Raw genomic sequence first — 72,089 nt, forward strand, 5'->3', positions numbered from 1 at the left:
GCCTCAAGAGCTGATTCTGCTGTGTAAACAGTTATTCTCTTGCCTTGGGCTAGGGCTCTTTCTCTTGCCACAGCAGTTTGAGCCTCTGTTAGAATTTTTTCTGTAGAACTGAATTTCTTTTCAGCTTGAGTGTACAAATGTGATTTGTAAGCTATAGGTACCATTTCTACCTCATTAGAGGTCAGGTACGTGAATCCGCATCTTCCTGGGATGACTCGGATTACAAGGCTGCGTACGTTTTTGCGAGTTTGCAATTTTGTTTTAGCTAACATGTCTGTCTGTAATGACCTCAAAATTTCTGTGTGTTTTTGAGTCCAATGTATTGGTTTGAAATAAGGTTTTATTATTCATAGAGAGGTTTAACCCTCTCTGCATATTTTAGAATGTATGTTCTACGGAAATTCAGGAAGCCTTGTATTGATTGTACATTTTTCAGCGTTTTTGGTGCTTGGAGTACTGCACACTTCTCTAGGAAGTTGTCTGCCAGGCTTGTGCCTTCACTTGATAATTCATATCCTTAAAATAGAACTGTTAGATGTCCAATTCTTTACTTTTTAAAGTTGAATTTGTAACCCTCTGATGCGAACCCAAGAATATGACAATGCCTCATCATTATATATTTGTAGTAATTCTGTTACTCTTGCTGAGAATAATCCTGGGCTATTCTTGAATCCCTGTGGGAGTCGGCAAAATTGTTTTTGCAACTCCATTATTGAGAAAGCGGTCAAATACCTGCTTTCAGGTGCAATGTTTTGACAGACGAATCCATTAGAGATATCTAATGTCGTTTTATATTTTTTGCGCACAATGTTGTTTATTAGTACTGCACCGTGAGAGTTTGGTACTGCAAAAGTTTTGCAGCAGGAGTTTAAATGTCTGTAGTCCAAAACTAGGCGATATGAATCATCTGGCTTGGAGACAGGAAACAAATGATTGTTGATTTGTGAGGTGCATGTTTCAATCACCCCTTGATATTCAAGTTGATCTAAGATCTCCCTGACTTGCTTTTTAGCTTCTTGTTTAACTGGGTTCTGCCTTTGTGCAGTGGGTTGATTTTTTAACTGGATTTTGTGGTGAGGAGAGTCCTCATCCCATCCTACATGATTTTTGTATAATGCAGGGGCTTGGGCCACTGCCCATTTTCTTGCAAATGTGTATTTTTTATGAATTGGAATATGATTTGAGAAGGCAGGCATAATCATTTCTTCGCCATGAGGGCACTCCCTGACAAATGCTGGTGGCCAGTCTTTTTCAGCTAACAGGATGTCATAGCCTTAAGAAAGATTCTCCCAAAATAGACCTTTTATTTTCCTAGCTTTATCTCCCTCTATACTTAAGTTTATTTCATATAGTTTATGGGGCACGCTAACTCGTGTGTCTGCAGTTTCCACCTGAATGTATTCATTTGTGTCCACTGTCTCCAGAAGATTCATCAGGATCTTGCGAGCTATGGTCACTTCTGATGCGCAGTCTAGCATTGTCTGGGCCCACTGCTTTTCAGTTGTGTCCTCTGAATCCTCGGCATGTTTAATTTTAATACTTGCTACCTTCTTTCTGGGAAATCGTGATTTTTTACTTTGTTTAGCAGGTTCTCTGTCTTTGGACTTGACATGCTCTTTCTTGTGTTCTGACCGTCCTCTTCTTTCCGATTTCTGTGAGGAAGTCTGAAAAGAGCGAGAGGGATGTGTATCAATATCTTGAAATCTATCATGTTTTCTTAATTTATCCCTATCTCTAAGATTATATCTTTTTTCAGAGGGTTCCCTTTGGGGAGACTTGCCTCCTCGGCCAGGAGATCTTTCTCTCCGTTGAGGAGACCTTCCTCTGGATTGGAATCGTTTTTCCTTGAAGGTGGATTGTTTATTACCTTCCCAACTCTTTTTTGGTGTATTTACATTATTTTTAATAAATGTTTTTTCAGGATTTTCAGTTAGTTGGGGTTTTATTGGTTTCCCACCCAAACTATCTCTTCCTAGCTCTTCATAGGTTTTTCTATGATTCTGGCAAGTTCAAATGGTTGGTCTGTTATATCTGTCTCCTTCAATTTCTGGAGGTAATTTATATCATCCCTTGCCAATTGAACTAATTCTCTATGCACCTTTGTTAATTCTTTTAGTTTAACCAGAAGTTCTTCGCTCGACATTGTTTCAATGTCTGGTTGTGTTGTGTAGCTGGCTAGAACCCGCCACATGGCTCCTGGTCTACCTAGTGGACCGTGCCTGGTGATGTGATTTTGATGTTTTAGGGCGCCATTAAACCAGAGCAGGTGCTCTTGGTAAGTTAGTGTGATTTCAACGTCCTCAAAAGGAGCGTATACATCCGAAGGTTCCTCTATTTTGTAATAGTGGAAATCTTTTGTCACAGCGTGTGCTGCTGGAAAATGTATCCATGAATAGAATACCTCTGTCGGACAATACTCATGTGCCTCTATCATGAATATGACTGTACCACCTTTTGGTGATAGTCCATTCTCTATAAGTTTAAGAGTTATAGTTCTTATTATATTGACCAGAATGACTATAGCACCCCTGTCATTTTCTTGGATGGTTGTGTCATCTGCTAAGAGTTGAGCTGCTAATGCTTCTCTATCTCTTTCTTCTTCACTTTCCCCCATTTTACTGAAATAAAAGTTTTTTGTTGCAGATCAAGTTTCAAGGAAAGAAAGATTAGGTGCAAAATATTTTGGAACACTGTAACCTTCAACGTTGACTAAACCAAAAACTAATACATAGGATTCCCATCCTACTACGTTCCGGCGGATATTAACCTTTCACCCACTCCAGGCGTCTATTGGAGTTTTTACGGGAGAAGGGGGACTGTGTGAAAAGCACGACTGAGTTACTATAGTGTCTTGCGTTAGATTATCGCCTTACCAAACGTTGGGCGCCATGTAGGGTAGGTCCTATATTCCCAATAAGCTTTGCGCATTGGAAGAACATTAACAGCAGTGTAGACGTAGGACTGAGGTCATCTAGGTCTCTACTGACTATGTTAGACTTAATTAGTTTTGCCAGCTAGCTCAGAGGTCACTAGAAATTTTCTTGAATGTTCAGGAAAGGGTTAACCGTCCTGATTTAGACAAGAAGGGATTAGTTTCTGACAACTGCATAAACATGACAACTTTGCTCCCTCAGAATGAAGAGTGTATCTCTAGAGTCGTGTGAAAACAATAGACAGCTATTTCACTCAGTCAATCGTGCAAGCTTAATTTCACCAGAGTGCAGAGAAATAGAGAGACGGGCGTTTTCAATAAAAGGTGTTATTTTATTGAGCAGTCTTCTTTCTCATGCAAGAGAAATGAATTGACACAATTGCAATACTTGTTATAAAGTAAAGTGCGTACAGTAAAAGTAGTATTATGAAATAATACTGTAAAAGCATTGATATGGTTTCTGAGCCATATGATACTTTAAAATGGATAAAATATATACATACATAAAAACATTGACTAACAAACTCAACTGGAGCTTCTAAGATACGCCTACCCCGGTGTACCTGACCTAAGCCTAACACGTGGGAAGGAGTAAGTAAGTTGCAGTTTTTAAGTTAAGTTAGGTTTTTGCCAAGTATCGGAATCAAGAATTCTTTCTAAGGTTTTAATCAGCTCCGTACCTTGAGTAGTCCTAACTTTACTACTACTAAATAGAGAAAAATCCTAATTTTAAGACTTTCAGTATTCACAGAAGGCATTTAGGCATCCTAAAGTTAGGAGTCCTAACTTTACTACTACTAAATTGAGAAAAATCCTAATTTTAAGACTTTCGGTATTCACAGAAGGCATTTAGGAGTCCTAAAGTTAGTAGTCCTAACTTCTGTGAATACCGAAATGAGTAAGTTCATTCTGTGAATACCAAAAGTAGTAAGTGCATTCTGTGAATGCCAAAAGTAGTAAGTTCATTCTGTGAATCGGGCCCAGTATGTTTAGCAAAGACCCTTGTGTTGAAAAGCTCAAGGTGAACTGGCTTTAATCAGAATTCGTACGAGTCGAATGAAGGAATGCTGTCAGTTCCTGTAGTATTACAGTCTTCACACTTTGAAATTGCACACTGGAAATTATCAACCGGTTCTTTCCAAAACCTACTGCCACAATTCTAAAACATAAATTATCAGAAAAGTCCTCTCATTGATTTTTGAGAGTGAGAGTACTAAGAAGATGTCTCTTTTATCCTGATTTGAATCTGATTAAAGCTGGTTCGCCTTGAACTTTTAACTACAAGGCTCTTTGCTAAACATACAGTTTTACTGTCCTGAAGCTGGACGGAAGGATTAATACCACAGAAGACCATGACTTTGGAATACAGCACTTATTATATCTGATTTGGAATGGATGTTTTACAAACATAAATTATAGGTTTTTATGATGATTTGCCTTTTTCATGTGTTTGCTTGAGATTTATTTCACTATGAAAGTACCCTTTTCAATATAAATTGTTATAAGAAAATATATCTTTTTGACTATACAATATTCCTGTGTCTATTCTTCTTTTTCCTTCTGATTTGAAGTATCAGTGCATGATTGTAGAACTGCTGTTATTCATTATACCATTGGTTCAAGATTTTGTATAACTGAACTGTATTAATTTGTTACAAGTTAAAAGAAAATTGCTTAAGTGAAATCCCTTACTGGCACACTTTACCTGACAATATTGATTTTGCCCAAGCCTCCAAGGGTATATTGGGGTTTCCACCTTACCGTCTCACTGTCATGGAAGCATGATTCATGATGGACTATCTGGGCTGTGGTGGAGGAGGAGTGCAAGCTCTGACCAGATCTATCAGCAGGCCCTTTCACACACACACCCGTGCCACCAATACCAAACACCCCACTTACCCTGGGCGTAGTACTACGCTTCGCTCGCTGAGAGTGCATAGTTTGCGCTACTACGCACTACGCGATTTGCACGTAGCACAGTGCAAAAACGAGTAGCGTAGCATAGCGGGCATTTTTTGCTTGCTCGCTGTCCTCAACGTCAAGTTGGCGACCACGAGCGAGCAAAATCAACATCCCAGCAAGAATTTTTCCTCGTTCGTGATCAGCAACATCAAGTTGCTGATCGCGAGCGTGGACAATAAATCCCCCAGTGAGATTCCCAACGTGGGTAGGTCAGGTTTCTCATTGCGAGGGGTCACGTATGCTCGCGACCGCTCTCGATGAGAAACTACCAGTCTGCGTTGAGAAAGCTGCCGCTCGAGTACAAATCTACTCAAGCGACAGAAAACAACCGCTTGCACTGTGCAAGATGCCGTTTGCAGTCATTGCACAGTGCGGACAAGCATCCAGCTCTGTGCAATCAGTGGGAACAGAATTTTCCCTACTGCACTACACAGTTCGCTTAGCTACGTGTAGCGTGCGCAGTGCGAAGTGGTCTTCGCGTAGCTACGCATAGTGCTACTATGCAAACTACACCCAATGTTACACCACACCTGGGACTATGCTCAACCTGGGACGCAATGTAAATCTACTTCCAAGATGCCTGACACTGGGCCCTGGGTTAAGAAGCACTAATCCATTGTGGGATCTGTGTTTAAATTCAGATTGTAACTAACAACATACCTGCAATGTAATAGGAAAGCTCAACATTTACAAATATTATGAAACTTAGCACAACTTTAGAACAAGGCAATAGGATCCAAACACCAGTCACATGCAGCAGCCATCTTGTTTGTACACATTCACTCCCAGGAAAGCTGATTTACAGGCAGGAAGGTTGGGTTTGCTGGGAAGGTGGGTGTAGCCGAAAGAATGATGGGAGTCGTAGTCACAGCTAACAATCATCTTTCCACATGGCCCATCAAGCCCACCTTAAACTATGCCTATCTCACTGGGAGTGGAAAAGTACAGCCAAGATGGCTAACACTGACCTCCGGTATAGAAAGCACAAGGCCCTGTTGGGAGTAGTGCTCAAACAAACACCAAGCCCCACTGTCTGACACCTTGAACTTAAACATTGACTCCCTTTAATAGAAACATGGTTCATGGGGAATTTTCTGGGCTCTGTGGGAGGAGGAGGTTCTGCAATGACTCCAACTGCTATCAAGGCCTGTTCTACACACACCCTCTCAGCCAGAACGAATTGCACTCTTGGGACCAGTCACTCCATGACAGTGAAAGTAAATGCCCTGGCAAGATGGCTTACACATGGGCCTGATATATGAATTGGCCCCAAGTCACACATAGGCACTGGCTCTCTGACACATGTTCACACATTCTTAGCCATCTGAACTGTAAATTTAAACTCACTGTCTGGGGATGCATTGTCACAGGGGTGCCCCCTGGGCTGCCTGTGAAGGTGTGTGGAGTACAGGACAAGTGGTGAGATGCAGTCATAGCACACATCAATACACACACAAAGCTACATATACATAATTGACTAGAGATACCCAACAGTAAATGGAAAGGCCACAGAAAGATAGCGGACATTGTTGCATGGTGTCATTTACGCAAAGCGCTGTAGTGAGCTGCTTTCAACTTCTACATCATGCTGCATTCTCAGCATCCATGCCACTACACTCCCCTCACTGTCATTGACACTTTTCACACAAGGAGTGAGTGGGTTGGAGTAGGTGTACAACTTATAGCAGCAAAACACAAACACACAAACCTCTGGACCTCACTGTTATCAGCATTGAAAAGCAAGAAAGCAGCCTTGGTGAACTCCTCTTCCATGGAGGACATGGACAAGGTAAATGACGTCATCAAATACAAAGCTCAGCAGCAACCTCATTTGCAATGATAACACAATCACATGAGTGCAATGACATGGGAACTACAAACACATACAACAAAATAGTATATCTCAATTCATCACATACATACCAGACTGTGACTATGATGAGAGACTCACCAATGTGACGGAAAAAGACATGCAAAAATGCCAGTACACATACACAAATCTTGCCACACGTTGTAAGAGGAAGTGCACGTATGTCATTGTTAAAGCACAAATGTAGAAAAATACAGCACACCTGTGTCTGGCACAGGGTGGCACTTGAGTTTCAATGGCTACGTAGAGTCAATGAATCAGTACATGAGTAACTCATGCACAAAGCTCTACGTGCTGACCAAAATTATTCAAGTTGTAATTACAATGTTTTTAACCAATAAATGCATCTGTCTGTGACAATTGAGGACAATGCAATCTACTCATCATGAAGTACATAGCGACTGTCATGTGTGTGATCCGGTGATGTGTGCAAAACAACAATAAACATTGTGTGTTTCTCCTACCCACAGGGCCAGCTGGGGGCACTGCAGGAACAGAACAAGAATCCCAGTTCCAGACTCTGGTTGACCATGAGCTCTCGGTGTGGATGTTTCTCAGCCATCTTCGGATAACGATGAATGACCTGGTCCCTCCGGTCAGGATCGGTATGCAGCACTAGCAGTTGTCACTCCACCACACCCTGCAACCACACCTGCTACATCTGCCAACAGGCAGATGACTCTACCAACACAGACAGACCAAGGCAAGAAGACACCAACGGCGCAGCTACACAGGGCACTCTGGAGTTGGCAGACAACAACACCACTGTCAACAGTGAAGGAGGCTCAATGTTGTCTGTGTCTGCAACAGCAGGTGCTGCTCATGTGCGTAGGGGTGGAGGGAGGGTGCGTGGGGTGAGGTCACGTCCCAAAGATGGTGCTGCTGTGCAAGATGACCCACAGTTGGGACGCATCATAAATGCATACCGAGAATTCACTGGAGACTTTGGTCAGGTAGTTGGTATCATTAAGGACATACAACATCAGCAGGCTGCCTATTATTCCAAAATGGACTCCTATGTGTCCAGGATGGACTCCCACATGTCTAGGGCGTAGACCCACATGTCCAGGATGGAGTCTAAAAAGGATAAAATGGATGACCTCACTGCGGTGCACAGGGACATACTCACATGCCTCCGCCAGATTGCTGACAGCATGACCACACCTCCCTGTGTGCCCACTACATCTGTTGCCTAAACATCTGCAACTGCCACAGGGAGGGATGAGGACTCTGGCAGAGCATCCCCAGCACTGCTGCATCCTGCACTTGAGAGTCCCCTTAAAGCAGAAGAGGGGACGTCTGAAGAAGGACAAGTGAGCGATAGATGGCAATGCATAACCCGCAGGAAATGAACATCTGCTCCTGATATATCCATTGTGTGCTAAGTGTTCACCTTGTTGACTGACACTGAACTCTCCCACATGGGATAGAGGGTCTCATTTGGAACTATGAATCAAATGAATGTGGATTAGGTTCTGAAAATGTAATCTACCAACAACTTCTCTGTGAACTTTAGATTTATATCACACAGTACAGTACTATCAATTTTGTATACTATTTCAAACATGCATCTACATTAAATCATAATCACACAATACTTGCCTCTGTGGTGAATGAATCTTGGTTTGTGACATAACAATAATGACCTGCTGAGCAAATACTGTTCTGGAAAACAACTACAGAAAATGAAACACAGTCATGTGAGTCATGAAGATGTAACACATATGAGAGACACACACTGCAAGGTCAACAAAACACAAGATTTCCATGCCGCAAATACTCATTTCTTCCTCTATTGTTAACTGAAAAGACACTGAAATGCACATACACTAAAGTCATTCAGAAAAAGTGGTAATCATCCCACAGTTATTGTATGCCAAGGAATGTTGGATGTGTGTATACAGACGATGCACACCCCAATGGGGAGTACAGGTTTATTACACAATCACACCATGTTGCCGCAACAACAGATGCAAGATAACCTCAACATGATAACGAGCACAAAGTAACCAAGAGGGTCTGAAATGTCAGTACTGAAGTGTGTGGCACCACATTCTGTTTCAAAGAAAAGTTGCTCTCTGTAATATCATTGTGTGTTCTGAAGGTCATATAACACCAGACAACAGCCAATGGAGCCTGTAAGGACAGACAGAGAACAGTATTGAAATACCTAAATATCTGCACACATCTACCATAGGCCTTCCACAAACAAGTCTCATGATTTGTGACAACAACATAGGACTCATGTCAACACTGTAATGGAGAACATACTAACTCAACGGACAAGTAACTGTAAGGATCATGTCAAGTAGCATGCAGCTACATGTATGCAGAGACATTGCACTACATACATGTGTCAGGCAAAGAAAAGAGCCCAGTCAACTCATCACTGTATACTCACAATCATGAGAAAAGTTATTGATGAGCTAGCTCCGAACATCACCCTCACCCTCATTATCACTAGCAACATGACCCAGGGCTGGATCCTCCTCTGCTGGAAGCTGCTGGTCATCATCATCGTGGATGAGAGGTAGCTCTTCCCTCCCTGCCAGGTTGTGTAACATGCAACACACAAGGATGATCTAACGCACCTTTTCAGGTGCATATTGGAGTGACCCTCCTGTCCGGTCCAGGCAGTGGAATCTGCTTTTCAGTAGTCCAAATGTCTGCTATTTCACTTGCCTGGTCCGCCCTTGTGCCACATTAAATCAGCAGGGGTAACTGGGTTCCTGGGTGGTGTCAGCAACCACGGCATGTTGGGGTATCCTTAGTCACCTACATACAAACAAACAAACATATCATGGGTCTGAGAAGGGGGTTAAAATCAGAGATAAAAAAAGCACACAAGGTAAATAGACATTATACACCAACAACCCAGGCATGCATGTTTTGCAGCTGGGACATCATCTGTGGGATACTACTATTCCTCATGAAAAATGCTTCATGTGCAGAACTGGGAAAACATACACAGACATGTGAGATTGTCATGTCAGACAGACATACCACCAGGGCATTGATGGAGTGAAAATGTTTATGAAACCTGTATGTCTGTTTATTTGCTTGTGGTGGAACCAAAGCCTCATGTGTCCCATCTACGGAGCCAATGACATTTGGCATCCTTCCCAAAGCATAGATATCACTCTTGATATCAGTAAATTGTCGGGCTGCAGGGAATTTGATGTAACGGTTCAGCAAAATCAACATTTTCTCCAAAACATCACATAGCACACGGCTAAACATTGTCTGGTACATCCCATCAGTATTAGCCACAGTGTACTAGAAGGTTTCTGTGGCAAATAAATGTAGGGCTGCCATCACCTTCACCTTGGGGGTCAGTGCTGATATATCTGGCCATCCCGGTTGCAAATGTGGTGCCAACTTGCTCAGCCAAATTCTCAATTAGTGGTCTGGTAAAGCAGTAATGCCAGATGCTGTAACGTTCAGCCATGTTTCCAAGGTCTGGGAAGGGTCTGTGGACAGCTGGTCTCCTGCGGTACATAGGTGAGCATAAAATGATTATCATTTCGCTTTCATATGTGGCAATGAACATGCAAAAATTCACATGCTACATCATAGCAAGACCCAATGAAGTCAGGTGTATGCTGTTGAGCATGGACAAATATGCTAGCTATGTGCCCTTCATTGAACATTTCAGCTCCTGATGGTGACACAAGTGTGATACTGTGCTGTGAACAATCTATGAGGTCTGTCATGATACATCTGAGCAAATGTCACATACCAAACACACACCTCAGTGACTATTGAGAATAGGTGTGTTGTCAAACTTATAGGTGTTAGTAAGGTCTACACAGGGATCTTGTAATGCCACATGGACAATGTCATTAATGTAACACCTGACGTACATGTACCATCATACACATGCAACAAACATGATGTGCTACCAGATTTGTTAGCATGACAAAAATGTATGTGACACACAGACAAAACAGCAACTCACACGACAAATTCAGATGGATGTTTGAAATGATTTACATCTACAACATACAAAATATTTATGTGTTTGGCACAATACACTAAAACTCTGGATCAACCCAACAATAGTAGCTCAGGAATACTTTGTAACACACAGCACATTTCAGCTGTAAATCAGGGTGTATGTCACATGTGATCACACAATGTGCCCCTGGAACTGTGTCCAGGCCTCGAGTGGGGATCTGAAAATGTAACACTCACAGTTATGATGTGCATCACACACAATGAACTGTGTCCCCATGAAACATGGCATAACCAGGGAGTGTTTGCTACAAGGGACTTTGTCCAATATGACATGTGAAGCTAAGTACCCACACATGTATTCAAGCATGAAATGTTTTTTAATATACTCTGTGATAGGCTTGTTGTTTATTGTACAGCACCTGAGGTTCAGCCCAAATATTGTGGATGGCACCCCTTGGCTGTTTTCTGTAATGGTGACAGACGCGGGTGACTATTCAAAAGACCCAGCGTACACGTCAAAATCAAGCCGGACACATACATTGGATATAGGCCTTCTGTGGGACAGATGTGGGTGACTATTCCAAAGACACTGCGTAGACTCCAAGACCAAGCCAGACACATACGTTGAATATAGGCCTTCTGAGGGACAGACGTGGGTGACTATTCAAAAGACGCGGCGTACACTCCAATGCCAAGCCGAACACATACATTGGATATAGACCTTCTGTGGGACAGACGCGGGTGGCTATTCAAAACACGTGGCGTACACTCCAAAACCAAGCCGGATGCATATATTGAATATAGGCCTTCTGTGGGACAGACACAGGTGACCATTCAAAAGACTAGGCATACACTATAGGGCCAAGCTGTGCACACACATTGGATACTGGTTGTCATGAGTACAGATGGGGTGAGTATTCAAAAGACGCAACGTACACTCCAAAACCAAGCCGGACGCATACATTGAATATAGGCCTTCTGTGGGACAGACACAGTGACTATTCAAAAGATGCGGTGTACACTACAAGACCAAGCTGGGTGCCTACATTGGATACTGGTCATCATGGGTACAGACACGTTTTTACAGCGTGTACGACTCGCCTGCACACAAATTTGTTTGGGGCATGGCTAGCACGCAAGGGAAATGGCGGCTGGTCCCTGACTCTCCCGGGACGGTGGCGGCAAACTTGACGGGCTTCCTACCGCCTGCAGGAGCTCCGGAATGAATGCCTGATCTCGCCTAGCTGAGCTGCACACAAGGGTCCTCGATTTGCTGGACACATTGACATGTAAGCAGTCCTTTAATGTATGTACGCCTTGAAGCAGCTCTGTGACACGAACAGCTGTCATCTTAAGTTTGCTCTTCATGGAAAGTTTCAGTCACACGCTTTCATGAAAGGTTTAATTCTTCACAACCTCACTATGGCTTCTGCTTATCAGGCAGGGATTGTTGTGCCTATTATTCGGCACAGAGGGATGGTTTTAATGCTCTCATGGTTATTTCTGCTATTTTGTGACAGTGCCTCATGTATTTCCTTCTAAATAACTGACCTCTTTGACACCTAGATATCTTTAAAAGAAGCAACTTTGAATCAGTACAGCACATGGCTATCATCTCTTGCCTTTGCTTTATAATAACCCAGGGAGCATTACTCCTGAGGATTGAGGGTGTGGGCAATCTCCCCTCTGTGTGTCTTCTGTGTGAAGCGATAGCAGCTCCAGTCAAAACATATTGTACGATAAGGTGTTGTTACTGTGAGGTAATGTTTTTCGGTGAGGTTCTAGCAGTATTTTTCCCTTCAGCACTTCATCAAGTTTTAGTTGCGCTTGAAAAGACCATGCATTGTACATTCTGCTACCAGATATAAAAGAAAAGTGGCATATACATGAAGCTGTTTCGTGTGATGCAGAGTGTCTCTTGTGTTACGTTAGTTAGGGATTGTTAATACACAATCATACCTCGCTTACCTTCAAGTTCTTGAGATGTCATCATTACATAAGTGCTGTCTTTGTCAGGAATAGATCTTTCTCATTCTAAGAATTTCGTGATCTGCTCCTTCCTTGCTCAAGTGCATGGGTAAACTAATTAAAGTCATATCAAATTACAGATCCTAACTGACAGATGATGAAGCTTGGAAGACAGAGTTACCACTGTGGAACAGAACATTGCGTCTTTATCCTCTTCTAAAATTAAAGTCGATGTCCTTCATACTCAAGTGCCGACGCTCCAAAAACAGGTAAATAATCTCAAAAATAAAAACAAACGAAAAATACCTATGTATTTATGGACTACCAGAGGGTTCAGAGGGCTCTAATCCTATCGCCTTCTTAAAGTATTTTTTCCCAAAGGTCCTCAATTTACCAAAGGATATTTTTCTCAACATTCAAAGGGCTCAAAGGCTAGGCCCTGCCCCTGCAATGTCTTCCACCACCATGAGGAAACGAAGAGGATTCATCTTGTAATTCTTGGAATATACTGACTTGCTCAAGAATCTATCAGCTGTCAGAGCTAGTAACCAATTACCTTTTCAGGCAATCCCTAGTTTTTCTCTCAAGACAACGCAAAACCTACAGCTGCTAGACACAGAAGGTTTCTGGCGATGAGACCACTTCTACGTCCAATTGGTGCACGATATGGCCTCTTTCACCTATGCCTTTTTAAGATGACTGTGAACAACAAGACCACTACAAATGAGGACCTCATAAAACTGAAAAACGTTGTCAACTCTTGCAGCATGGAGTCTATGGACACGTCCACGACGCATAACACATAAATGCTTATGCTTTAGTATTGCCTGTGATCTTTTTTGACACTTGTTTGATATTGTTGACAATTTTCTTCTTGTTGAAATGGTTGAGGATGTTTTTTTTCCTCTGTTAATTGTTCTGAATAATTATTAACATCCTTTCTCCCCTTGCATGAGTATTCTTCTTGTTGTACTTCCCCAGTGTTGTACTGCCTCTCGGGTCTGCTGTTGTTCCCGCTTTCCCGCTTGGAGTCTGGATGTGTCATTGTCCATCTGGCTGTATCTCCCCCCACCTTACCAATGTCTTGAAATATCTGCAAGTATGTCATTTGTGTTTTCTTCATTTCTTCCTACATTGATCTTTTCTCTTTATTCACTTGCACTATTCTGCTTTACTTTCCTTTTTCATTGTTTTCTTTGCTTTTCTCAAAACTGTACTTCCTGTTATTTCATCTGCACTGCTCTTTGTAACCTAAAATCTAATTGTTTATACTACTCTCTTATCACTCATACACTTATTCTGTTTTGTATTCCTGTATCTCTGTAATATCATGTTTAGCTTTATTTCTACTTTTTTCTCTATTTTTTCCATTCTGTTTAATGCACTTTATGTATGGTTGGGTTACTCGTTGGTATGCTTTTCATTGTTTAATGGTCTGCTTTGATTGGTGCCTTTTCTCTACTCTTATGTTAATTCCATGCCCTTAACATTTATCTCTTGAAATGTCAAGGGCTTACATTCACCTATTGAAAAGCAGAGGGTGTTAACACATTTAGCTAAATTGGAAGCAGATATAGCCCGTTTACAAGAGTCTAATTTAACAGCAGAAGAATCAATAAATTTGAAGAGAGGTTGAGTAGGGGAGGTTTTCTATTCACCAGGAAATGTTAAACGTAATAGATTCTTAACTCTTTGCCGTAAATTACTTCCGGGTAAATTGCTCTCATAATGTTCTGATGACAATGGGAGATGGTTGTTTACTAAATTGCTGATGGGAAATGCTCTGATCTCTTTACTTAATATATATACACCCACTACTGGAGATTCCTCATTTTGGACATATTACCTCAACAAAAAACACACTGTATTGATGAAAACTTTAACCTTGCAGGTAACGGCAATCTCGTTATCAAACCTTTCTTTAGATCGCAATTTGAAAGACTCCTTCATCCCCCATAAGTCTACAGTCTGAAACCTTCCTTCTGCCATGCGGAGTCCCACAGGGTTCGGCATTGTTACCGACTCTGTTCAACATCTATGTGACCCCGCTCGCCAGTCTCATTAGACAACATGGTTTTTCATTTGTGTCTTATGCTGACGACACACAGATCACCATCTCTGTATCGAAACAGTCGGGGCCTGTTGCCGCGAGATTCCATACGTGTCTGACTCACATCATGAGCTGGATGAGCAATAACTACCTCAAAATAAATATGGGTAAGATGGCGGTCCATCCTGGTGGAACCACACCTGGTGGCTGAGAGAGGCTGGTGGTTGCCCAACACCATCCACGAAAGTCAAGAACTTGAGGATCATTCTTGATGACTGTTAGACCTGTCTGGCTTTTTGGCGAAGTCCCTCCTAATTTTTATTTATTTTGTCCCCTTTTTGCCCCTCATACCCTTATTAATTTTTTTGTCTACTGACTTTTTGTAGGTGTTGGCCAGGGGGATAGGTGTTCTTTCTCCCCCTCATAATCTTTTACCTCAGGCCCAGAGGCCTGTTCTGACAGGAAAGTTGGCGCCACCTAAAATGGTGGCCACCAACTGCCCCAACTGTCACACACAGAACTTGGCCATAGCCTAACATAGGGCATTCTAGAACCATTCTGGACCACTGAAGGGCAGCCTATATAAGGCGGAATGCGGGGCAGCCATTTTGTCTACCTGTGGAAGTCAGCTGGAGGACAGGCTGTAGCTGAGGGTGGGAGAGGCTAGACATAGGGTTGACCTCCTAGATAGGGAAGCTGCCTTGGGTTGTCACCTCATTATCCCCTTTTGGGTTACTTGTCCTGACCCCGCTGTGTAGGGTTACTGGAGACCCTGGGCGCCTAGCTTGCCCCTTGTCCAAACTATACAGGGGAAGTCCTAGGAGAAGGAGACTGCAGTGTTGCGGTGCGCAGTCCTCTGCCCAGCAGAAGGAGACTCGGCAGAAGGAGACTCAGCAGAAGGTTAGCCTTTTTCCCTAGATCCCAACCCCTATCTCAACTTGAGCACTAAAAGGACCTGGCAGAGTGGGCGCTGGGGTTAAGGAAACGAACTAGTACAGTTCTCCTACCTTCCTGGGTGCTGAGAAAGACTTGTCCCCTGGTTGTTCATGCAGCTGGCCGGTCACTGGAGTGCCTAGTGAAGAGAAGCGCCTGCCCCAGGATCCACTGAGCTTGAGAGGCTTCTCTCTGTGGACGGGACCCCCGGAGCGCCTTCCGCGCTGCTGGCGCGTTGCCTAGAAGAGTACTGTCTCCCTCAGAAAGGGAAGGGCGAGACACATCTCAAAAGCGCCTTCGCGCATGCCCGCTGTCGCGAACACAATCCCCGCAGGAGGGGCCTAGGACCGAGCAGGCCCAGGCGAGTAGCGTCCTTCCAGGGAGCGGCCGCCGGGAGAGGCGGGAGAAGAGCGAGCGCTTCCGCGCATGCCCGGCGAGGGAGTTGTCTGCCTTGAGGAGAGGCGCCGAGGGAGCGTCCCCGGATCGTCGAGTGCTGCCAGATTGATCGACGCGCAGTGGGCGAAAATCCTTCCTGGTGAGGAGCCGAGCAGAGGCTAAGGTGTGGCTTCGTCTTCCCCCCGCTCGAGCGCCTCAGGAAAGAGCTGGCGCGAGCGGGAAGGGGGGAGTTGTGTTTACCGTCGTTCCTCCGCCCCAGCCTCAAGTAAGCAGCTGGTACGGCGGGAGGAAGTAGAGTGAGGCATTGAAGTTCAGAAGGAGCCTTAAAGCAGCGGCGACGCGTGGGGACTGGGACAGCATCGTCCCCATGCTAAAGTAAGGAGTAGAGAAGCGGGGCCCCTGGGGAGTTCTGAGTAACAGGGCATAACTTAACTCTGGTCATTGTCCTCAGCTGTGGAGAGGAGGTGGGGCCGGCTGAGTAGATTAGAAAACAGCTTCTCTTGGAGACTGTTAATGCCTTTGAACCTCTTGTAGTTCTGAAACCTCACCGTGACTGTTGAGTTGTTAGGAGAGTGGGAGGAACTGTGGGAGGAGGAATAAGGGCACCATATGGAAGCCAAAGTTAATTAATGTTGAAGACCAGCTATATATCTCAGAATATTTACAGAATTGAATGCAGAATATTGAGGCTGGAGTCTGATGCAAGGTTCTATTGATAACAGCTACTGAAGCAGGTTAAAAGGATTATTGCTATCGCTGAGACCAGTTGTAGAGTATAGGTCATATTTAGAAACTATGCCTAATTAAATGCTAGACACGCTAGTAATGTACAGTTGATGATTTAAGCTAGCACCTTGTCAGAGTCTGTATTAATTTCCTGACTAATACGTTTTGTGCTTTCATCTCCAAAAGGAAATCTACATGTACTTAGATTGAGCTGTAGTTTTCTCTCCCAAGGTTCTAGCGGATTAATATTTCACCTGATTGATTATAAGGTACTGAACTGTGAATCCTAGAGTAATAAGTGTGAGAGTACTGACAACTTAATTGATTAATTGCTTAGCAGTTTAGTAGTACAATTGCTGATACTAAAGTGACCTGACATGTTCTAAGCTATTTATATTAGGAGAACAAAGAGAATATTATTTTTATAAAGCAGAACGTATTTTCACACATTTTTGGTGTAGTGTTTTCTTTTGAGTGCTATTGCGTGGAATTACTTTTGGGTGGTCTGCAACCTTTACACTGAGCCTCTGATATGCTAGTCTTGCCCTAGGCCAGGCTACCCAGTTCCAACATATTGGTGCCTAGCGGTGGGATACTGACTTGGTTGCTGCCACTCACTAGTAATTTGACGTAATACACCAAACCTACACCAGGAGTTTTCTCCTTGCGGCCCTCCCAATTAGTCTTTTTGTTTTTTCCAAATTTATTCCTGGTGGTGGGTGGAGTTGGCTTTAGGTTGCCCTTGCAACTCTGAAATTTCTGGTGTGTATCTAGGTTTGCCTGACTCACAATGGAGTTCGCTGTGGAAAACCTAGAGGTCTATTCCGTGTCACAATTGAAAATGTTCTGCCAACAAATGGGGGTATTTTTCAAACATGGTGCCAGGAAGGGGGAGCTCCAGACCAGTCTTAGGGCCTGGGTGGAGGCACACCAAGGAAAGAAGGAGGAGGATGAAGAGGTCGACCAGGACACGGTGTGGGAGGTAGAAGAGTTATTCCGCCATGAGGGGGAAAACTTACTCACAGGACCAGTGTCCTACTCCAGAAGGGGCAGTAGCATCTCTGGGGGAAGCCTAACGGAAGCCGAGCTCACCGATAGGAGGGAGAAAAGACAGTTAAGGTGGGAGTTGGCTAAGTTGGAGCAGGAGAAAGAGGAGAGGAGGATGGCCCACGAGTTTAGACTGAAGGAACTGGAGCTCCAAAGTCTGCGACGGGGGTCCTCTCCTAGTAGGAATGATGGCAGCTAACCAAAGGAGTCAGCCAGGGAGATCAAACCTCATTTACCAAAAGACCTGATAGCAAGCTTCAGTCAGGGGGACGACATAGCAAAGTGGCTGGCTGCTTATGAGATTTCTCTGAGGGTTCATGGGGTGCAGGAGAAGCCCTGGGGGGGTGGTTTGTACAGGTACATGCCTCCTGCTGGTCGGGACACCTTGCCGGCCCTGGATCCAGAGGAACAAACTAACTACCCCACCATGAAGCTGGCGTTGTTAAGGAAGTTTGGGCTTACCCCTGAAAGGTACCGACAGAAGTTCAGGGGGAGCCACAAGTTGAGCACTCAAAACTGGGTGGACTTCCTTGACTACGCCAGAAAGGCCTTAGAGGGTTGGGTCCAGGGCAGTGAGGTATAAGATTATGAGGGGCTGTACGATCTGTTTTTGAGAGAACACCTCCTCGAGAAATGTTTTCCCGAGCTGCGCCAACACCTGGTAGACAGCAAGCTGACCAATCCCCGGAAGCTTGCAGAGGAGGCGGGCATCTGGACAAGTACCCGGGTGTCCTCCAAGGGGACTGGAGGGGAATCTCAAAAAGCCGGACAGGGCGCCCCCCAGAAGAAGGAGGGGGGGAGAAAAAGAAAGAGTTCTCTAAAGGTCCCCAAAATAACTTCCAAGGGAAGGGAGCAGGTTTCACCCCTAGGGCAAACCCGCCCCGAAACCCTAATCCTGGCCAAAGCCAGCAGCCCAGGGTTCTCCACTGTTTTGAATGTGGTGGTGTTGGACATTATAAGGGGGATGTCAGATGCCCAAAGAGACCACCCCCTCCCACCGGAGGAAAGTCACCGGGAGTTGCTAGTGTAGCGCTCGGGGAGGAGTTGCCCTTAGATAAGGGGGTGAGTGGGCGGGTGTCACCTTAGTGTCCCTGGGAGAGCGAGAGATGGTGCCAAAGATCCAGGTGCCCCCAAATAGTACAAAGTATGGGCAATGGGTTACCATCAATGGCCAGAGAGGGGAGGCTCTGAGAGATACAGGAGCCAGCATGACTATGGTGAGAAGTCAGCTGGTGTCTCCAGAGCAGGTTGTTCCTAATGTACTCCACCCCGCCGCGATGGCTGACGGCAGAATGGTCCACTATCCTGTGGCTGAGGTTCCCTTTGAGTGGGAGGGGGTTGCAGGTTCACTTCGAGTTGCCGTAAGCCCTGCCGTGCCAGTCGATTGTCTGTTGGGGAATGACATGGAACACAACACTTGGAGAGAGGTGGAATACCGGACGCATTCTGCGATGCTGGGAACACCTGACTGGGCCTGTGTCAGCACACGGTCTGCGACTGCCCAGAGAGGGAGTTCGCCTGGGTTGGAGCCTGGAACAATGGCCCAACCCGCTGCTAAGAAGGGACAGACCCAGAGACAGAGAAAGCCTGCTCCGGCTTCCACACCCCATGAGACAGATCGGCCACCTGCGGTGATGGACCAGGAGTCCGTGGAGGGGGAAGTAGACTCTCTGGAGGATTTGCCCATCCCTGCGTAGTGGCATGTGGAGGGAGGTCCTACCAGAGAGGAATTCTGTAAGGGGCAGAGGGAGTGCCCCACCCTTGAGGGACTGAGGCGACAGGCTGAAGCCCAAGCAGCAGGTGATGTTACGGGACATTACCATATTTACTGGGAGGATGGACTCCTCTACAGTGAACCCAAGGTACCCTTGCCTGGTTCATCAAGGGCCTTGGTAGTCCCGCAACAGTACCAAGCCTTTCTTTTGGAATTGGCTCATGCCATACCCCTGGCAGGACACTTAGGCCAGGACAAGACCTTTGCACGGCTTGTCCTCCACTTTTACTGGCCTCAGATGAAAGTGGCGTCCAACACTTACTGTAGGACATGTGTAACCTGCCAGGCCAGTGGGAAAACAGGGGTGAAGCTAAAGGCTCCCCTGGAACCACTTCCAGTCGTTAGCACACCCTTTGAGAGGGTGGGCATCGACATTGTAGGGCCTTTGGATCCACCAACAACAGCTGGTCACAGGTTTATCCTGGTTCTGGTGGATCATGCCACACAGTACCCAGAGGCAATACCTCTGAGGACAGTCACTGCACCTGTAGTGGCAAGAGCCCTAATGGGAATCTTTACCCGAGTGGGATTTCCCAAGGAAGTTGTGTCCGACAGGGGGACCAACTTCATGTCAGCTTATATGCGGGAAATGTGGAAGGAGTGTGGAGTGACCTACCGGTTCACCACTCCTTATCACCCCCAGTCGAATGGACTGGTTGAGAGGTTTAATAAGACCTTGAAGGGCATGATCAGAAGTCTGCCCGAGAGCCTGCGGAGGAAATGGGATGTCCTCCTACCCTGTTTACTCTTTTCCTACAGGGAAGTGCCCCAGAAGGGAGTGGGCTTCAGCCCCTTTGAGCTTCTGTATGGGCACCCTGTACGCGGTCCTCTCAGCCTGGTGAAGGATGGTTGGGAGAAGTCTCCCAGAAAACCCCCCCAGGATGTGGTGAGCTACATGCTGGCCTTCAGGAGCCAAATGTCAAAGTTGTGGAAGCAAGCTTCTGACAACTTGGAGGCCAGCCAGGCAGTCATGAAGGAGTGGTATGACCACAATGCTCACCAGGTGGAATTGGAGCCTGGCCAGAAAGTGTGGGTGATGGAGCCTGGAGAGCTTAGCGCCCTCCAGGATCGCTGGACAGGCCCCTTTGAGGTGTTGGAGAAGAAGGGTAAGGCCACATACCTGGTGGACCTTAAGACCCCTCGACAGCCCCTACGGGTGCTGCATGCCAACCGACTCAAGCCCCACCATGAGAGGCCCGAAGTCATGTTGATGATGGTGACTGACGGGGAAGAGGAAGCAGAAAGCGAACCTCTCCCAGATCTCTTTTCGTCCCAAGAGAAGGATGGGTCAGTGGAGGGAGTGATTCTCTCTCCTACTCTAACTCCTGAGCAACGGGAGGACTGCCGCCAGATCCTGGAGCAGTACTCTTCGTTGTTCTCCCTTGTCCCGGGAAGGACCCACCTGTGTACCCATGATGTGGACACAGGAGACAGCCCACCAGTGAAGTCCAAGACCTACCGGCTGTCTGACAAGGTGAAGGCTAGCATCCATGGAGAAGTTGCCAAGATGCTAGAGCTGGGAGTGATTGAACCTTCCAACAGCCCTTGGTCCAGTCCGGTGGTGCTCGTGCCAAAAGCCGCACCACCAGGCACCACACCTGAACTGAGGTTCTGTGTGGATTACCGAGGACTGAATTCAGTAACCAAGACTGATGCTCATCCGATCCCTAGGGCGGATGAATTGATTGACCGGCTAGGAGCTGCCCAATATCTGAGTACCTTTGACCTCACTTCAGGGTACTGGCAGATCTCCTTGACAGATGGAGCAAGGGAAAGGTCAGCCTTCTCCATGCCTGAGGGACACTACCAGTTCTGTGTGATGCCCTTTGGGCTCAAGAACGCCCCTGCCACATTTCAGCAGCTGGTGAACCAGGTCCTCTCTGGATTGGAGAGTTTCTCTGCTGCTTACTTGGATGACATTGCTGTCTTCAGTAGCAGTTGGGAGGACCATCTGCAGCACTTGCAGGCAGTTCTCCAGGCCCTGAGACAAGCTGGATTGACCATCAAAGCCAGCAAATGCCAGATTGGGCAGGGGTCGGTTGTGTACCTTGGACACTTGGTGGGTAGGGGGACTGTGCAGCCCCTGCAGGCGAAGATTGAGGCAATCATGGCCTGGGAACCCCCCAAGACACAGACTGAGGTCCGAGCTTTCCTGGGCCTCACAGGCTACTACCGTCGCTTTGTGAAGGGGTATGGCACTATTGTAGCGCCCATCACAGAGCTCACCTCCAAGAAACAACCTCGACGGGTAGTTTGGACGGGAGCTTGTCAGCAAGCTTTCGAGAAGTTGAAACAGGCAATGTGTGCGGCGCCGGTCCTGAAGGCCCCAGACTTCTCCAAGGAGTTCATTGTCCAAACAGATGCATCAGAACATGGCATTGGGGCAGTGTTATCGCAACTGAATGAAGAAGGCCTGGATCAACCTGTAGTCTTCTTATCCAGGAGACTGCTTCCCCGGGAACAGAAGTGGAGTGCCATTGAGAGGGAAGCTTTTGCGGTGGTGTGGGCTCTGAAGAAGCTGCGGCCATACCTCTTTGGCTCGCACTTCCTGGTTAAGACTGACCACCGACCCCTTCGTTGGCTGATGAAAATGAAGGGGGATAATCCCAAGTTGTTGAAGTGGTCCATTTCCCTACAGGGAATGGACTTCCGGGTGGAACATCGGCCTGGAGTGGACCACGCCAATGCAGACGGTCTCTCCAGGTATTTCCGCCTTAGTGATGAGGACTCCCAAGGGGTTGGGTAGTTCTCCCCACTTTCAGCTGGAGGGGACGTGTGTTAGACCTGTCTGGCTTTTTGGCGAAGTCCCTCCTAATTTTTATTTATTTTGTCCCCTTTTTGCCCCTCATACCCTTATTAATTTTTTTGTCTACTGACTTTTTGTAGGTGTTGGCCAGGGGGATAGGTGTTCTTTCTCCCCCTCATAATCTTTTACCTCAGGCCCAGAGGCCTGTTCTGACAGGAAAGTTGGCACCACCTAAAATGGTGGCCAACAACTGCCCCAACTGTCACACACAGAACTTGGCCATAGCCTAACATAGGCATTCTAGAACCTTCTGGTCCATTCTGGACCACTGAAGGGCAGCCTATATAAGGCGGAATGCGGGGCAGCCATTTTGTCTACCTGTGGAAGTCAGCTGGAGGACAGGCTGTAGCTCTGTTCATCACCACCCCCTTTTGTAAATCGATTTTGGCCACTATAGGTGTGGCAGGGTATACTCAGACATGAGTCCCTTTCTCACTGCTCCATCAGGATTCAAGCAAGCCGGGCCGAAGAGGCTGAAATGCCAGAAACCGGTCCCCGGTAGCTTGTCTCCTTTCTGGTAAAGAATTGGCTTGGTAGTTTAGTCTGCCCTGTTCCCATGATGCACTGGGCCAGGGACAGACTGATTTGCATATAGCCAGGTTCTGAGCTGGGATGGGGCAGTGAGATAAATAACGGTGATGGATCAAGCCCTGATCTTTGGACTGGGTAAGAGTGGTCTGCTCAATTCAGACACTCTGTTCATCACCACCCCCTTTTGTAAATCGATTTTGGCCACTATAGGTGTGGCAGGGTATACTCAGACATGAGTCCCTTTCTCACTGCTCCATCAGGATTCAAGCAAGCCGGGCCGAAGAGGCTGAAATGCCAGAAACCGGTCCCCGGTAGCTTGTCTCCTTTCTGGTAAAGAATTGGCTTGGTAGTTTAGTCTGCCCTGTTCCCATGATGCACTGGGCCAGGGACAGACTGATTTGCATATAGCCAGGTTCTGAGCTGGGATGGGGCAGTGAGATAAATAACGGTGATGGATCAAGCCCTGATCTTTGGACTGGGTAAGAGTGGTCTGCTCAATTCAGACACTCTGTTCATCACCACCCCCCTTTTGTAAATCGGCCTTGAGGAGAGGCGCCGAGGGAGCGTCCCCGGATCGTCGAGTGCTGCCAGATTGATCGACGCGCAGTGGGCAAAAATCCTTCCTGGTGAGGAGCCAAGCAGAGGCTAAGGTGTGGCTTCGTCTTCCCCCCGCTCGAGCGCCTCAGGAAGGAGCTGGCGCGAGCGGGAAGGGGGGATGTGTTTACCGTCGTTCCTCCGCCCCAGCCTCAAGTAAGCAGCTGGTACGGCGGGAGGAAGTAGAGTGAGGCATTGAAGTTCAGAAGGAGCCTTAAAGCAGCGGCGACGCGTGGGGACTGGGACAGCATCGTCCCCACGCTAAAGTAAGGAGTAGAGAAGCGGGGCCCCTGGGGAGTTCTGAGTAACAGGGCATAACTTAACTCTGGTCATTGTCCTCAGCTGTGGAGAGGAGGTGGGGCCGGCTGAGTAGATTAGAAAACAGCTTCTCTTGGAGACTGTTAATGCCTTTGAACATCTTGTAGTTCTGAAACCTCACCGTGACTGTTGAGTTGTTAGGAGAGTGGGAGGAACTGTGGGAGGAGGAATAAGGGCACCATATGGAAGCCAAAGTTAATTAATATTGAAGACCAGCTATATATCTCAGAATATTTACAGAATTGAATGCAGAATATTGAGGCTGGAGTCTGATGCAAGGTTCTATTGATAACAGCTACTGAAGCAGGTTAAAAGGATTATTGCTATCGCTGAGACCAGTTGTAGAGTATAGGTCATATTTAGAAACTATGCCTAATTAAATGCTAGAAACGCTAGTAATGTACAGTTGATGATTTAAGCTAGCACCTTGTCAGAGTCTGTATTAATTTCCTGACTAATAAGTTTTGTGCTTTCATCTCCAAAAGGAAATCTACATGTACTTAGATTGAGCTGTAGTTTTCTCTCCCAAGGTTCTAGCCGATTAATATTTCACCTGATTGATTATAAGGTACTGAACTGTGAATCCTAGAGTAATAAGTGTGAGAGTACTGACAAGTTAATTGATTAATTGCTTAGCAGTTTAGTAGTACAATTGCTGATACTAAAGTGACCTGACATGTTCTAAGCTATTTATATTGTGAGAACAAAGAGAATATTATTTTTATAAAGCAGAACGTATTTTCACACATTTTTGGTGTAGTGTTTTCTTTTGAGTGCTATTGCGTGGAATTACTTTTGGGTGGTCTGCAACCTTTACACTGAGCCTCTGATATGCTAGTCTTGCCCTAGGCCAGGCTACCCAGTTCCAACAATGACCAACTGGAGTTTTCTGCCCACATAAACCACATAACCTCCTCTTGTTTCTATATACTGAACTTCTGAGGAAGGAGTTCCCTTTTATTCTCCAGGAGCTAAGAAAAACAGTAGTAGTGGCCTCAGTCTTATCCCGCCTAGACTACTGCAATGCTCTATTCATATGCATTGACAGGGCACAATAGACCAAATTGCAGTCCATACAAAATGCTGCTGCACGAATATTATTGAATATCCCAAAAAGCCACCCCACTTCTGCAGCCATTAAGTCGTTGCACTGCCTTACAAAACTGCAACATCTGGAATGGAAGGCCTTATGTCTCATACATAAGACATTATATGGCGGAGGGGCGGCCAATCTTTGAAAAATCTTTCATTGGTATATTCCTACTAGAAGTCTTAGATCGGCTAATTCTGACCTCATCTGTGCCACTAAAGTCTCCAGGGCTAGATGGGGGGGGAAGAGCCTATCACACTGTGCAGTCAGGTTGTGAAAACTACTTCCTATCACAATCAGACTTCAACCAAACAGGACAGTGTTCAGAAAGCAAATAAAATTGTGGTTGCTCCCTAAGGCATAATCGACTAGCACCGCCACTGCTAGACCTCCTTTGTTTTCTCACATTAGCCCCAAGACGCCTTGGCTTTCGAGCGCTCTATAAGTCTAAATCCTATCCTATCCTATCCTATAAAGCACACTGAAAGGTTATAAAAACTATCAAACAGCACAATGTTAAAGACGCTTGGAGACTCTGTAATCCTACTCTAAGTGAATATGCCTATTATTCCCCGACCTCCCATACCCAATCACATATAGATAATTTATTCTTTTCACATAATATTTCTCAATCTTTGGCGGCAGCAGATATTGGATCTGTTTCAATATCCTGTCATTACTATTCAGCTCGATGTTTCGCAAAAGCCTAACACACCTCGGAAATGGCATTTTATTAATGCTTTACTTTTGGATCCTGCATTCATCTCCTCCTTTGTCTGCTTTTCCAATGAATACGTTTTATTTAATCAGTCTGAAACTTTGTCTTTGTATGCGATGGGGGATGCTTTCAAGGCAGCAGCCAGAGATTTTATTATTGGTTATGTTTCTAAAAAACGTAGAAAATCCAAAGAGTTAAAAAAAAACTCCTAGATAAGATAAAGAGAATGGAGCATTCTTATTACTCTTTTTAGTCCAAAATATGTTTATCAGAACTCATAAAAGTAACATTTCAGTTTAATAAGGAATCAACAGACAATGCTTCAACTTACCAATTGAAATCCAGTGCGCATTTTTATGGAAGTCAAAATAAAGTCGGGAAAGTACTAGCCAACTATTTGAAAGTTAAACATAACCAACGTATTATAGAGTCCTTTATGGATGAACACCAAACTCTAAAATTTAAAGACACTGATATTTTAAATGAATTTTTCAAGTTTTATAAGACTTTATACACATCAGAAATCCCTCCCTCAGAATATCACATTTCTCCCTTTCTTTCTGATATTCAACAACCTTCTATTACTCGAGCAGTTTTCACACTCTTGGAATCCAATATGTCACAAACGGAACTCCTCATTGCATATCAGACAATGCCCCTGGACGTGATGGCTTCACTGTTGAGTTCTTTACACATTTTGCTCATCTCCTAATCCCCAAATTGCATAATATTTTAGACTCTTTTTTACATTCAAATGCATCCCTTGGTTCCTTTTTAGATGCCTTAATGTGACTCATTCCTAAGGAAGGTAAAGACTCAAAATATTTTAAGAATTACCGGCCCATATCTCTTGTTAATATTGACAATACATTTTTTTCAAAAGCCTTGGCCGTGCACCTAGAATCTTATTTGCCTGATTTGTTAGGAAGAGAAAAATTTGGCTTTGTTAAAGGCTGTCTTCTTACAGACAATACCTGTTTATTTTTTGACGTTCTATCTAAATCCGCTCATTTACTGCATCATTCCCTAGCAGCAAAAGCCCTTGATGCTGAAAAAGCATTTCATAGAGTGTAATGGCCCTACCTTTTTAATACACTTAAGTGGTTTGGATTCAGCCCTAAAATGATTTCTTTAATATCAATTCTATATTCTATTTCTAATCCACGAGCAGCAATATGTGTAAACGGTGGTACATCTTCTTATTTTAATTTAGGTAGAGGTGTCCGACAGGGATGTCCACTATCCCTGTTCCTTTTCAATTTAGCACTGGAGCATCTCAAAAATCCTACTAAATTCTCTAAAAAAATCCATCAAAATGAAGATATCCATGGATTTGATTTTAAAGATACTCAAATTAAATTGACAGCTTATGCAGATGATGTTTGGTTATTTATTTCACAACCTCAAACCTCTCTCCCCGCATCTCTGCAAAAAGTTGATTCATTTGCAGCTGTATCTCAATATCAATAAATAAAGATAAATGTGAAATCCTGGCTTTAACAAAGTATACTTTCAAAGAAGATTTTCGCATCCCAAGTTTCGCATGGAGCTCCCATGAGATTAAATATTTAGGCTTATAGTGTACCCCCTCTATTTCGGGTACAATTTCCCGATGTATGGAAAATTGTATACAGAGATTACCCTCCTTGACCACTAGATGGCACCCTTTACATTTGTCTTGGTGGGGCGTTTAGATACCATAAAGATGATGAAGTCTCTTATAGTTCTCTATTGAATTCCTAATATCCCAGTATCTATTTCCCTTACATTTTTTTTGCACAAATGTACTCTATATTAGCCTCTTTATTTATGGCGTAACGAAAAATCATGCATGTCTTTATCAAAATTGATTTGTCCAAAGTCAGAAGGTGGTTTCAATTTTCCTGATTTCCCTACTTATCACAAATCTTTCCTTCCCTGACAAGCGTCCACCGTGGATTGTCCTCCATGGGCTGGATTTGAATAATCTTTTATTTTCCCTTCTTGCTCACAAGAATATTTATCTTTCTCTTGCAAGCCACAATCCATATCTACTCCCATACTTAACCACACATGAACATTTTTAAGACCTAATTCTCTGTAAGGTCCTATGGATTAGACTTCCTTCTCTGGATCCACAATATGGCATAATAACATGATAAATAATGATACGCAGCAAACCTCTTTACTGGAAATGCTAGAGGCAAAAAGCTTTAATATGAATACATCACAGGAGATTATGTCTTTCTCGCAAGCTAGTAGACTTTTTGGCCTACCTACATCTCACCTTCCTAGGTATCTCCTTCTGAAACATGCCATGTAAAACACCAATGCCAGGCACATACTCCCACATTCTTCCAATGATCCTACATTCTCTTCAATTAACAATTTACATATTATTTTACGCGTCGATCCCAAAGCCTCTGTTATTTATAATTATTTACACACTTAAGGTAAATTACGAGAAAAAACTATGGTGGAGAAATCTTGGAACCATGACTTAGAAGTTTGTTGGCCTTCGGTGTTAGGGAACAAAATATGGACTCAAATAAGGAAATCCTCTAGAGCAGCAAACGTTATAGATACGCTTTTCTTTATATACAATAGACTTTTATTATCACCGGCTACTCTAAATGCAATACATGCTGAGCTCTCAGATACTTGCTGGACATGCCACTGTCCACACGCAGATTTATACCACTTACTTTTTACATGTCCATTTGTCCATAATTTTTTGAAACGTGTCTGGACTCAAATTGATTCAATTTTTGGTTCCAGTTATCCATTTTCTACTTCTCATGTATTTATGGAAAGATCGCCTATCTGGACAGATTCTGATTCTAACACAAAGATAATAGACTTATTGTTAGCAGTTGCTCTACAACAAATAAACAATCATAGATTAGATACAACTTTTGTTTACCCTATTCACATGGCAACGAAATGCTCAAATTTATGTTTACCTATCACATTGTTCATTGATGCTAGTGCTAAACGCTCCCTCTCCCTGTATCTAGAGCAACAAGAAGTCTCTAAGCCTCCTTGACTTTCCTCATGCTGTTGCTATGTTAATTGCTTTTTTGCATTTTGCATTAATATTTTTACATAAATTGTAACCTTCTCTTATTTGTACTGATTATTTTGCATACTCTTGTCCTTTTTTCTCTCTTTCAGGATATGTTAAACCGACTCATTTATCCAATAATTTTGATTCTAAATAATAGTTTATCTTATCTGATTATTTGCTGGTGCATTGTCCTTTGTATGTTCTCAATAAACTTCTATTTATGAACTTAAAAAAATGAGTGGCTGTATGAAAGTTTTTATTAGTGTGTGAGGAGGTGCATCAAATAATCAAGTGGATGATGTCATCAGTGATGTCATTTGAAATGTCATCAGTGATCTCACTGAGCATGTCATGAGTGATTTTAATGTGACATCATCAGCAGTGCATTGCGGGGGTGAGAGTTATAGTGAGCTCTAGTAACTATAACAGCTGAACTTCTTTGGTTTTGTACTAGGGAAATGTCCAACTAACTATAACATCCCTGAAACCTGTGTTTTTTTCAGTGATTTTCTACGGTTTTTAAAATGCTAACTTCTATCTATAATGCCCCTGAAACCTATGTTTTTTCAGTGAATTTCTAAGGTTTTTTCAATGCTAATTTATAACTATAATGTCCCTGAAAACTATGTTTTTTGTGAATTTCGAAGTTTTTTTAAATGCTAATTTCTAACTATAACGTCCCTAAAACCTATGTTTTTTTCAGTGAATTTTTAAGGTTTTTTAAATGCTAATTTCTAACTATAACATAGCAGTCACGTTTGCAAAGTAGTGGAGAAAAGTGAGCGTGGCCTCCGAACAGCTCCTAGCAATCTCCCCGTGTGGAATTTACTGGAGGTAACAGGAGGGATAGTTAGCCCCAACATCAACTTTGGGGGGCAACTACCCCTCCTATCACCTCCAGTAAATCCCACAAAGCAGGATTGATAGCTTCTCATACAAGGCCACACTCCCTTTCTTGACCACTCTCCAAACACAATGTCCCAGGGTGGACACCCGGGGACATTGCAGGAGCCAGCCCCCGGTGGTGGCAGTTGCCAGGGCCATCAAGGGCTTCTTGAGGGGGGCCGCGTGCCCCCTCCCTACATTTGTAAAGCCCCAAGGAGGTGGTGGTCCCTGGCTCAGTATGGGGGGCTCAAGCACCCTCCACACATTATTTATTTTAGCCCTAGGGAGGCTGCGGTCCCCGCGGCATGGGGGTCCCATAAGGCCCCCCACCCATATTAATGAAAGCCCCAGGGAGGGGGCAGTCCCCAAGTCTGTGGGGGCCCCTGCGGTCCACTGACATAGAATTAAGGATTGCTCCTGGGACTTGGCCCCCATGGGGGCTTTAAAAACAAAGTACAGATAGCCCACACTTCATTTTATTTCGTACTTTTCTAATGCTATTTTTATGCCTGGGGATCCCTGTGAACCCCCCTGAGTTGGCCTGGGGGGTCAGGGTGTTTCTACCCTGCCCCTTTTTATTGTTTCTCCTACCTTTTTCCCTCTCCCTCAGTCCAAGGCAAAAGATGCATGCCAACACTTCCTGGTTTGGGGTGTTAGCAGCTAATCAGAGACAAGCTCATGCTCGGGGGGGCTCAGCCAATCAGGTCTCACAATTCTCAAATATCAATAGCTGGAAATGTTTAAATATCTGCAAAACTACTGAACAGAATTAAACCATTTAAAAAAAAGTATGCTTTCTGGACCAAGAGCATACTATTTATTTATTGAAATCAGAGATATCATACAGAACTTGTCAAGTTATTAAGTATGGTTAGCTAATTTCCAAATTTCATACTGGCCGGGATAGCATGATAATATTTAGCTATTTCGATATACATACTTAGTTTCTACTACACATCCAGATCATATTTCCTCCATAGTTATACATATCTACCCAATCCCTTGTCGCTCATTTCTTTCCATCCATGTTGTAGGGGGGTTCCCATATATTCTTGCCTTTGCACATGGCCCCTACCCTTTTACATTTATACAGAGCGATTTCTTGACGGCCAACATATAATAACATACACAGCATTGAAAATATGTAGGTAGTTCACTATCCTTCCATACCGTGGCAACCAATAAACGTGCTATCACCATTGTTAAAAAACTCAAAGTTCCTCTCCCTCAGATTTAGATTTAATTGAATATCATAGCCTAAAAGCATATACGTTGGAGTCGTTTTGATCTCTTTGTTTACCAGCTGGAGCAGAATTTTTCAATTCCCTCTTTTAGCCAGTTCAATTTTTCGCAGGAATAAAACATGAGTATGCTATCTGCCGGGCTCATCTGGAACCTCAGGTATTTATCAGTCTGCCTCTTACCCCACTCAAATAATTTGGCCGACGTATAGGAAAGATTATAGACAGTTTTGTATTGTTGGGCTTCGAGGTTAGCTGACAGAAAAACTTTTATCCCAATCTCTAATACCATTTCTATATCTATCTCCCCAACCTCGAGCTGGCTAGCCCACTTAGATTCTAGTTCAGCTACATCATCTGGTTTCTTTGCCAATATCTCTCGATAAAAATCCTTTATTTTACTTTCTGGGTTTTTCATAATTTTTAGTTTAGGCAGCGGATCCAATCTGATGAGCCCTATAGGTAGCCCTTTAATTCGATTTTGTATTTGTAGATATTTAAAACATGAGTTTTTATGTATAACAAACCCTTGAACTAGTCTTTCTTTCTGCATTAGAATAGAGATCTGCCAATGCTGTGATCCCTGCCTGTTCCCATTTTTTGGCCATTCCATCATACAGTGCTGATGTCAAAAGATTTGAATACCAGTGATGTATAGTTATTGTACCTGCTAATTTGACAGTCCTTTTCCACTTTTTTCCAGGTCTTTAGCGCACTTTGAGTACATTTATATCAAGGATTTTTATAATTTGGGTCATTTTGTCATTGCAACAATCCCATGGCACCATCCTCCATGGCAAGTTGATATAGAGTAGTATTCTAGACCGCTCCGTCTCCCCCATTGGAAGATGATGGAGGGTTCCAAATTGTTACAGGGCAGTGGCCCAATAGTAAAGCTGTATTCTAGGGGCTCCCCACCCTCCCCGTTCTTTAGGTAGCGTCAGATATTTATAGGCTTGTCGTACCTTTTGGTATCCCCAGATAAATTTAGAAAACATAGCCTTGATTCTATGTATTTTAGTAACTGTAAGTTCCAATAGTATTGCACGTATTAAATACAAAATCTTAGGGAATATCTTCATCTTGATTATGTTTATTCTCCCAATTACTGTGAGATGTAAATTATTAATACGTCTACCGTTGAGACAAGCATCATGAACAGTACCCCATGAAGAAGAGGCTGTGCCTCCAAACGGGTCTGGAAGCTGAAGTTTCTGAGGAAATGCTGTCGACTTGCCTCTGCAATAAATTCTGTTTAGATCAGCCGAGACTGCGAGTACAATTCTTAAAAGCTCAGGCTCTTGGGAAACAATATTTTACATGGCGACCTTGTCTTGAAGAACTGCACAAGGGCTGCGCAGCGCCAAGACTTTCTTCAAGCTGCGATAAGCACAGTCCGGAAGGCTTTAAAAGAGCTGAAGCATTCTTCCTGGACCTACTAAGGTTGATAAATGCTCTAAATGAACTGGTTAATATTAGTATGCGGCATGGAGCCCACTAAAGGAAACAATAGATCAACAAGTCCAGCATGCTGCAACAATAATTAACGTTAAGCACGTGGCCCACTGGGGGCGGACAATAAAAGCAGCAGGCTTGTTAGAAATCAATGCCGCATCATGAACAGTACCCCATGAAGAAGAGGTTGTGCCTCAAAACGCGTCGGGAAGCTGAAGTTTCTGAGGAAATGCTGTTGACTCGCCACTGCAATAAATTCTGTTTAGATCAGCCGAGACTGCGAGTGCAATTCTTAAAAGCTCAGGCTCTTGGGAAACAATATATATAAACTTCACAAACTGGTATCGTATTCAAGAATTTCCGAACAATACTTTAATATACTGAATAATGCACTGTGGGTATTGAAGTCATTTCTTCCAGTCATGTGACTTTGCCCTTTTTAAAGCACGCACCTGCGCACTGTTTTGTTTGGCATTCATCCGTGATCAAGGCAGTTACGCCGAAACGTTGGAAAATGAAAGCTGACATTGTTGAACTCTGAATAAATCACGCTTCCAGTATTGGGCCTCAGTTTGTTGCTTTACACGATGGTGTGTTCATGGGCTGCTCCTTGCCCATTCCCTGAGGCCGCCCTGTAGGGTTGGGGGCTCCGGAACGAGAGAACTGTGTTTGGTGTTAAAAGGAGGAGCATGACCCACTCATTCACCCAGCCTACTCAGGAGCGCTACTACAGCGAAAACGGACCTGCATGAGGAAGGGAATCTGGCAGGAGAACAGCCTGCTTTGATCGTGCTGGGAGCAGAATTTGATTCAGGTCACATTGAAAGTGGTAACATTGCGGCAGCATGGTAATGCACTTGACTGTGTTTCAAAGGAGTTCCCACTGTGTTAAGAGTGCATTTATGGAGGAAGATAAACTTCACAAACTGGTATCGTATTCAAGAATTTCCGAACGATACTTTAAAGTTCAAAATAAGCTTTATTGAAAGTTTTGAAAAAGTCATATAAACATTTTAAATACACGAATGCATATAATTGATACAAAAAGAATAAATGAAACACATGAGAACAAGAATCAAAAATCCAAAATAGATAAGAAAAAACAGTTCATATGAAATAAATACAAAAGGATAAAAGAAAAGAAAAATACCAGCTAGGAGATAAAGAGTAATACAATACTATGAAATATAATACTAAACAACATAGCAATTTTGTGAATATTATGAAAAAGAGAAAAAAAAGACAATATAAGAAAAGGAACTCAAGGAGGTTTAGCAACTTCTTGTTGAAAGGGAGATTTAGGCAGAGAGCGAAGGGCACAAGAATCAAAAAATGAAGTAACCGGATCCCATAACTGCTTTCGTTTTGGGGCTAAAACAGGTGGATAAACATATGTTGTATCTAATCTATGATTATAGCACACAGCATACCACCAAGCCTGATAAGAGAGTTTAGTGGAGTCTTTCCAAGCTTTGGTAATTTGCTGAAAAGCTACTGCAAGAAGTAAGTCAATTATTTTTATATCGAAATTGTGAGGGTTCCAGATAGGTGAAATACTACCTAAAAAAATATGTGATATATGAAACGGATGTGCAGTGGAGAAGATTTTATTAATTTGAGACCAAACGATACTTTAATATACTGAATAATGCACTGTGGGTATTGAAGTCATTTCTTCAAGTCATGTGACTTTGCCCTTTTTAAAGCACGCACCTGCGCACTGTTTTGTTTGACTTTCATCCGTGATCAAGGCAGTTACGCCGAAACATTGGAAAATGAAAGCTGACATTGTTGAACTCTGAATAAATCACGCTTCCAGTATTGGGCCTCAGTTTGTTGCTTTACACGATGGTGTGTTCATGGGCTGCTCCGTGCCCATTCCCTGAGGCCGCCCTGTAGGGTTGGGGGCTCCGGAACGAGAGAACTGTGTTTGGTGTTAAAAGGAGGAGCATGACCCACTCATGCACCCAGTCTACTCAGGAGCGCTACTACAGCGAAAACGGACCTGCATGAGGAAGGGATTCTAGCAGGAGAACAGCCTGCTTTGATCGTGCTGGGAGCAGAATTTGATTCAGGTCACATTGAAAGTGGTAACATCGCGGCAGCGTGGTAATGCACTTGACTGTGTTTCAAAGGAGTTCCCACTGTGTTAAGAGTGCATTTATGGAGGAAGATAAACTTCACAAACTGGTATCGTATTCAAGAATTTCCGAACGATACTTTAATATACTGAATAATGCACTGTTGATATTGAAGTCATTTCTTCCAGTCATGTGACTTTGCCCTTTTTAAAGCACGCACCTGCGCACTGTTTTGTTTGACTTTCATCCGTGATCAAGGCAGTTACGCCGAAATGTTGGAAAATGAAAGCTGACATTGTTGAACTCTGAATAAATCACGCTTCCAGTATTGGGCCTCAGTTTGTTGCTTTACACGATGGTGTGTTCATGGGCTGCTCCGTGCCCATTCCCTTGAAAATTCACTGAAAAAACCATTGGTTATAGACCATATATAGTTAGGGATTAGCATTTACAAAACCTTAATTTACTCGCACAAAACCATAGAAATTCGCATATATAGTTAGATGCAATAACTATATATCGCGCACCCGCAATCCACTGCTGATGATGTCACATATTACATCATTCATGACATGGTCAGTGACATCACTGATGACATCACTGATGACATCTCAAATGACATCACTGATGACATCACTGATGACAACATCCAGTGACTGTATGTTTCTGTAAAGTTAAAATATGTCTTACATATTGAAGAATGAGTGGATGTATAAGTGTCTGGATGAAGGATTTAGTAGGTGCATGATTGACTGTATGAGAGAATGATTAAATGTGTCTCACTGAGTGCATGGGTTAATGACTAAACTGTCTTAATTTGTGCATCATTATATCTGTAGTTCTGTAAACTGCTGCATGTGTTGATCAGTAGCTATATAAGTAACTATTTGGGTTATTGATTGGTTGCCCAAGTATTTGTATGGGAGACTGAGTGTGTGTGTGGGGGTGGCTGGGAGGTGTGTGACTCTGTGCATAGATGTGTGAGCAGTTGATTCACTAGATGTATGGGTTCAAAAGTGCATGTGGAAACAGCTGTATGGGCGGTTGACAGTCTGCATGAGTGTATTGGTGAGTGATTGGATTTCTCAGAGCTACATGTCAAAGTAAGAAAACATGTAAAAGACAGTACATGTAAGAGTTGACATATATAAATAACTGTGCATAAGAACCAGTGAATGTGTGAGTGGCTGTATGGATCATTGTGAACTTGTATCAGTGATTGTATAAGAGAGTAAATATGTGTTAGTATATGTTTGATTAAGTAAGGTGTGTATAACTGTATAGTTGAGGAAATGGAGGTGTGATTGATTCTTTGCATGACTGACTAGGTGTGTGAGTAACTCCATGGATGAGTGACAGTCTGTGAGTGTCTGTTTACACTGATTGTATCTAAGGTTATATTAGAGTCTGAAGAGGTTCATCGTATTATCACATAATTGATATCATCAGTGATGTGATCAGTAATGTCATTTGAGATGTCATCAGTGATGTCATCAGTGATGTCATTTGAGATGTCATCAGTGATGTCCTTTGAGATGTCATCAGTGATGTCATCAGTGATGTCACTGACCATGTCATGAATGATGTAATATGTGACATCATCAGCAGTGGATTGCGGGTGCGCGATATATAGTTATTGCAACTAACTATATATGCGAATTTCTATGGTTTTGTGCGAGTAAATTAAGGTTTTGTAAATGCTAATCCCTAACTATATATGGTCTATAACCAATGGTTTTTTCAGTGAATTTTCAAGGTTTTGTAAATTCAAATTCCTAACTATATATGGTCTATAACCTATGGTTTTTTCAGTGAATTTCATTGGTTTTTTAAAAGCTAATATCTATAGCTGTAAAATATATTCTTTATTACGTGACGTATCACGTAACCACGTGAGACGCCTCATGACGCGTCGCATAAACGTGACGTATCGTCTCTGCAGCGCAAACAAAACCCGTAACGTAAGCGCGCCAGAGCACGCTTACAGATATATATATATATTTTTAACCTTAATTAGACAAAATCCACACGTGCACATATCTTGAGGCCTTGCAAAGGCACATCAAACAAACAGTCCCTACAATTTTGCCAAGTTTGGAGGAAATCTATTCCTTTAACTTTTATTTTACTGTTTCTCTTGGTTTTCCCCTTGTTACGCTTACCGGAACGCTACCCGGTACGCAAACCGGACGCTCCACAAACACAAGATGTCGGACTCCCGTTACGCTGCCGGTTAGCTGCCCGGTTGGCGTACCGGGAAGCGCCTCTACCGCGAAAAATCGCAATTTTTTTTTCTTTTGCCCCGCGGGGCACTTTAATATCCCCCTCATCAATCCTAGGAGGTCAGGAGGGGTCTACCTTGCCCCCTTTCCTTCATTTCACCCCTTCGTTTTTCACCACCTCTTGTCTCTCGATCCTACCGAGAGACAAGATGGCGGCTGCTCCGGACTGTTTACAATGTTGACTGCCAATCAGCTTCTCCTCAGACTCCCGTTACGCTGCCGGTTAGCTGCCCGGTTAGCTGCTCTACGGCGAAAAATCGCAATTTTTTTTTGTTTGCCCCGCGGGGCACTTTAATATCCCCCTCATCAATCCTAGGGGGTCAGGAGGGGTCTACCTTGCCCCCTTTCCTTCATTTCCCCCTTCGTTTTTCACCACCTCTTGATCCTACCGAGAGACAAGATGGCGGCCGCTCCGGACTGTTTACCATGTTGACAGCCAATCAGCTTCTCCTCAGACTCCTGTTACACTGCCGGTTAGCTGCCCGGTTAGCTGCCCGGTTCATGTACCGATTTGCACCTCTATGACAAAAAATCGCAATTTTTTTTTTTGGCCCATCGGGGCACTTTAATATCCCCCTCATCAATCCTAGGGGGTCAGAAGGGGTCTACCTTGCCCCCTTTCCTTCATTTCCCCCTTCGTTTTGGCCTCCTCTTGTCTCGCGATACTACCGAGAAACAAGATGGCGGCCGCTCCGGACTGTTTAGAATGTTGACAGACACCGGAGAGCCAATCAGCTTCGCTTCGCAAAGCTCCGTTACGCGAAAAGTACGCGAACTGGTGCGCTATCCGGTACGCTGTCACAGATATATCTGTTTTTTTAAACGTTAATTTCTCAAAATCCACTGGAGCACATATATTGAGACCCAGCAAAGGCACATCGGGCTAACAGTCCCTACAATTTTGCCAAGTTTCGTGCAAATCCATTCAGCCGTTCGAGCTAAAAGTGAGGCCAAACGCCCTATGAAAAAATGAATGGGAAAAACGCGTTTTGGGACCCCCTTTTTTTCTCGGCCCCCCCTTGAAAGAACCCCCCCCAAATTTTCAGGGGCTGCTCAGAAACAAAATGTGCCATTTTCCTGAAAATGTCAGCCGATTCCGTCCACAAACGCCAAAGTTATTAGACATAGAATTTTCAAAAGTTCCATAGAGAAAAAATCCTAACTATATATACCTACTGGCGACCGCCAGTAGGTAATATATATATATATATATATATATATATTCAATGAAAAAACCATTGGTTATAGAACATATATAGTTAGGAATTTGCATTTACAAAACCTTATTTTACTCGCATAAAACCATTGAAATTCCATATATAGTTAGATGCGCTAACTATATATCGCGCACCCGCAATCCACTGCTGATGATGTCACATATTACATCATTCATGACATGGTCAGTGACATCACTGATGACATCACTGATGACAACATCCAGTGACTGTATGTTTCTGTAAAGTTAAAATATGTCTTACATATTGAAGAATGAGTGGATGTATAAATGTCTGGATGAAGGATTTAGTAGGTGCATGACTGATTGTATGAGAGAGTGATTAAATGTGTCTCACTGAGTGCATGGGTTAGTGATTAAACTGTATTGATTTGTGCATCATTATATCTGTTGTTCTGTAAACTGCTGCATGTGTTGATCAGTAGCTATATGAGTAACTATATGGTTTATTGATTGGTTGCCCAAGTATTTGTATGGGAGACTGAGTATGTGTGTGAGTGGCTGGGAGGTGTGTGACTCTGTGCATAGATGTGTGAACAGCTGATTCACTAGATGTATGGGTTCAAAACTGCATGTGGAAACAGCTGTATGGGTGGTTGACTGTGTGCATGAGTGTATTGGTGAGTGATTGGATATCTCAATGCTACATGTCAAAGTAAGTACATATGTAAAACACAGTACATGCGAGAGTTGACATATATAAATTACTGTGTTTAAGAGCCAGTGAATGTGTGAGTGGCTGCATGGATCATTGAAAACTTGTATCAGTGATTGTATAAGAGAGTAAATATGTGTTAGAATATGTTTCAATAAGTAAGGTGTGTATAACTGTATAGTTGAGGAATTGGAGGTGTGATTGATTCTTTGCATGACTGTCTAGGTGTATGAGTAACTCCATGGATGAGTGACAATCTGTGAGTGTCTGTTTTCACTGAGTGTATCTAAGGTTATATCAGAGTCTGTAGAGGTTCATCGTTTTAACACATGAATGATGTCATCTGTGATGTTGTCAGTGATGTCATTTGAGTTGTCATCAGTGATGTCATCAGTGATGTCACTGACCATGTCATGAATGATGTAATATGTGACATCATCAGCAGTGGATTGCGGGTGCGCGATATATAGTTAGCGCATCTAACTATATATGGAATTTCAATGGTTTTATGCGAGTAAAATAAGGTTTTGTAAATGCAAATTCCTAACTATATATGTTCTATAACCAATGGTTTTTTCATTGAATTTTCAAGTTTTTGTAAATGCAAATTCCTAACTATGGGGCCGATTAGGATGGAGGATTTTCCGCCTCCTCCGGGCCGGCGGAAGCCACCTCCGGCCCGGAGGAGGCGGAAAATCCATTGCGGGCTCACCAAAGACCCACCGCCACATTACGATGGCTGGTGGGTCTTGGTTTCTGTCCGCTGCTTTTCCGCCGCGGTCGGATTACAACCGCGGCGGAAAAGCTCTCATTTGGCTGGCAGTGTCTATCAGACACTGCCGGCCAAATTAGGAAGCATTTGAAAACATGCTTTTCCGCGGCGGTTTTTCCGCCGTGGAAAAGCATGTGTACTTTTGATTTTGGAGGCCCGTTGCGGGCCCCCAGGGTGTTGGTGGGTGGGGGGTGCACATGGGGGGTACCTATGGTACCCCCCAGCATTTACATGCACAATGCGGCAGGCACCGCGCGGTGCCTGCCGCTTTGTGCATGTAAATGTTACACATGCACTTTTAACATTGCGGCGGGTGCTGCTTCAAGCAGCACCCGCCGCAATGTTAAATATCCAGGATGTGACCGCCAGGGTGGCGGTCACATCCTAATCGCACATGAGGGAACGCCGCAGCCCATGCGGACGTTCCCTCATACTCTGGGGTCGCGGACGGACTCAAGTCCGTCCGCGATCCTAATCGACCCCTAAATATGGACTATAACCTATGGTTTTTTCTGTGAATTTCAATGGTTTTTTAATAGCAAATATCAAAAGCTGTCAAATGTCAAGTACGTGATAGGTAAAAACGTTTTCGTGTTTATGCACGCTGATGTGCTTTGAACGCTGCCCCCCCCTCCCCTCTTTTCTCTTAGTTGTACTCTCTCTTTGCAGATAGTGAAGGGTAGTTAACGCAGACCTTTACCCCCGTTGTAATCCGTCGTACCTGCTTGTCTCTCCATTTGATTGATTGTTATCCAAGCATTTACTGTTTTAGAATTGGTTCTCTTTGGATCATTCTCTATTTACAAACAAGCACAAAGTCGCAATACTCTGTTTAGTCTTTGCAGATAGTGAAAAATCGTGTAAAAAAATAAAAGTAATCGAGCAAAATCAGTAGACCACTAATTCGATCTCTTTTTGACCTCGGTAAAATACAAACATTAGGAACAACCCTTCATGAGAAATACGAAAATAGTGAAATGAACTGAGCTCCACACCATGAGGGCTGCAAGACAGCTCGACTCCGCCACCCACCCCGCCCAAAATAACGACAAACCCTATGCAAATATTATAAATATAGACAACACACCAGCAAAGAAACAGGGTAAAACATTTTATTAAATAACTATTTACATAACTATTTTATACTTTTTGTTGCCCGATCCGGCTAGCTCAATCGATCGAGCATGAAACTCATGCACTGATAGCAAGCGTTGAGAGTTTGTAGAACGATGGCTTCAGATTTTCTACATACGGTGTAGTGGCTCAAACTGGGAGGGGGCGTTTGGATCCTGCCCCTTCCCCAAATAAGATTTTCATACGTGAGTGTTCGTTCATGCTTTTGGTCCCTGAGTTGCTTTGATGTCACTGCCTTACACAAATGGCATAAGTCCTGGATGTTGAGTGCCATACTTCAGAGTTCTAAGCAGCGCTTGTAACACTGTCTAAACCTTATTTGCACCTGCTGCAGCTTCATTATTCAAAGTAAGTGGGGTCCGTTTGTGGACCTGACTGCATTGGAAAACAATGTGATACGGTGCCTCCCTAAACCGCTTGATGGAGGCCCCCGAGGGGCGGTGAGATGGCGCGGACTGGGAGGGGGCGCTTGGCTCCTGCCCCCTCCCCAAGTCGTGTTGCCCTGGTGTGGCCTGAGATCGCCCACGACATAGGCGGCCGGCTCCCGGGGTCCGGCGGAATTTTTTGCCTTTTGATGACTCTTCCATTCTGGACCTTGTCCCACAATCCGTTTGACCTGAAGACACGCTGTAGTGGGGCGCCCCTTTACCGTTTTAGTTGCCATTCCGCCCGCTTTTGGTACTCTGTGCCTCTTGCGCCATTCAGCTGTTTACCGCCCGCTCTTGAGACTACAGCTTCTCGCTCACCATGTAGTTGAGTTGCTCCCGCTCTTAAGATTTAACAGAACTTTTTGGACTGCTGAAAGCGGTTGTATTCCGACCGCTGGTTGGTGGAGACATTTTGACTATATTCTGGACCTGCGTTGTCGCGTAATGCGTCATATGACGCGCCGCGTTAGCGCACCCGGAAGTGCTCCGGTGCGCAAGGCGCAGCTTCCCGGAAACGATCCAGAGCGCGCCGCGCAGCGCGTAACGTAAGCATAACAGGTCATGTGACTTGTTAATAAAACTTTTCATTGGTTCATTTTACTTTTGTTTTCCTAATGATGTAAGACTAGGTCATGTGACCTAAAAATACCACTTTTCATTGGATTAAAACATTTTTTTTCCCAAACGATGAAAGCCCCACCTTGTTTCTGGATGTGTCAGACTGAAGCTGGCGTCACCATGAGAGCACCACCATCTCGTAGCTCCGTCGTGGCCATTCTGCAAGCAATCATGGCAGCCGCTCCCCACCGGAAGCCTGCGGGAGTCGAGGTCCCCCAAGACTTTTGTAGAATCTTCAAGGCTGAGGGGACGCTTTCGAGAATGGGACCCAAGCCCTGGCAGACAAGCGTCCGAGTTCCAAAGTGTCCCAGGGCCATTTTACTGGACCAGGCCCAAATCCGAAGAGCCGGCCGCCATTTTAAGAGTCCTGTGGCAGCCGCCTATCGCTGCACCGCAAGAGTGGGAGCAACTCAACTACATGGTGAGCGAGACGCTGTAGCCGTAAGAGCGGGCGGTAAACAGCTGAATGGTGGAAAAGGCACAGTGTAGCAAAAGCGGGCGGAATGGCAACTGAAACGATAAAGGGGCGCCCCACTACAGCAGACGAGCCTCCGCCATGTGCTTCACAACTGCATATGTATCTCGTGATATCAAGGTTGGGCAACCAGTACACAACAAGCAGTTACGAGTCCCATTTACACCGGAGCCATTTTGGGCACGGCCGGGCAGGTCCAGGATCTAGTCAAACATAACAAATGAGGCTGACGTCTCTGAAGCAGTTGACGCACAGCAGGACATAGCAAATAAACATGAAGTCTCTAAAGCTGTTAACTCACTGCAGGACAAAACAAGTGAACCTGAAACCTCTGGAATAATTGTCGCTCAAAAGAACAACACACAAAACTCTGTAGAGCCTGAAGAAAGAAAAACAGAACGGCACTGTAGTTTCAGACACACTTAACACTAATGACTAAACAAAGATATCGTCTGTTTATGAAGCAGTTATCATGTTCACAGAATTGACAAAGAAGTGTGCAGACACCAATGCTATTAAGAAACACAAGGAAATCCCTAACGCATCAGCATTCTCGGAAGAGGTTGACACAGATAACATCTTAAGGAACAAAGAAAGACAAAATAAGGATGAGGAAGTTATCACTTTAGTTTTTTCATCAGCTAGCGACAGCAAGAAACACATTGTAATGGAGATTAGAGAGGCTACGGATGGATAAATAAATTATCAAAAGAAATGGCTACTCCCCAAATTAGCAGATTAGCTAAATCTTTGCGTAATTTGGACATTAAAGTTATATTATTGTTGTTGTTGTTGTTATGGTTATAGTTCTGGTTAATTTCAGCAAGAAACACATTGTAATGGAGAATAGAGAGGCTACGGATGGGTGAATAAATTATCAAAAGAAATGGCGACTCCCCCCTTTAGCAGATTAGCTAAATGTTTGCGTAATTTGGGCATAAAAGTTATATTATTGTTGTTGTTGTTGTTATCGTTATAGTTCTGGTTAATTTCCATTCAGAGTGTCCTACACAGCACCACTCTAGGTAAACACTACTTTATGTAAAACCTGCACTTAGTTGGTCACCATGGGGTTTAAAGAAGGGATGGTTCTTCACCTGGGTGCCGTCCACAACTCAGCACGTTGTGCTGCCTTGGGACTATTCGCACAAAAGACAGCTTCGGACCATTGTTGTTTTTTTTTGTCAAAAAATGTTTAAATATATTTACAGTTTTTGTTACGTTCGTTATATTTAAAAGTTAATAAAGTTTAATAATCCTACTTTTTTGGAGTACTATATATTATTAAAAAATCGGGTGAATGGGGCCTTGAATCGGGTTATTGTCATGTGTGGGCTTTGCAAATGTACTGCTACAGGATCGGACATTTCAAACTCAAATGCACGTTCTTTTTCTTACCTTTCCGAAGCATGGAGCGCAATAGCAGGCAGAGAAAGGGTGATGCAAGTGTTGAACACTACCTGGCCTGGCAAGTTGCTGGCAGTGCCCCCCCCCCGCCCGCTCCTGAAAGAGGGCACACACACACCGCCGCCCCGAGAACTTCACAGATCTTTAAAAGACCATGCGCTTGTTCATGAGGCTTAAATGGTTTATCACCCCTTCTAGAACCCCTGCATCGACCCTCTGACGTTTCCTGGAAGAATTAGCACGTAACACAATACCAAGCCCTGTCAGCTGAAACCCCCGAGGAATCGTGGGGCATATTATCAAGGGGGTTTAATTCCGCTTTTTTGGCTTTAAAAGCCAAGAAAGTGGAGATAAAATTATCTCCCTATTACCAAGCTGTCGGTAACACCAGTTAGTGACAGCTAAAAGGAGATAGCGACCATCTTGGGCCCCGCTTTGCATGTCAGTGATATCTATCACTAATGACATGCAAAGTGGGCGTGCCAAGATGTTAGCGACTGGAAACAGTCCCTTACATCGCTATCTCCTATTACCAAATTTTGGAGATATTCGCGCTAAGCGCGAATATCTCCACAAGCTAACACCTGCCCTGAGCAGTTCTTAGCCATGTTATCCAATGGGAGGTGGATAACATGGCTAAGAGCATTTGCTGGATAATGCATGAATATCGCTGACTTTTCAGCGATATTCATGCATTGCGGCCGTTTTTTATCGCATTTGCGAGCATTTCTTAGCCATGTTATCCAATGGGAGGTGGATAACATGGCTAAGAGCATTTGCTGGATAATGCAAGAATATCGCTGACTTTTCAGCGATATTCATGCATTGCGGCCGTTTTTTATCGCATTTGCGATAAACCTTGCTAATAGCAAGGTTTATCTGCGATAAAAATCGCCGATGTGCGGCGATAATTTTTGTCTCTAAACAAGTTAGAGACAAAAATTATCGCTAGTTGTTGGTAATATGCCCCCGGGTTTTTGCTTGCAGGAATCGGGAGGCGGGAGACTAGCACTGAAATCAGTAGTCTCACGCCTGAATCGGGAGGGTTGGCATGTCTGGATTCTCTACAGCTAGGGCCATAAACTACATCCGCAGGGCTAGGTGATAGCCTGGGACCGGCCTGGCATCTAAAATGGCTGCCGTGCACGACAAAATTGTGGCATTGGAAAAAAGGCAAGATGGCGCAGACAATGTTTATCAATAAGGATTCATTTATAACAAAATATTTTATCGCACTGACAAATTGGTGGTCAACACTTCCTGATTTCCTTCGAATCGAACGTTAACAGACGTCACGCAGCAAAAAAAAAAAAAAAGCTCACGCACAGCCGCTGGAAGACATGTATTAACATATATGAGCCTCCTCAGCCACCCTAAGAAAACATAAGGGATTAGGATACGTCTCCCGCACCCCCTTATACCTAGTAATTTAATTAAAACGAAGCACAAAATGGTCTCCCGCACCCCCTTATACCTAGTAATTTAATTAAAACGAAGCACAAAATGGCGAATTCCCGTTTCGCTACCAGTTTGCGGCCCAGTTCGCGGCCCGGGAAGCGCTTCTACCGTGAAAAATATATTTTTTTTATTTTCCCCACGGGACCCTTTAAAAACCCCAACAACATTCCTAGGGGTTCAAGAGGGGTATACCTTGCCCCCTTTCATTAAATTCCCCCTTCGTTTTTCACCTCTTCTTCTCTCTTGATCCTACCGAGAGATAAGATGGCGGCCGCTCCGGACTGTTTAGAATGTTGACAGACACCGGGGAGCCAATCAGCTTCGCATCGCAAAGTTCCGTTTCGCGAAAAGTAAGCGGACCGGAGCGCAGCCCGGAGCGCTGTTACAGATATATATCTTGTTTTGAACGTTAATTTCTCAAAATCCATTGGAGCACATATATTGAGACCTAGCAAAGGCACATCGGGCTAACAGTCCCTACAATTTTGCCAAGTTTCGTGCAAATCCATTCAGCCGTTCGAGCTAAAAGTGAGGCCAAAGGCCCTATGGAAATTAACATGGGAAAAACGCGTTTTGGGACCCCCCTTTTTTCTCGGCCCCCCCTTCACGAAACCCCTCCAAATTTTCGGGGGCTGCTCAGAAATAAAATGTGCCATTTTCCTGAAAATTTCAGCCGATTCCGTCCACAAACGCCAAAGTTATTAGACATAGAATTTTCAAAAGTTCCATAGACAAATAATCCTAACTATATATACCTACTGGCGACACGCCAGTAGGTAATATATATATATATATATATATATATATATATATATATATATATATATATTACCTAATTACCTACTGGCGACCCAGTAGGTAATATATATATATATATATATATATATATATATATATATATATATATATATATATATATATATATATATATATATATATATATATATATATATATATATTACCTAATTACCTACTGGCGGTCGCCAGTAGGTAGTTATAGTTAGGACCTAGTTTCCACAGGAAATCCTCAACATTCTATTTGGATTAACTTTGGCCCTGGTGGATGAATCTTTGAGAATTTCACAAAGACGATGGTTCGGTACGCTGCGCTCCTTCCCTGAAAGTTTGGAGGGGATTGGTCAAGTGGGGGCTGAGATAAAAGGGGGTCCCAAAACGTGTTTTCTCCATGTTATTTTCCATAGGACGTTTAGACACGGCTACAGCTCGAACAGCTGAATGGATTTATACTAAATTTGGCAAAAAGGTAGAGTCCGGCTCGCAGATTACGCTTTTGTTTGAATGGTGTAAATCCGTTCAGGAGTTGTTGAGAAAATGAAAGTTAAAGTCAATTATATATCTATAAGCGCGCTCGGGTGCGCGCACTAATGCGGCTGTGCGCTAGCGGAATTTTTTTTGTTGCTGTGTGACGTTTGTGAACGTTTGATTTGAAGGAAATCAGGAAGTGTTGACCGCCATTTTGTTAGTGCGAGTGAATATATTGTAGATTTCAAAGCGTTGGAACATGGAAAGGGGACAAGGTAGAGATTGTCTGGCCGCGTAGGTTTTCTCAGGGGGTGCAGTAAGGTCCTTGAACGTGAAAAGATTATTATTTTTTTTTTTTAAGTTGCGGGGTGCACGCACTCGGTCGCGCACTCCTATTTACAAGAGTGTGAAAATGGAGATAAATCAGAAGTTTGAGTGTTTTGATATAAGGTGGCTCCGAAAAGCGCCCTTGTGTTAATTGAGTTTTTTCTGCATTTATAAGTAAGTTCCGATGCAGAGTCTCATGTTACAGAGGAAGATTCTGTTTCCCTTATCCGTGAAATGAACACCATCTCTCCTATAGATGTCTTGCATGTTGTAACGCAAGTTGTTGTAGTAAATAGAACCCATGCTATAATCTCTGAGGAAAGCAGAAACAGCCTTATTTACATGTTTCCTTGCTTTCTTAATTTGTGCACAATGTTGATTGGACCAGTTCCATTTCTGTCTTTGGCATATATTGGAATATACCAAAGCAGTTCGAGGAAAAAGTGTCATCAATTGTCGAAAGGTGTCTTTTAGAAGCATTTCCAGACCTACCCCAGTCAATGTGCCTAGATCGTTCCCACCACAGTGCACAATTATAAGGTCAGGTTCTGGGAGATGCATAACAGTTTTCACCAATGGTATCAATTGGTGACATCTCAATCCTCTCTGGCCAATCCACGTTATCTGCACATTTGGTAAATCAAGGTTGGAAATTCGTCTGTTTGCTGCATATTTTCCACTCCAGTGAATATAGCTGTGTCCTAAAAGCCAAACCTTCATTTTCAAGGCAGATGCACTCGTACTCCGATGGGTTCTTGAAGTGGAATGGTAGTTAGAAGCTGAAAGTCAGGATAAAAAAATGGATGAGGCTTGGTGTGGTTGAAAAAATAAAAATGATTGGTTGATTCTAATACCTCAAGATTGAAGACTACGTTGCATGTTAATGTTTATGTTAAACGAAAACTACTATTGGGTGTTAAAAAAATGACATGTAACAGAGCTGTGGATAGGCAGGTGTTTTTGGAGGGAAATCAGCATTCTTGGTTTGATGTAGAACGTTGAGATATGAACTTTTGACCTGTGCCTTCAGCCAGGTGCAGAATGAGGTGTTACCATGGAAACAGCCAGAGAAGGCAGTGGGTGATGGGTGACATTTATGTGACAATGAAAATATTGAGACAACCAACTGAAATGAAAATTTGATTTCAAAATTTTGCGGGAAGAAATATGATTGGTTGAAGACACATATATGAGTCTATATTGACAGGATATCTGTGCCATTGAATTTTGGTTGCAGTGATAGAAGCAGTATTCAGAATTCCGCAAACGAATATCTGTTTTGTGACTGTCACTGTTCTACATCGTACAAAGCATTGGTAAAGGTAAGTCTGTAACTGTTTGTTTTGTCATGTACTGTAATATGTGGTTTAGTCACTAAAATTGGTTCATTTCCCTCACAGTCTCTGAGTAACCTCATTTTTGACTGTGATAATGTCTTGTATTTTTAAAACTGTTTTTCCATTTCGTTTTATCACTCTTTAAGGAGGTTATTTGTTTGCAATTATTAGTTTAAAAATTTTGAATAATAAATTTCAATAATGTAAATGGTCTTCAGTCATGTTCTTATGTAATCTTTTACTGTTAGTTTTTGTAATTCACTGTCAGTCAGAGACGAAAGTGGAACGAAATTTTGGGGGGGCAAATGAAAAAAATGTTATTAGGCGTACATGAATGTTTAATTAGTTGGCAGAGTAAAGGTGCAGGGGCTTTTAGAAGGGGTAAAATAACTGCAAGGCCTACTTAACATTCAAATGGATGTTTATAGAGATGTGAAACGTTCAGGTGCGGTGGTGTGTGTATCTAGAATATATATGTTACCTTAGGGTGCCACACCAGACGGGAGGGGAGTGGGGGCCTGAAGTCCTGTGAATTTAATGGGAGTTGCGCACCTTTTTTTCATATTCTTTCCAATGTAAATTATAGTTTTGCATATAATTCTGGTGAACAGCAAAAAATTGAATATAAAATATGTTTAATATAGACAGTAAATATTTGTGTGATTTTGAAGCGTTTACATATAATGAGAGAAGTTGATTTTGAAATGAAAAAATGGTATTAGCAGAGACACAGATAATGCAGATAGAGAGAGAAATGGTACATTACATGTGATACCGTCGTCAAAAAGTGCTAATGCTTAATGTATTCCTAATGTATTCCTAAACTTTCTGTCAGACGACAAAATTACAGTGTGGTTTGTGGCCGCGGCCTGCACTGGTGGGGGTGGGGTGAGAGGGGGAGGTGGTCAAGTAAAATAAAATGAAAAGTTGTGACCATGAGGTTGTACACAGGTTCGTGTAGTACACATGTGAAACCGTCGTCAAAAAGTGCTAATGCTTAAGGTATTCATGAACTTTCTGTCAGACGACAAAATTACAGTGTGGTTTGTGGCCGTGGGCTGCACTGGTGGGGGTGGGGTGAGAGGGGGAGGTGGCCGAGTAAAATAAAATAAAAACTTCTGATTATGAGGTTGTATACAGGTTTGTGTAGGACATGGCTTCATACATTGAGGTAGCTGACCAAGTATACAAATATCTCTCTACCTCCTGCCGTTTGACTGCATCTTTATCTCCCTCCTGCTTTCCGTCTCCGTTGCCCTCTGTCATCTTAGTGTGTGTGTGTCTGTCTGTGTCTGCCTTTAGTCCGGGATGAGGAAGTTTGCTCTGCAGGCACACACAGATAGCTAGACCAGATAGCAAGAGGGTATTTGAGGGTACCGCATTCTTTGCTAGGCCCGACTTTTGTCATGTCACGGTGGAGAGGAGGTGGAGGCTCAGACAGCTGATCGCACCATTTCAGGCATTAGGGTCAGAGGCATACCTCCTTTTTCCTGCTAAATTGAAAGTTGTAACAAAGGGGAAAATTAGAGTGTTCATTTCCGAAATTAAAGCACAGCAGTTCATTGAAGAGCTGAAGAATAGGAAGGGGGCTTAAGCTGACGACTAGGATATGATAGTTGGGGTTTCACTATAAGTACAGATTGGGTAACCGATAAGGGGAACCATGGACTCAGCTAGTGATGAGATTAGGCTGAGAGGGGAAGCGACTGACGCAATTCAAAAGCGGCCACACATAGGTCTGTTGACCTATTTGCCTGTGGAGGGGGGGGGAGACCGGGGTGGGAACTGTGGGGAGAGGGGGGCGGGAGGGGGAGGGGGGGGAAAAAGAAGTACAGTTGCACGATACACAATGTTTGACTCAGCACGATTACACATCCTACATATTCCAGAGTATGTGGTACATAAAAAATTCAGTTTTTTCATATAAGGAAATTGTGGAAGTATGATGACGTGTAGAATCGCCTCAATTAATGTTTGTGGTCTTAACTGTGTTAACAAGAGGTTGAGGGTGGCAGCGCTGCTAAAATCTTTGAGATTGGACTTGGTGTGTTTACAAGAGACACATATTGAAGGTACAAGAGGCTATCTAATGGAACAGCTTGGCTATAGGTTATTGGCCAACACTAAACAAGGGACAAAAACAAGAGGAGTAGCAGTTTTGGGAAAGACTAGGGAGATAACAGTTAAAAGAAAGAAAGAAGATCAGTGGGGAAGATGGGTCATACTTGAAATCTGTTTTAAAGGGAAGACTTTTACACTGACGTCAATCTATGGTTCTACTGAGGATGATCCTGATGTTTTACAATACTTGGATTTTGAATTAGCTCAATGGCCAGAGCCAATAGTATGTTGCGGAGATTTAAACATACATGTTCCAGATGGCTCTTGCTTGCAGACGGGTGGACATTATGGGGGTAGGAAGAAGAAAGTATATAAGGCTCTAGTAGATCTGGTGACACATAATTCCCTGGTAGATCCTTGGATTAATTCACAACAACAGGTAGATGGTAGCACATTCTTCTCGGCCCCGCATAGGACTTTGGTTAGGTTGGATTACTTTTTAATTTCTAGGACAATACTCCAGGATGTCCAAATTGAGAAACAACCTCGGATAATATCAGATCACAGTCCGTTGATTTTAACTTTTAAACTAGGACAGGGTCAGAAAATTAGATCACAATGGACATTCGAAAGATCATTACTAACAGATGACGCATACAGAGGTCACATGGAAAAATGGATAAAATTCTATTGGGAAATTAATAGAGGATCTGCCAGTTCAGGTATCGTCTGGGACGCTTTCAAGGCGGGAGTAAGGGGGGAGACAGTTAGTTTTGTCCTAACAAGACAAAAGAAGGAGAGAGCGAGATTGGAGGAGGTAAGATTGAGATTGATAAAAGAGGAAGAAGATCTTGCTATGGCCTTAATACAGAATGTTCCAGTGGAATCACATTTGTATAGGATTATAGCTGTGAAAGCAGAAGCAGTAGAATGTATTGCAGAGAAGGAGGCAATTAATTATTTGTCTAAAAAGGAGAGCGCATATGAATTAAGTGAGAAGGTAGGACATATATTGGCGGTCCGCACGAGACAGAGACTCGCTACTTCGGATATTAAAGAAATTAAGGATAGACAGGGTAACTTGGTAAGCGAGACAGAACAAGTGAGAGAGGTTTTTAGGGAGTACTACGCATCCCTCTATACCCCAGAGAAGGAAGAGAGCTTTACAGATATTGAGAGGTACTTAAGGGGAGTTGAGACCTGTAAATTGTCTGAAAATGGAAGAGAAGAACTTGAGACGGCAATACAATTAGATGAGTTTAATACAGCATTGAATAGCCTACCATCAGGCAAAGCTGCAGGGCCGGACTTGATTCCGGTGGAGTTTTATAAAGTATTTAAGGATGTATTACTTAATGATATGTTTAATATTATGATTTCAGCACAAAAAGGTGATGGGTCTCCCCCATCCTGGGGAGGGGCAGATATTATTGTAATTCTTAAAAAAGGGAAAGACCCAAAAAACACTGGATCTTATAGACCGATCACATTGATGAATGCTGACGTCAAGGTCTACTCTAAAATATTAGCTACAAGGCTGTCAGGGGTTATTGAGAGTTTGGTAAGCCCCGTCCAACACGGATTTATACCTGGCAAAGGGACAACGCAGCATACCAGGATGGTTCTAACTATGTTCGACGCTGCAGGTGGCCTGGGAGACCCTATGGCAGCACTCTTCTTAGACGCCGAGAAGGCATTTGATAGGGTCTCATGGAAGTTTTTATGGCAAACTATGAGGTGGTCGGGGATAGGCGAGGGTTTTATTAGGGCTATACAGGGGTTATATATTGATCCTATAGCCAGAATCAGAGTTAACCGAGGATATTCAGCAGATGTCATTATAGGAAGGGGGACAAGACAGGGGTGCCCATCATCCCCACTGTTATTTGCCCTGTATTTAGAACCACTGCTCCACAGACTAGAAGGCAATCCTTTGATCACGCCAGTTAGATTGAATGGGTGCGTTGTCAAATCCCTAGCCTACGCAGACGATGTGGCAATTCTCACCTCTGACCCTCATATGTCAATTGGTCAAGTTGAACGGGAAGCGGAGTTATTTGGGCAAATCTCTGGGTATAGTCTTAATAAAGCAAAGACTCAGATTGTAGAAAATGGATATTCTAATTGTAATGATCCGCGTGTGGTTACTTCGGCAGTTTATTTAGGGGTGGCTATTTCGGCAGACATTGATAATGTTGTGGGAATTAATGTCGCCCCCCCTATTGGCAAAAGTCAAAAATGACCTGGAAAGGCTCAACAATTTACATTTGTCTCTTGTAGGAACTACAAATGTTATCAAAATGCTAATCCTTCCTAAGTTCCTTTATTTTTTCAGAGCCATCCCCCTTTTTTTTGAGAATAAGTGGTTTAACTCATTAGAGATTATTTTGAATAAATTCATATGGGCGCAAGGTAAGACGAGAAGGGCTTATAGATTTATGGCTTTGCCGAGAGAAAAAGGGGGGTGGGGAGTGCCTGACTTCAGGATGTATTATCTTGCTGCTGCCCTGCAGTATATGCAGGGGTTAATTGGGGGAGGTGGCAAGACACAAAAAGTTACAAGTATGTCGACAGAAATTTATAAGGCTGTTCTGGGTGAAGAAGTTGAAAATTGTTTTTTAAATTGTACGGAGTATGGGTACTACAAAAGGACCAGGTTTAAAACACTAAATGCTGCTCTTAGAATCTGGAATGTTTTTTTAAAGAAATCAGGCCTTGGTAGGTTTAACAGATATGTCAGATTGTACAAGAATAGGTCATTACCCGCAGCAATTTTTGCTGATAGTACAATGGCTGGCTGGGCTGAAAGGGGAATTGGTCAGATTGGGGACCTCAGAGGGAGTGAAGCGATGTTACAGTTCACAGATCTAGTGACGAAATTCGCCATTGATAGGAGATCTTTTTTTAAATATCTCCAGGTTAGGAGCTTTTTGGGTAATAAACAGGGAGGACCTGCAGGATTTCAGAGTAATGAAATTTTAGAGAAAATACAAATCTCTGGAGATTGTACAATTAGGAGTCTGTATGCATGCCTGGTGAAAGGAAAAGTAGATGATATGGAGAAATATAGTAACAAATGGGCATCTAAACTGAGTATTCCAAAAGAATTATTTCAAGAGTCACTTGAGCTTGCGCGTACGGTTCTATGTTCGGCACCTTTACAATCACAGCATTATAAAACTTTGTACTTCTTATACTTTACCCCAGCTAGAATAGCTAAATGGGGAGGAACTACGGGCATTACTTGTTCAAGGTGCAATCATCCAGAGGCGGATATAATACATGTCTTTGCTACTTGTCCACAGCTGTACACACTGATTGAAAATGTTGAACGATTTTTTATTAGGTCATTGAAGTTACGTATAACCCTCACACCATCAATATTATTGTTGGGGATGGATCAGGATGGAGATATAATACATAAAGAATTTATCTTTGTGGCTGCTGCAGTTTATAGACTGACTATAGCTAGAGCATGGTTAGATAAAAATCCACCTACCATGCAAACCTGGTTGGCTAATTTGTTGGCAGCCTATAATTTGGAGAAGCCTATTTATTCCAGAAAAGGGATAAGAGGTAAAATGAGAGGATTAAAAATATGGGAACCCATAACTAGATGGAAAGAGAATATTGGGCCTCAGTAGGTTTAAGGGCTATTCCTTTGTGTTTTTTTGGCTTTTCGCTGTCGTGTTCCTATGCTTTACCTTACAGGCAAATAATATGAAATGCAGTATACGAAATGTATAAATGTATGATGTGTAAACTGTGCAAATTATGGAAATAAAATTTTTAAATATAAAAAAAAAAAAAAAAAAAAAAGTGGTAATGATTAAGGTATTCATAAAGTTTCTGTCAGACGACAAAATTACAGTGTGGTTTGTGGCTGTGGGCTGCACTGGTGGGGGTGGGGTGAGAGGGGGAGGGGCGGAGTAAACTAAAATAAAGTTTGTGATTATGAGGTTGTACACAGGTTCGTGTAGTACATGACTTCATACATTGAGGTAGCAGACTGAGTATACAAATATCTCTCTCCCTCCTGCCGTTTGACTCCATCTTAATCTTCCTTCTGCTTTCCGTCTCCGTTGTCCTGTGTTATCTTACTGTGTGTGTGTCTGTCTGTGTCTGCCTTCAGTCCGGGCTGAGGAAGTTTGCTCTGCAGGCACACACAAATAGTCGCATCAAAATACTTGGCAGGTTTTCAAAAAACTATTTATATAATTGAGATGCTTTTTTGAAGCGCTAGTGAATGTCTACTTTCATAATTACTGCTCGGTTGGCTCCACAGAGCAGAGGGTATGTCGTATTTGACTTCTTAGTGCTTTTGCATCTGCACTCTGTTCTCTGGTGGCTGGCGGAGAAGTGTTTGGTATTGTGGAGATGAAAGCGTGATAAGTAGTGAAATACGACATAGCTTCTGGTCTGTAGAAGCGGGGGAGCAGTGATTAACACTGAGTCAAGCGGAACTGCGGCGGTGCTTGGTAACAGTAATACATTATTTTCTTACAGAGGTACAACTGTTTGCATGGTCCGCGACCCACTAAGAAAGGGTTGACGGGCCATCATAGGCCTGCGGGTTCTAGTATGAGTAAGTCAGGTCGACAAAAGAAAACATGAAGTTAGTACAGCTGAGGTTACGTGGAACACATGAATATTCTTTTAGTATACAATTATTTCAGTTGAGAATATGGATTAAAAGAGAGAACGTGTATATTTGAAATGTTTATTCAGGAATGCACTGTTTTCAAGGCAAGTTTCTTATCTAATACGAGTACAGACATTGTAAGAAACAAAGTAATCGCTATAGTCACTAGTACATAGAATACAAACGGTATAGTTGATGTAAAATGAATATGGTTTAGCAAAATTAATTCTACACTGTTATGAGGAAGTACATTATATTTCATTAAATCTAAGAAGGTGTCTTGCCTTTCAGTTTAGCAACAATACATGAAAATGCTAGTGGTTAGACATCAGCTCATTAACAATCAGCTCTCTGCATGCGAAGCACTATCAAGTTTGTGTTATGCTATTGTGTAAGGAAAAAAAAAGGCGCCAAAAGCGACAAGTTGGCTGGAGGTGCATGTATGTAATCTGTTGGAACGTTCGCAAATTAGTGTTGAGAAGAACTACTGTATTGATATATCTTTTGAAGGTTTCAGTACTCCATCTGAAATACAGCACGAAAAGTAATGGAAATATTAGTGAAAGAACATATTTTTCTCGTATGCATTAAAAATATTTCAGTACATGGAAAACTAAAGCAGCAGAGGTGTGTGAGGCGCAAATAAGCAGTTGAAAGGAGAAATGGCGTTTACACTTATAAAAAACTTGTGCTATCTTTACACATTAATCAGGGCACATGTTGCATATATTACCCTGTTTTGCTCCGAGTACGTTTGAAATAAGATAAGATAAGATATGCAACTGAATTGTTGACATTAGAGTCTAATAAATAGTTAGGTTCGAAATCGAGTAGCTGAGGAAAAAAAATTTAGTCCACATAAAACACAAAAATCTGACCAGCAGGAAAGTATAATGTCCACTGTTAGTAAAGCCAATAGGTCTGTTGATGTGAAAAAAAATCCAAGAAAACGTGAAAAAGACAGGGAGGCAAAACAAAATGTGGACGTCAATGGCTTGCATAAGAGTCATCCTACAATTGTGTAGGCGAAATAAGCAGCTACCGCTTCTAAAAGGAAGTCACTGTGTGCCAAGAAATCTTGCGCCGCTGCGAATATATTCCAATGACCCAGAACTCCTTGTATAGCTGCAAAGGCCATAATCCCTCCATTGGAACAAAGCTGTTCATGATCAATTAACGGATTCATGAGATGATTGTAATTCACTTCAGGAGGTACCAAGTTGCAGAGACGTAAGTCCAGGGCCCACATGAAATCACAGCTCAGGCAATGAAATACAGGCTGCACACAGGTGAAATAGGAAAATCGAAATGATAATCGATATGATGCACTCAAAGTCGAGAGTGGTAGGATGCCGTAGTAGTCAAGCATCCTCTGGCGAAAAAGTTCTAAGTGCTCCGGCTCGTTTGCGAAGACAGGAGGGACATCCATTTTGTAATAAACAAAATAGGAACACAAAAGTCGCAGCACTGGTAGTAGAACAGGAAGTCCTGAAAAATAGGTCGCCGACTATGGAGTGAAGAGTAGCAGAATGACTTCAAATAATTTCTGGCAGACAAGTCACTAAGCCATTGCTTAGTAGTTATAAAAAAAATAGGGCTGTCTTGAAGTGGAGGATGCGTTAAAAATTAAGGGAGTCACCTCAGCAAATTGTAAAGGAATGTCACTATTTTAGAAGGAATGCACTTCTCTGTGAATATTAGCTAAGTGAAAGATATGTTTGCGAACAGATGGTAGGGTAACTTGTTTTTGTGACAATAAGGCTGTTGTTCATGTCTTGTGATTCAAGGCCGGAATTTGCGGCCAGATGGAAACATCAAGGTTCCCATGCGGGGGTAGATAAACTACATTCTTACAGGAAAGCATATGCAGAGTGATTATTACCGCGTAAGCTTTGCCGTTTAAAAAGTCATAGTAATTTTCATTACATGAAAAAAAAAATAACCACTGTTGAAGAATAAAGAAAATGTCGGCATTATAGCAGGCACTGGTGTATCTTTGAAAAGACACGCAACATTACAGCGCTTCTAGTTAAATAAGTCATGTGATTGAAAGTACCTGCATGTGAACGACTAATTACATGTTTGAGTACAGTCATTTCTATAAAGATTTAGGGGCAGATTAACATGCTCCATGCAGCAGTTTTGCTTCACTTGTCCCATGTTAAAAGTGATGCTAAAGTGGCATAAGGGGATTGTAAATCTGCCCGACATTTTTTTGCCGTCTCAAAGGCATTTTTAAGTGAAAGGGAGCGACTTAGTTTTATGACTGTAGGAGGTACTGAGCCGCTGGTATCTATTTATGTGAAGAAATTTATAGAATTTGAAGACTGAAAAAACGGGAAAGGTAGACTAATTAATTTGTGCATTAGCCATGTTGCAGTTGTGGCTTCGGATACTAAAAAGGGAAAAGTGTTTAGGCGTTGAATGTGGAACATTGAAAAAAAACGTGTGTTATGGAAAGCAAACGTGGTTTGAAAATGAAATGTAAAGGTTTAAAGCAGGGATCTCCAAACCGGTCCTGGAGGGCCAGATCCATGCCAGATTTTAAAAATTACTACATGTATTTCAATGGGGATATCCCAAAAATATGGCATGGATCTGGCCCTCCAGGACCGGTTTGGAGACCCCTGGTTTAAAGAGAGAGGAGAAAATTAAGATAGTTTCAGGGCTTTAAGGTGGCCGTGTCTGTTCGAGTTTCAGCACAGGCAGTTTCTTAAAGGTAGGCTTGCTGTCTATTGGGCTGCACTTTTGAGGCCTGGTGTAGGCAGACTTTTTAGTTAAGTTGTGCAGCTATTAATCTGTGTCAAAGGTATTAGTACTTAGTTGCTGTAGGTATGATGTTACGTGTTGTACCATACCTATATGTAAAAATTTAGAGGGCACAATTTACAGTGTGGTTTGTGGCCGAGAGCTGCAATGGTGGGTGAGAGTTCAGAGGGGAAAGTGTTGGGCTAAAGGGAAAAAAAGAGTTGTGAGTTAAGATTATGCAGAGGTTCTTGTAACAGATACGTTCTTGCACTAAGTTAGTGGAGTCAGTATACATATATCTGTGTTCCTGTTTTCGTTTTCTCAACATACTGTTTTTGTGCTGTTTACTTTATATATTTTAGTGTGTCTGGCTTGCCCTCTGTATCTCTGTCTACTGTGCAGTTTTTCTCCATGTTGCCTATCCTTTGATTTTTACCGTTCCTGTCTCTCATACATTTTCTCTCTATGCAGTTGTTGTTCTCCCTCACATGGGCCTTTAATTATGAAGGCCTTGCGCCGCCGGTGCATCACTTTTAACATGGGAAAAAGTGACGTATCTGTGGCGCAAGGCTTTCATAAATGAGACGCTTTGTGTCCTATTCTTTTTGTTTCTCTTGGCCTCTCTGTCTTGGTTGTGCTTTCCACTATATTTATTCATTTCTGTGATCGTTTTATTTTTGGCCTGAAAGCACTCTTACCTTGACTGTCCCTTGTGATATCTCTCTTCTTCTCATGCTCTTTTTGTATGCTTCTCTGTGTCCTGTTCTCAGTCTTTCTCCTACATTGTCTGTATGGTGGTGTATATCTCTTTTCCTCTTATTCACTCTTCTTCTCTCCATCTTTCTCTCTCTTCTGCTTTGTTTGTCTATCTCTGTGTTCCTTCTGCTCTCTCTCACCCTATTGTAGTGTTTGCCTGCTGTCCTCTCTGTCTCTGTACCTCCTGTCTTTTGTCTTCTTTGTTCTCTGTCTGTTATTTCTACTTTGTGACTCCGTATGCATGGTCATCTTTTTCTTTATTGTACCTTCCCTTTCTTTCTTGACTTTTCAGTGGTGGTGCTTTTTTTCTGCCTATCTGTTTGTGCTTTGAATGCTAGTCTGTCTCTGTATGTTCCTCTTCCTGCTACTGTCTCTCTCTTTCCTGTAGTCTGTATCTCTCCTGTCCTGTATCTATTTTCTACTCTATATTTGATATTTGTTTTTATATTTAGTTATGTCATGTGTTGAATAAACAATCATTGAACTTAGTTAGGCATTAGGATATCTAATGGTAGAGAATCTTAGGGAATTTATCTGTTAGGCTTGTTCTTTGCTACAATGGCTCTATGTTGTGTAATAAATATGTCTGTAATATGTTAATTAAATTTCATTATTTCTCTTTTTTATAGTGTTTGGTGCTGAACAGCATAACCTGCCTTCCACTTCGCTGAATTTCAGAAATTATATTCTTTTTTTTCAGGTGAGTTGGTATTTTGAAAGGCAATTTTTTGGGTGCACATTAAAATAATAAAGAAGATTTTTTAAAATATTTGTAAAGTTTCGGTTTGGACCATGATTTTATCTTCTATTTTTGCCATGTATGTATCTGCTTGTACTAGATATGTATTTTGAGATATTTTTCCACTGACAGTTGAAATTATCTTTTTATGGGCCTGGTGCATGTGTTCTTTTTGATGGAGTTCTTGTTTACATATCATTTGAGTATAATTCTTTGCGGTTTCCATGGAATAATTCTTGCGAAGTGTTGATTATTTTTGAAATCATGCTGTATTATCTTTGGCAGTCTTTTTTCTTCATTTAGAAAGGGGTATTATGATGCAGCTCTTGGTGTGATGGGCATCTTTCCTGCATATCTGTGACTGTACTATCTGTAGGCACTGTTTTTCATATATTTGCAGAGCTTTATTATGATGTGGTTCTTCATGGTTAGCATGACATTTTGTATATCATAAGAAATTCACATGCTGAGTATGCTGTTGAAACATAAAAGCAACTGTCTCTGTGGGAAGTAGTAATCTGTTAAGTGAATGTTATGGTTTGTACAATGTGAGCCTTCCCTTCAGAGTGTATATAGTTTGAATAGCACTTTGTAGTGGTGAACCCAGAAAATGGATCTCTAAAAATTAATTATAAAGTTTATCAATATTTGTGATATCTAGAAAATCTAAAAACAAATTTTACAGTGAAATGTCTTTTTACAGCAGTAATTATTTAATGCAAAAAAAGGAACAGTGTTAATGTTTAGGGTTATACTGTCAATTTGTTTTCAAAACAAGAGGAAGGTGCTATCTTAATATATGTAGTTAATAAGTTAGAAATTATAAAAATATATGTAGTTTAAAAATTAGTAAAGGTACTTTTAAGTTATATATTTATGAAAAAGATATAATTTACTCTATATATATTTTTAAAAGGATACAGAAGATCAAAAAGTAAATAGCGATGGATAATTGTTCTGAACAAAAAGAAATTCATTTTGAAATTATTAATGAACTGATGGAGGAGTTATTAGAAGCAGTGTTTCAGGCGGAAATAAAAAATGAAAATGATGACTTTATGGACATTTCATTGGACTCTGCTTACTTAGAGATGGTGGAAGGGGAAGAGGAGCGTTTTGAAGATGAGGACTATGAATTACAAGAAGTACCTGATGACATTATGCTTGAAGTTCTTTTAGATTATGAACTTTTAAATGAATAAAATTATTTTTAATAGTAAAGCATTCTTGAAGACAGTTTTCTTGTCCTATTCGTCGTTCATCTGCTTTATATATTATATTCGCAATTTAAACAGTCAGTTATTATCTCTTGTGTAAGTTTTGCTGACTCGTTCGTCCAAACCGAGTGCCAAAATAAAGCTGGACGTGTATTAACAAAATCTGAGACAAATTGAAGATTTAGTTCACTATCTATACTACTATAATAAAGGAAGAACTTTCAGCCTTTGAGGCGGGTAAACTCGGGAACCACAGTGCCAATCCTCACACCCGATACACCGTTAGAATCGTCAGGGTGTGTAGATGGTTATAGGCTATATAAATAAAAAATAAAACGTTATTTAAAAAATTTACAGTAAAAGAAAAAGTAGTCCCTCCAAAGTAGCGCCGGCCGCAATGTGCGTGCTCACGTCAGGAGCGCGGGGAAGAGCGGCGTCCAGGAGCGCGACGAGGAGTGGCGGACATGGCGCAGGGGAGGAGCGGTGACGTGAGGAGCAGCGGACAGGCCAGCGGCGGTGCGAGCAGCGGACAGGCTGGAGGAGCGGCTGCTGAGGTAAGGGAGCGGCAGACATGGCGCGGGGGAGGAGCGGTGACGTGAGGAGCAGCAAACAGGCCAGAGGCGGTGCGAGCAGCGGACAGGAGGGAGGAGCGGCGGATGAGGTAAGGGGACCCATGTCGGTGCAGGCGGGGGACGGGCTGGGCGGGGGACGTGCTGGACGGGGTCCCGGGCTGCAGGAGAATAGAGAATGATCCTGTGTTTTTATGGTAAAACAGCAATCATTAACACACCTCTAGGCCAAAAGATTAGCTATGATGTCAGCTTTCCCACCCAATGTACACTCTGTAGAACGGATTGGTCAGCTGTACACCTCTGCAAAGAAGAACAGACATATTTAAAGCAGTATATGAGCAGCGGACAGGCGGGAGTAACGGCGGTTGAGGTAAGGGGACCCATGTCGGGGCAGGCGGGGGTCGGGGCAGGTGGGGGTCGTGGCAGGCGGGGGACGGGCCGGGCGGGGGCCCGGGCTGCTGGACAATGTCAGGGCGGGCGGGGGGCAGGGAAGCCTGTTGCTCCCGGACAAGATCGGGACGGGCTGCTAGTGTGTGATAAAATTAGATGTATAAATTGGGACAAAACATATTCTCTATTTGCTGGATAGTGGTACTTTTCCCAATGCCCCATACTTCTGCCCCGTAGGTCGCTACCGGGACACACTGTAATTTAATTTTTTTTACAATCGCTTATATTTGCATCATATCTCTTTGGTCTTGAAATACTTAAAATTGAGTTAGTGGCCTTTGAGAATTTGCCCGTGGCCTGGGCCAAATGCCCAGTCCACGAGCCATTCGCAGCAAAGGTCACTCCCAAATATGGAAAATTATGACTTCCAATAAGTTTTCCTTCTCCAACCTGTATGGAGTTCATCTGCCGCTTACCTGGCCCACAAGACATTATAAAAGATTTTTTTTAATTTACCCTCAAATCTAGTTTATCCATAAAATCTGTAAAATTTAAAACCAAGGTACGGAGGGAGTTAGGTGTTCGTCCCATTAGCTCTGCATCGTCTGCATACAGAAGAGCAGGTACCGGTTTCCCATTTATTAATGGGACGTCAGGGGTGGATTTTTCAAGGTACTTACTCAGGCCATTAATATAGATTATGAAGAGCAAGGGTGCTAAAACACACCCCTGCCTAACTCCTCTACCTATGTTAATTGTTCCTGATATTTCTCCACCCATACCTATTCTCACTCTGGATTTTGAATCTGTATGTAAGAAAGCTAAAAAGTGAACCAGGGCAGTATCCAGACCATACTCCAATAAAATAGAGCAAAGTTTGGACCTGTTAACAAAATCAAAAGCTGAGGACAGGTCCATAAAAGCTGAATAAATAGGAACCGACCGTGCAATATTATATTTATCAATAATTAGTTTCAAGTTGAGGCATTGTTCAACTGTACCGACCCTATTTCTAAATCCTAGTTGGCACGAAGACAGGAACCCACTATCCTCTATCCATGTAGTAAGCCTATTATAGATAACACGCCCCAAAATTTTTAGAGAGTTATCTAACAATGAAATAGGCCTGTAAATCAGGGGATCAGACCTGTCTCCTTTTTTATGTATGGGGACTATTATACTAGTACCCCAAGTTTCAGGCATTTTGGCTTTGGGAAGACTATTAAAAACATTCACCAGTTTAGGTGCCCATAGACCCGGTTGCCATTTAATAAGGTCTATGGGTAACCCATCTGGACCAGGGGCTTTATTTCCCAAACTCTGGGCGATAGCTTCTTCCACTTCTCCCAAATTAAAATTTAGGTTATTAGATGCCTCAAAATCGTTTATATCCTCGCTATTCTCGCTATTCAGTGAGGAGGCATACATTTTAGAGAAGTGGCATTCCCAAGTTTCACTGGCGATGGTAAAGCTAATCGGGGTAAGTTGTTGACCCATATTTCGAAGTTCTTTAACTGCGGGCCAGAAAAATGTACTTAACTTCCCTTCCGCAGTTTCAGCCAGGGACTCCCAACGTTCAGCCAAAAGTATGGCTCTCCGTTTCTCTACAGCTAGTTTGTATATTTTCCTCGCTGCACTAACATTCGCCCTAATTCTGGAAATCTCTGTGAGAACCTTACATAAATTCCTATTAGCCACAGAGCAGTTATTATCAAACCACCTAGGTTCTTTTGGGCCTTGGCCTACTGGTACAGATAACAAGGTTCTAACTGTAGAGCATATTCTGCTAAAGCAGGAAATAATAACCTGACCATCAGTCGTAGAATCTAAGCAACGGTCTATTGATGTCTGTTCTTCCGTTAACAACGGACTTTGTGATTCCAGCTTTATCTATCCATTTCCATTTCAACCTTAGTTTATCTGTGGTTACACCTATTTCTCTCCTCCTTGTGTCACACAGAAAACAGGTCAGGGGTCTACCGTCATAGGTACCGTTATGATCCCCAAAGTCTTAGGCTGAAACATCTGTTGCTATTATGCGGTCTACCATACCAGGGGAGACAAAAATAAAATCAATAATAGAGGTACTAGCACAACCTCTGTGCGTAGGTACTTGGTGTAGCGACCTCTTTTGACCAGAATCCATAATATTTGTCAGAATATGCTCATCTAACAGACTTTTCAATTCTTGTCCCCTTTGATTTACCGGGTCCCCCTTCCCTTGTTTTTCTTGCCAATTATTATTTGGTAGCTGAGCATTGACATCGCCACCTAAAATAATTTCAAGTCCTTCACTTTTGCCCCAGCTATCCTCTAAGTTGGAAATAAATTTAGTGAGTGCTAGAAAATTCCTGTTTGGGATCGAAGTAAAATCATTATTATAAAAGTTTATCAGAACAAAAGGAGCCTGCCGTGTATATTCAATAGCTTGTATATTGGCGTTCTCCGTGTTAATAATCCTATGTTTCCCCCCAGCCATAATGCTAAAACCAACAAACAGTCCTCCAACTGCGCGGCCAAAATGCGATTCACGAGCCGCTATATTATAACAGTGAAACCCAATAACATTCAAATCATAAGGTGCCCAAGTTTCTTGAAACATTATGTCATAACCTGAGATTAGTTCGACCCAGTCTTTGTCCGCCAATCTAGGTTCCAAACCCGCTACATTCCAACTAAGTATTTTTAAATCACGGGTATTATTCAACTTGACTTCTACTGGTAATGTTAATATTGGTTTGCACAATTGCATATGTGGAGCTAGAACTATGCTTTTGTTCTTTAATAAAACATCATCTTCTAGCAATTGATCTAGGGTTTCTCCATTTCGCCCAACTTATGTAATGGAGGGAACTCTAATCTTTCCCTTAGATCTGAGGACAAATATAATTGTTCCCCATTTCCCCCTTCCTTCACTATGTCTAGAGGGGAAAGTCAGTCCACTCCCTCCATACCTGCTAAAGCTGCATAGCGGTTATAAACAGGTAGAAATCCATCATCCTGGTATCAAAATAGGACCCTAGAATTGTTAATCGGTGCCATTACAGATCTGGGATAGAAATAAGTCAGTTCACGGGGTCTGATGCCGTTGGTACCATTCTCTAGGGGCCAATTTAAGATATATCTGACCGCCATACGATCTCTAAAATTAATTACAATGATATAGCCCATTAGATCTTTTTTTCTATGTCCCAACCAAGAGAGACGCCTTACGATTAGGATTTCACCGTTTAAATTTGGGGGAAGTGGACCATTTTGTCTAATCCAAAACATAGCTTTATTTTTTTGCTGTTGGTAGTCTTCTCACTTACCCTCCTCTAGTGATGGGACTCCCGTGAGAACCACAACGAGCAGAACTGCTTCAGGTGGCAGTTCTACTCTATTCCTTTTGGTCTGCATTACCCTGTCACGGTTTTGAGGGTCTTTCAGATTTGTACTTTTCCCGAGGGATTAGATTTCCCTCCAGTCTTACCCTCTTTTTCCATGCTTTTGATATTTTGGCGTGGTATTTTGGGAGGCAATGGTTTCAGAGGTGTTGATTTAATGTGACTGTTAGGATTAGCTTCCTTTGGGACAGGAGGATTTGAGGACACTAGTGTAGGCTTTGTTATGTTCTTGGTTACACCTCCGTTTCCCCCAATTATTTGTTCTAATGTCCCCAACTGAAGTTCCATTTTTTTCAATCTCTCTATTAATGGTAGTGTAAAGGCTCTTAATAAGTGTTCAATACTACCCAGTAGGTCATTACTAGATGCTTTTTTCACTGGGTAATATGGGGGAGTGAGTATGGCAGGTATCGCTGATGTATTTGGGAGAGGATTATTAGGAGTGTCAGACTCAGATCGAGTATTCTTGCTTCTCTGTTGACCACTTTTCCTCTTTCTCCTCTTTTTTGGTGGGGGGCCTTGTTGTCGGGAACACTTGGGAGTTTTAGAGTTTTCCCTTTAGACAGTCTTCATTATTGTTGAAATCTCCACTATTGGTGGAGGTGTATCTTCTAGAACTTTTGCCTCTGGTGTTAAAAAAGAGGCGGAGACATTAAAGTTCAGCTCACTATTTGCATTATTTGATTTAACTGAAGAAGTTCCCTCACGCAAAAGTAATGGAATACTGTCATTACTAGGACTATCAGGTCTATCAGGTCCCTCGCTTTCAATATGAATCGTGGTGAGTGGCGAAGTTGCTAACTGTGTCAATCCCAAGGATGAGCTTTTATTTTTGATTAGCTCAACAGAGCGGCGTCGCTCAGCTCGTCGCTCAGCTAGGGTGATTTCCTTTTCAATTCCTGTGGAGACCGTTATGATATAATCATCTAGCGTACCTCTATTTACCCCTGTGGATTTCCCCTTAGAGACATGCAAAGTCATAGTGTATTCAATATAATAGGACTGGGGTTACACAAATGGAAAAAAGGACAGAAGTCGCAAACAGCTATGTGGTAAGTAATCGATTAGTTGTTTGCTTACTAGTGTGTATCACATATGGTCTATGTCGTCGAAATCAAATCAAGGATGTTGGCCCAGTCCAGGCTCCTCAGGCCTCTGAGGGCCACAAAGGGCCCGCACTTTGCCCGGGCTTAGCCTGGCGCACGCCCGCGCGCTGTCCAGCTACGCAGGGGAAGGTGTTGTAATTTATGCCCGGGTTGGAGCGCTGGGCGCAGATGCGACTGCGAGCCGCTGAGGATGCTGGGTATTGAAGTCCCCCCCTCCGATCGGCGGCCTCGCAGAGTTGTCCTTGTTGCGAGGCGGCGGGAGTCAGGAGGCTAGCTGGCTCGACCGTTGTGGGCAGCGGAACCAAGAAACAAACAGGTATCCTACACTTTTGCCAAATAATTGTGCAGGATAAGGAAGGTTCCCCCCTTTTCCCTACATTAGAGAACCAACTACCTATAGTAGAAATACCATCAGCTAGTTTCTTCCATGCACTGTCAACTTCCAGTGGTTTCAATTCTTCTCGCAACTAATTCGGTATTAATCAATAAAAATCCTCCAGCAGTGTCAATAAACGATCCACCACTGTAGATAATTTACAAATTCTTTCTGTATTCAGAATTACTCCCACTGAAGGTATCAATGCACTAAATATATCTCCAACAATTTCTGAAAAACTAGCTCTATTCTTTCGTGTTAGTCCAATATTTTCTTCATTGCTTCAAATGATTCTTTGTACATGATATACTTTTGGTAATACTATTTTTGAAATATCAACTCCCATACCAGTGATCAGGCAGCTTAAAATAAGCTTTGTTTACACGAATATAATAGACTCCAGGAAATACAGGATCAGTTCCTCCTTTTAGTCCCCAACCGGCAATTATTTGGAAATTGTGTGCACATTCACTGGAACCAATTAATATATTGTTATACTCAGTTTTTAACCTAGGGAGACAGATTTTCCCTTTCTTTTCAAGGTCCAGGGACATAGCAGCATGAGTCTTGCCAGTTGCAATAAAGTCTTCTCTTTCAGCTCATTTAGGTATCTGAGGCTTTGGTTCATTAGCCCTTCTATGGAAATCCTGTCTCTTTTTCTCTACTAAGTTCAAAAATACCTTTTCTTCTTCATGTAACTTACAGATCAGATTGTACTTGTGTGCTTTAGCTATATCTATTGTTTTCATTGTTAGAAAGTATTCACCCATTAATTGTGAATCTCTACTGCTAAGGACGGGGTACATGTTCTTACGCAAGGGAATTTCTGAAAAAAAATCTATGTTAGAAAAGTAATATTGAAACTTTCCAGTTCTATAAAATAAACTAGCTAGAATACTACATGAAATATCAAATGTCAATGATAAATGATGATACGTTGCTCCTTCTGCTACAGATGTCGTTAATTTCATACACACATAACAATCACTAACTTCCATGGTTTCTACATAATGTACTAGTAGGTTTGCAAAAACATTTAAATCTGTATCATTTTTACTTACACTGCAATGTAAATCTGTCTCATCTGGTGCTTCTAATTCTACTCTATCTTGTTTCATGTTAGCTACCTTTCCATATGTACGGGTGTTATTCTGTTTATTTGCAGTCATTAGATAGGGAATGGCTATTGTCAGTCCTAACCACACTATGAACACTAAAAATAGGCTACATATGCATATTTCACAGCATCTTTTCACACAATTCCGTTTCGGTTTTCTAACAACTCTTTTATCAGCCATTTTGGACTAAGACAATTTCTCCCCTCTTTCTGAACTTTGTATTGGGTACAACCTTGGGAATTTCTTCCTTTCAAGTAGGTCTCACTTCTTTGTCTATTAGATCGACCTCATCACTTTCTCTACTTATTTCCAAATTCTCAAAATCCTAAAGGATGACATATGTCCATTCACCTCTGTATTTATTATTCAGTCTTTGCAATCATGGACTTCTCCTCCTTGACTTTTCAGTGGATGGTTCCGATTGACTTGTTACCTCATTTACTTAATTAAGTTCTACATTTATTGTCTTAAGGTGATATTTCAGTCTTTTGATAATACTAGGCCAAGTGTCACCTTTTCTGAGTCTGTTAGCTTGCACTGTGCTTTCAGCTTCTTCAAGTGCTCTTTTGTTCTCATTGATTTGTGGCACAATTTGTTTATTTATGTCTTCAGTATTCCTTTCTATCTGATCTTGTCCAGGACTTAGCGTCTTCCCCAACCTAGTGATAGATAGAACTCACTTGGTCGGCCAACTCTTTGCAATACTCCAATACCAACTCATCAGTTATATTCAATAGCTTGTGTTCTGGTATATATGCTTGCCTCATTGCCCTTCCCATGAGTATCTCATGGGGACTCAAGCCTGTTTTCTTGTCTGGAATGCTTATGAGTCCCATCAGGACAAGGGGTAAAGCATCAGGCCACTCCAGTGGGGTGGATGCACACACCTTTCCCAATCTTGACTTGATTGTGCCATTCAATTGTTCTACCACTCCAGAAGCCTCTGGGTGGTATGCACAGTGCAGCCTTTGCTCAATTTTAAATGCTTCACACATTAATCGAATTATTTCATTATTAAAATGAGACCATCGGTCCAATTCAATAGTTACTTGAAAACTGAACCTAGGAATGAGTTCTTGTAATAGGAGCTTGCCACTTTCAAGTTGTCATTTCTCCTGGTGGGGTATGTCTCTACCTACTTTGAAAGTAAACAAACAATGGTAAGTGCATATTTTATTCCTCGACAAGCAGATCATTGAATGAAATCAATCTAAAGCCTTATAAAGGGTCCCTCAGCTTTCTCTGTCTTTCCTAAACAAACCTCAGTTTTCCTACCTGGATTAGTTTATTGACAAATTAAGCATCTCTGGCAAAGACTCTCTGCAACATTCCTGAACCTTGCGTTGAACCAATCTTGTCAAAAAAGTCTAATCATTGCATCTCCGCCTATGTGTATGTGTCTCCATGATACATTCCAGCCATTGGTGCAAGCATACAGTCAGGTAACACACGTCTTCGATCTAAGTAAACCCACACATCATAATCAGCTCTTCTCTGGCAACCTATTCTTTCCCATTCCTTGTTTTCTTTTGTTTCTGATTCATTTTGAAATTCTCTTACTTCACCCACACAAATATGCCCCCAAGTAGCATAAGTTGACAGCAGATTCCACATGCATCAAATGTTCTTGTTTACTGCAATTTACAGCCCTCAACATCATAAGGTGACGTAATGCGTTTGTCTCAACTATGATGTTAAAGTGCACCACAGTCTCTAACAATAACTGCACACTGACCCACGCTGTAGCAGCCAACATTTACTGTTCCGTCATGATTAGATGAATGTACTATTAAAATGTTGTACGAGGCTCAAGCCAAGCTGCGCACTAACTGTTTGATCATGGAAATTGATAATGTCTGTACCACGAAATGGAGCATGATGGCTATTGAAGTATGAGGTTGCACGTTGTTAAATGACTATTACATACTGTGTTCTATGCAAATAATGTGTTCTTCCTATGGTTTTCATTAAAAGCACAGCCTAACATAGCATGGTTAACCAACACTTTGCTGTGCTCACAAATTACTGAATTTCCCACCATAGACTCGCTACCGTGCTTAATTCTCCCTACACTCCTTATATAATGAACCGTCATCATTCATGTGAGATAAATTAATTATCCCTTCAACACAGGACACACGACTTAATCTCCAAGCAGTCGAGTTACTTATACACCCCTTGACTCCTGCTCCTCCACAACTGGAACTCTCCCAACACTCCTGAAATAATGATCTGTCAACCTTCATGTGAGATTATTTAATCTTCCCTCCAACACAGGGCACACGATTAAATCTCCAAGCAGTTGAGCTACTTATACTTATACTTATACTTATACACCCCTTGACTCCTGCTTCTCCACACCAGGAATAAGACCACAGGACCCCAATATGTCACATCCGATCACTATCACCTGCACTACGACCAGTGTAATTTGCAGTGAGCCACATGGACCGTCCGCTGGAGCTGTATGCAGGACTGTCACCCTTATTCTTCGCCATGATGTGACACCTTCTAAAATTCTGTTTTTCTTAATTTTTTTCCACTTTCCTTCCCTAGGCAATTCAGGCTTTTTCTAATTATTAGGCATATATTCTAAGTCCTGATGATGATCTGCAAATTATAAGTCGGATCGAAACGCCGTTGACACTTGAAAAACCTGATACAACTGAAATCATTCCGAGCTTTTGAGGTCACCAATAAATTGTCTATGTACTGCACCAAGACAGACAGACCGGGCAACACTAAAGATTGAAGACATTTTTTCAGAATCTGATATTCCACCGCAGTGCGGGCGTTTGACAAAGTGGGCGGGGCTGCATCGGCCGTTGGCCTTGCGCAGCACCCGGGAGGTAGTACTGGCATCGGCCAACGGCCGCTGTGAGCACACAACGTGTTAAACGAAAATAAAAACTGGCTATCAGGATGCAATGGAATTGAGAAAAAGGCATGGCATAAATCAATTACAGTGAACCATCCTGCGCTGCATGGTATCTGATATAGGATCTCTGCTGGATTCAGTACTATTGGACAACTTAGAACAACAATTTTATTTATTTTCCTCAAATCTTGGACCACCCTAGATTTTCTGTTAGGCTTCTTTATTCCAATTATAGGTGAATTACAGGGACCCTTCAATCATTTTACCTGCTGTCCGTTGTGGTGTGGCAGCTCTTTCCTTGTAGATTCCGTCAACTTCTCGCCGGACCCGCTCCGCGGGTCCCGCATCGCTGTTTGGCCCAGAGGAACATCGAGGGGAGACTGTGCAGGAGTCAAGGGTGTTGGTAAGTCTTGCAGGGCTGCGAGCAGTGTAGTCAGGGACTCGATATCCCAGGAGTCCCTGATAGCCCGCCAGCAAACACCTGGGCCGCTCTTCCTGCAAGCCCCGCCCCTTCACCAATTATACTTCTCTTAAAAGAACGCTTGCACCACCGATGCGCAGTAGCGCGCAGGAGCGACCGGGAGAAGCCCGGGACAAGGGCGGGACCGTCTGTGGCCGTCAGGGGCCGAAGGAGGCTGGGCTGGGCCATTCCTCTGATATTTGTCTGACGGCATACTCCTTAGTAAGTGATACCCAATTATTGGACTTCTGTTGGTGTATATTAGTGCAATGTCTGCTTCCACAAGTAGCGTCAGTCCGCCAATTCCACCGGTTGAGACTGGCCCATTGGCAATTGGACACTGGATAAATTTTTCTTCAATCGCTCAGCTTCATCCATAGACAAAGAGATATCATTGGCTGAGAAGCGCGCTGAGCGCAGACTTTCGATTGAACTACTTAAAAACATTCCGGACAAGCATTCCACCCAAATATATCCCACCTTGGTAACACCATTATCCTCGGTCAATCTCCCAGCTGTAAACGAGCAATTCGAGGTACCCAGAAATGTCGTGGATAAAGACAATGCTACTGAACTGGTCTTATCCGGTAGGAGTGATATTAATACTACGCTGCTTCTTGGTTCAGGTGCCCAGGCTGTCTTGGTTCAATCCAAGCACGGTTCTAAGCGGAAAAGACCTACTGCACCGAGAAAATGTAAATTTGTTGTGAAACACCTACAAAAGCATAGGAAATTACATAAATCTATGTGTACTAGAGAGGTTGACACTGAAGCAAGTTGTAGCACAGAAAGCGTACCAAATGGGAATGCTGTTTTATTGGATAGCCCTGTACCTGCTAGGGATATTGTTCCTGAGCCAGGCCCCCCAACTGAGGATAAGCTTTCATTGCTTTCAAACCTGATCCCTGAGTTGGAAAAGCTGCTCAGAACAATTCTTTCCCCAATAGAGGATAGAATTGCTAAGCTTTCAGACCGCCTAGACCATTTCGAGCAGGCAACGCTAGACAACTTCTTTTCCACAAAATCACTGATAAAAACAAATGCTAGGATGGACGTAAGTGCCAAGCACCAGGGCAATACCAACTTTATAACACAAGATAAGGGAAAAAGCCACAAACAAATCCCCTATTACCATCTAAGTCAGGTAGTGCATCTGTAAATAGAACCTCCAATCCTATTGAATCGGTACATCTAGGGACTGCCCCAAATACTGTGAATTCTGCCCAGTCTGTGGTGCTCCAACCAACAATAATACCAGTTCCTCCTTCTGTAGCTGGGTCAGGGGCTAACATATGTTCCACAGTGGGTAAAGCTATTGCACCTACACAACCAACCAATACCCAGATGGTGCTAAGCAAAGCAGTAGTAGGGCTAGGGGTTAATGCATGTTCATTAACGGGTAAAGTTACAGCACCTGCCCAACCTACTAACAACCAGTTGCTATTAAACAAACCTGTACCCCGCCCTGTTTTTACAGTTCCCAAACCGATTCCTCCACCCTTGACAAAGCCACCGCATAGGAAACCCCCAGTGAACCTTACTCCAGACTCTTTCCCCTACGTAGCCGTTCTCATAAATGTTCCACCTTTATCTGTAGGACAGAGAGAAACCTTCCAGATGCTTAAAAATAAGATCATGCACTGGCTAAGGGAGAATCGTCCTCTTCCTGGAGACGTTGATGGGCTAATCATAGGGGTTAGAAGAATAGATTGGTTAGGGTACACAACTAAAAGTCTGGGAGGGGATTGTATTGTGGTGAATTTTCAAGATCCAAGGGTGGCTGGATGGATAACTAGACAGGGATGGGGCACATCTAAGGGAGGCATTGGAATCGTCGATCTCAACTTTTTTTACCCCCGCCCAACCAGTG

Source organism: Lissotriton vulgaris, chromosome 3_2 (assembly GCF_964263255.1).
Source record: "Lissotriton vulgaris chromosome 3_2, aLisVul1.2, whole genome shotgun sequence".
In the NCBI taxonomy this organism is placed as follows: Eukaryota; Metazoa; Chordata; class Amphibia; order Caudata; family Salamandridae; genus Lissotriton; species Lissotriton vulgaris.